The 72089-nt window shown below is 36.2% G+C and overlaps 1 protein-coding gene and 12 non-coding genes across 13 annotated transcripts; 10 read left to right on the top strand and 3 right to left on the bottom strand.

The window, feature by feature from the left end:
- Window positions 1-18871: 18871 nt before the first annotated feature.
- LOC140754603 (mid1-interacting protein 1-B) lies at window positions 18872-21231 on the bottom strand. The gene is made up of 2 exons (XM_073089643.1): window positions 21002-21231; window positions 18872-19492 (listed from the first exon to the last, which is right to left on the bottom strand). The coding sequence occupies exons 1-2, from the start codon at window positions 21043-21045 to the stop codon at window positions 19033-19035; spliced, it is 504 nt and encodes a 167-aa protein (XP_072945744.1). The 5' UTR covers window positions 21046-21231; the 3' UTR covers window positions 18872-19032.
- A 23447-nt stretch (window positions 21232-44678) lies between these two features.
- Window positions 44679-44750, top strand: TRNAP-CGG (transfer RNA proline (anticodon CGG)). Its single transcript has one exon. It is a non-coding gene; the product is annotated as a tRNA-Pro (tRNA).
- Window positions 44751-46340: 1590 nt separating this feature from the next.
- TRNAP-UGG (transfer RNA proline (anticodon UGG)) lies at window positions 46341-46412 on the top strand. Its single transcript has one exon. It is a non-coding gene; the product is annotated as a tRNA-Pro (tRNA).
- Window positions 46413-46957: 545 nt separating this feature from the next.
- TRNAP-UGG (transfer RNA proline (anticodon UGG)) lies at window positions 46958-47029 on the top strand. Its single transcript has one exon. It is a non-coding gene; the product is annotated as a tRNA-Pro (tRNA).
- Window positions 47030-47545: 516 nt separating this feature from the next.
- On the top strand, window positions 47546-47617 carry TRNAP-UGG (transfer RNA proline (anticodon UGG)). The gene has a single exon. It is a non-coding gene; the product is annotated as a tRNA-Pro (tRNA).
- A 958-nt stretch (window positions 47618-48575) lies between these two features.
- On the bottom strand, window positions 48576-48647 carry TRNAP-UGG (transfer RNA proline (anticodon UGG)). Its single transcript has one exon. It is a non-coding gene; the product is annotated as a tRNA-Pro (tRNA).
- Window positions 48648-49342: 695 nt separating this feature from the next.
- On the top strand, window positions 49343-49414 carry TRNAP-UGG (transfer RNA proline (anticodon UGG)). Its single transcript has one exon. It is a non-coding gene; the product is annotated as a tRNA-Pro (tRNA).
- A 3216-nt stretch (window positions 49415-52630) lies between these two features.
- Window positions 52631-52702, top strand: TRNAP-UGG (transfer RNA proline (anticodon UGG)). Its single transcript has one exon. It is a non-coding gene; the product is annotated as a tRNA-Pro (tRNA).
- A 1129-nt stretch (window positions 52703-53831) lies between these two features.
- Window positions 53832-53903, bottom strand: TRNAP-UGG (transfer RNA proline (anticodon UGG)). Its single transcript has one exon. It is a non-coding gene; the product is annotated as a tRNA-Pro (tRNA).
- Window positions 53904-55566: 1663 nt separating this feature from the next.
- TRNAP-UGG (transfer RNA proline (anticodon UGG)) lies at window positions 55567-55638 on the top strand. The gene has a single exon. It is a non-coding gene; the product is annotated as a tRNA-Pro (tRNA).
- A 562-nt stretch (window positions 55639-56200) lies between these two features.
- On the top strand, window positions 56201-56272 carry TRNAP-UGG (transfer RNA proline (anticodon UGG)). Its single transcript has one exon. It is a non-coding gene; the product is annotated as a tRNA-Pro (tRNA).
- An 808-nt stretch (window positions 56273-57080) lies between these two features.
- Window positions 57081-57152, top strand: TRNAP-CGG (transfer RNA proline (anticodon CGG)). Its single transcript has one exon. It is a non-coding gene; the product is annotated as a tRNA-Pro (tRNA).
- Window positions 57153-57783: 631 nt separating this feature from the next.
- Window positions 57784-57855, top strand: TRNAP-CGG (transfer RNA proline (anticodon CGG)). Its single transcript has one exon. It is a non-coding gene; the product is annotated as a tRNA-Pro (tRNA).
- Window positions 57856-72089: the final 14234 nt, after the last annotated feature.

The raw sequence follows: 72089 nt of genomic DNA, 5'->3' as shown, positions 1-72089 counted from the left end.
TTACGAATGTACAATGTCGTTATTATATTACATATTGTAGTATCTACATATCGGACAGATATTCAGGTGGTGCCGGGTTCGATTCCAGGCGAACCAAAAATTAACTTACATTTCCGTTCTGTGTCTGGTTTTTTCTGTGTATTTACTAGCTGATCCAGCAAACGTTGTGTTGCCATATTTAAAAAAATCACTTATCACTTAGAGGTATGATAAATAGATAGTAGTAAAATTTGGTGAAAATCGGTAAAGCCGTTTCGGAGGAGTACGGTAACTAACATTGTGACACGAGAATTTTATATATAAGATTCATTTTGAGTGTATCTATCGACAAGGACTACTAATTCTAAGAGAGTAAAAATGTTATGTTATGCTTATTCAGCATTCCAACTTATTCCACAGTAAGTATTCCAGAGAACCACTACAAAATAAATTGAAAAGTAAAAGTATGAGAACGTATGGATTAAGTAAAACGAGTGTACGCAGTCTGTCCAAAAGAATGTAAGACGGGATTGCGCAAAGCCAGTAGGTAGCAGCGAAGGCCGGCGTACGGAAACTTATAGTACGCGAATCGCCGCTAAGTTCTATACAGACCCTCTTTTATTTCAATTTTATTGAACTTTATTAAGACAGAGTATAAAACTACACATTTTAATCGTTTAATTTTTAAGCCCTTACATTAATGTTATCATTTCTCTTCCTTTGGTTATGAAGCCTTCACTATCATAAGTCATATTTTGTCATAGATACTAGTATTAATTATGTACATTGTAATTTTTGGACGTAATTGTTTTTTAGTTCCCCAGCCATTCACTAGTTACAAGTTCTGTAACTACGCACCGTCTAATCCTACATTTTCAACTTCGTTATAAGAGGACGAGATTTCCTCGTACACTTGACATTGGGTGTGCTCCTCGTAACCTATTTCGTAAAGACGCATCGTTAGAATAGACAATAGAGATTTAGTAGGACAAGTGGCAGGGCTGCCGACGTGAGGAAAATAGCTTGGGTTGAGAATTGTCGAGACGATGGACAGTCATCTGAATTTAAGGGGTGTTTCGTAACATTTTCCATGGGATATGACAAACTTACAAGTGAGGCCGTTTTAAAAAAATCCTCATTGCAGCGGCCAGTGATACGAGAAACTTTATTTTTCAAATAGCGGAACTGAAGAAAATCTCAATTTGATTTAATTTTCATTCAATATTCGTGTAGATTTAGTTACATTATTTGGCATGTTTGGATACAGAGATTTGTTTATTTCTTATACTGAACGCTACATAAATGTTACAGAAGGTTGTGAACCTACGTTACATAAGCAAGCGGCATTCTTGACTGCTCCACTAATTATAGTGATAAAGTTATCAATATTTAAGAACAAAATTTGTCTATTTCTGCTATAAGAATATTTTAAATTTCAATCTTTAGCAGGCAAAAATTTGATGTGTGATGATTGAATGAAAACTGACTTCTGATTTTTCACTTCTAGTGACACGTCTGACAGCCCTAGTGAGTATCATTGAAATATCCTTGCGCCGTGTATTACCTACACAAATGAAAATTGTTGATATGTTTTCTAGATATTTAGTCGTCGTATAACAGGTAAGTATTAAATACAATTTTGTATGAGCATAGAGTATACCGAAACGCAAAATACTGGAAATCAGATTATTTTTAGCATTTGTTATCATATCAGCCATAGAAATAAATGCATTGTAATTTTTTTAACTGTCTACCTATTAATATTATTATAATTTTATTTATGTACATATATAAAAAAGGGGGGAATAAAAACAAAAATCACTATAAATAAGACAAACAAAATAAAAAGAATATTAAAATTGAGCAACTACGAAAGAATAAGAATATCTGTTGGAAGTTAAGGGCACATATAACTGAAACAGAACGAACTAACTACACACACCAATATCAACCACAAAGGTACTAAGTTCAACTCCTTATAAGAATACAGTTATATAGGTAACACGATCAATTAAAACTAAAACGGATAGCTGGTTAGAAAGTTAGCACATATCGTGTTTCTAGGCTAAGGACGTGCACACGTGTTATATTCGAATGAATATGTGCTTGTATTCTGCTTTGTGTATATTAATGTTAATTTTATATATAACGATCGTGAAATCGGCTTAATGTGGTCACGGTAGACGAAGAATCTGTCAGAAAAGTCAAAGAGGACTTTTTTTTTTTTTTTTTTTGGCGCCCGGATATTAGGTGGAAAAAGGGCTGACCCTCTACGGAGAGGGAGGAGGAAAAAATGCATCCAAGCACTTACAGGCCGCGACGGCCGGTGCCTGCGTCGTGTGGGACTGGCTGAAAGGTTCTCCTGAAGGGAGTACCATCCCACTAAAAACTCCTTTAAGGCATTCGTCCTAGGGGACCGTACAGCCGACATCGGATAGCGACCTCTCGTTTGCGGAGCGAGAGGCGCTAGCGGCGCTCCCTAGAGAGCTACCGCTGGATAGATGACACTGAAGGTGTCAACGTATCATGAATAAGATTAGAATCGTCGGGAAGACGATTCTCTATGGAGAGTTGTACGCCCCTGTGGGCGGCCAGAAGATTCTCCACATCGGTGGAGAGTTTGTTAGGAGCGTCGGTCAAGATATTTCTTGGCCGACGGCAATTGTAACGGGTAGGAAGGGGGGCAGCATAGTCCGCTGCACCCTTGATTAAGGGGTTGGAATGGTTTTCTGAGCGGTCGAAGAACGCTTCAGAGAATTGTCTGAGGACTTGTTGTATTGGAGCGAGCTCCAGGTCGCGGTGGAGGTCAGCGTTTCTGACATACCAGGGGGCATTAAGTGCCCGACGACAAAAGAGATTTTGTATGACCTGGAGTTTGTCTAGGATGGTGGGATTCGCGTGAGCGAAGACTGGAGAGGCGTATGTTAACACCGGTCGAATGCAAACCTTATACAGCGTTCGCTTATTCCTGGCTGACAACTTGCTGTGTCTGCCAATCATGGCGTTGAGGCGGCTCATGTAAGAGCGGGCGGTATGGGTGACCTTAGAGACGTGGGGTCTAAAGGTGAGGCCCGGGTCAAGGGTAACTCCTAGGTATTTTACTGTGGGCCTCCATGGAATGGGGGCCCCAAGTAATTTGACGGAGGGCAGGTTGTTTAAGCGCCTGCGTTTGTGGTCGAAGCGCATTGCGGAGCTTTTCTCCGCATTGACTTCGATGCGCCATTTCCTAAACCAATCTCCTAACTCGTTGACCGAGCGTTGGAGTTTGGCGAGGACAGATGACTCCTTTTGACCTTGGATGTAAAGGGCGGTGTCATCGGCGAAGAGTGAGAGCTGCACCCCATTTTTGGGGATAGGAATATCGTTGGAGTACGATATGAATAATGTAGGAGCGAGCACTGAGCCTTGAGGGACTCCGGCTATTACGGGGCGTGGGGGAGAGAGGATACCTTCGTGCCTGTAGCGGAAGGTTCTGTCCTGAAGGTAGGAAGCCACGATGCGGACTAGGCGATCAGGAAGACCAGAATGGTATAGCTTGTATACCAGTCCTCCATGCCAGACTTTGTCAAAAGCCTTGGCGACGTCGAAGAAGACTAGCAGTCTTGTTACGTCTTGGATAAAACCCGCTTGTGATGTACTCGACAATGCGGTGGACTTGTTGGGGGCACGAGTGCTGGAGGCGAAAGCCAAATTGGTGAGGAATGATCAGTGGGGGAGCATCTATTGGGAAGAGGTGCCCTCTTATGTGAAAGAGGATCACCCGTTCGAAAACCTTGCCCATTGCATTGAGGAGGCTAATGGGGCGGTGGTTGGAGGGAATATGTTTCGGTTTCCCAGGCTTGGGAATACCGATAACTGTTGCTGTCTTCCAGGCTGTTGGAAAGAAGCTGAGATCGAGGCAGGCATTGAAGATAATGACCAGAAGGGTCAGTGCCTGCTCGGGGAAGTGTTTGAGCGCCAGGTTGGAGATACCATCCGGACCTGGGGCTTTACGAGGTTTCAAACCGCGGATGACGGTCCGGACCTCGTCTGTAGTGATTTTAATGGGAGCAGAGGTGACAGGGAGAGAGATCTTTTTAAGGACCTCCTCCTCCACCTTGTGAATGTGGATAGGGTCGCACGGTTGAGTGCTGGGGGAGCACTGCGCAGCGATGCTATCTGCGAAGCATTCGGCCTTCTCAGCGTCTTCGAAGGCTATGCTGCCGTCGGGACGCGTGAGAGGGGGAGTGCTTGAGAAGGCTTCGGTACGAAATCGTCTAGCGATTTTGTAGAATGCCTTATGAGAAGGTTGGATATCCTCCATGAGAGAGTTCCAGTTGGAGTCCCTCATTTCGGCTAGCCGGGATCTGACTTTCCTTTGGAGGGCGTTAGCGCGCCTCCTAAGGACAGGGGTGGGATACTTGGCGGCCCATCTGAGGGCTGCGTTTTTAGTTTGGATTAGCTTCCTGACCTCGCGAGGTAGTTTGCGGTTCGGGACCTCTACCACCTTCGCGTTGTCATGAAGCGAAGTCTGAACTAGCTGGGTGAGTGAGTTCACCGTACTGTCTATTTTCTCCGAGCTAACAAGGTAGTCTGGGGGAATAGTATACGGTGAATCGGGGGCCTCTATGGCCGAGGTGAGAGATTTCTCGTACCCTTCCCAATTAGTGAAGGTTTTCGAGGAGGTATGGGGAGTTGGATCATAGGGACCTAACTGTAGAGAGACTGGACGATGGTCTGAGCCCAGATCGTCCAGTGTTTCGATCGCTCTTGTATTGAGCGCGACGCCTTTAAGGAGGGCGAAATCCAGCACGTCGGGTTCTTGGTCTTCCCGATCGGGGTAGTGGGTTGGCGCTGTTGGAGAGAAGATATCAAAGTCCAGTGCGCGGGAAATGGTTAAGAGTTTCTTACCGTTGGTGTTAGTCAGACGACTGTTCCAAACGGTATGTTTGCAATTGAAATCTCCAAATAGTACGACAGAGTCTCCGAGCGAGAGTCAAAGAGGACATGTCTTCAAGGTATTTAAAGCATATTGTTTGCCATTGGCGCTATCAACATCTACTTGGTTATGTATCATAGTAGTATTATGCATTGCTGTGTTTTTTGTTTAAAATATACGGTAAGATTGATACATTTTTAGACGGTCAGGTAAGACTTTGCCCTATATTAAATTGAATAGACATCGCTATGTATATGAAGAACTCTCAAAGTGTTGGATTTCCATGTGGTTCAGAGCTCTAAAAGACCAAAAAAGAATAAAAGTATTTCTCGTCTAGGCAATACTTTAAAGTTTTGCTTAGGAAATAGAGATATGTTTACCCCAACGGTATAATAAGTTTAGAAACGTATTTGTAATCTGAAAATTATGTATCTATACAATATATTTTGTGCTGGGTTTATATTTTTTCATCTTTCCTTTCATACATATTTTAACACCAAGGTCTTTTATTTTCACTAAAATATATGAATTATATGCTAAGATCGTCAGGGGAACGGTTCGTTAATATTATTTGTACGAGTACGTTAGCCTTGAGCAATGAGCATAAACATACTTAAAATTCTTTTTAATTAAATTTAACATATACTTTACCGTGTAAAGGTGAAACAAATAGGAAGATATGTGTTTTAAGTAGACGAAAATAGGAATTCATACCAATATCAAGGTTTATACCAAACTTGGAAAACTGGTTTTCTGTCTTACAGCGCATAATGCCAGATGCACGAATAAATATAAACATAATTAAAGTGTTTTCCTGTTTTTGATCTCACTATTTATTAAAACTGTTAAAAGATTTGATCTAAATATTAGAGAGGAGTTAAACAATGCATCGACTGCGGGCATTTAAAGCTGGTGTACATATGTAAGTTTTACTTCAGTTACTTCAAAATAGTATAGGCGACGAATAAATAACCTTTCCTTTGGGAAGCCGGTTCAAAACAAGAAACCAAAACAAACCAGGGTTGCTTTCTGCTTATGTATTTAAATAAGTGTGGTAGGTATGGGTTAGCGTACTTGTGTTGAGTATTATGTATAAAATTTGCTTTCAGTTCAGCTGACCTTAAGCGGTCATTGCTATTCACGCACAAACTCTGAGTAGAACAGATCTACATGCCCAAAGGTGATTACAGATGAATTAAGTTGCGTCGGAGCACACTGATGGGATATACCTACTTAGAGTCCTGGCTTAAATATATTTAATCAAATGAATTTCTCAGAAAACAATCTTATATATAAAATTCTCGTGTCACAATGTTAGTTACCGTACTCCTCCGAAACGGCCTTACCGATTTTCACCAAAATTTATATGCAATTCAGTAGGTCTGAGAATCGGCTATAATCTATTTTTCGTACCCCTTAGTGATAAGGGTTGTTCACCCTTAACATTTTTGACAGCTAGCAATAGGTACAATTTTTAAATTACTTAAAAACATAGAAGAAAAGTGTAGTTCCACCGTATTCGTTTATTGGAAAGGTGTTGTAGATTTTTTTACCTCTTTAAATACGAGTGGGTATGTGTTTATAAACATACATACACGTTCGCTATAAAATAAATAATAAATAAAAGCTGGTAAAAAAAACGATATAAAAATAACTATCAAAACTAGTTTTTACCTTGTAAGTGTAAATAAGCGTAGGAGTTAGTTATAATTACATAGTTTTAAAAATAAATTTAATAGTAAAATTTTGTATTCATAATTTGTGCCGCAGCATAAAAATACGTATTATACATTTTTAAAATATTTACATGATGATATCAAATTAACAAAACGTATTTTTTATTTTTTTCCTATACAGGGGACGTGCTCGTTGGTAATAATCAATTATAACCATCCTTTGTGTACTAAAAATAAAAATTTGGCTATTTTTGCTTTCCTACATTGCGAAACGTGGTAAACAACAAATTATTGAGATTGCCTAATAGTTAGCCTAAATACTAACGCCTAGACGGTTCGTAGGAACCAATGCTATTCGGGGTAATTTACATACGTCTAAGTATGCACCTTGTGATCACTTAGAAGGGTTGAGTTCGTTCGTTCGTTTACTAGTTCAATACTATACTAACCATAAGAATGTACTTACATACACAGTTGTTTGTCCTAACTAGGTCACAATAAATAATACATGTTTTATTATTGACCTCACTTGATTCTGTTGGGTATGTGATATATAGGTACACATATTTCTAGCGAGAAGCAAGTCTGTGGAGCGATGGGAAGGTGTGCAATGTGCATGCCGGCTTCCTTACTTAAATTCTCAGGAGTGTCAACGTGTTTCAAATCTCCGTCAGATGGAATCCTTGATCAGTACGTAACTGGCTATATATCCACGTGCAAAGTGACAATTTACCATCACGTGGACTGCGTGGTCATACGCTACTTAGGTTTTGTAACAAAATATTCATAGGATATCGTGACCGCTAAACATTGGGACTCTACTCACATTTATCGCATGACATAAAATACATAAAATCGACCTGATTCCACAAAGAAAGAAGACAAGTCAGAATAATCAATATCCGCAGTACTCCAAGACAACCTTGACGTAAGCTACTCGTATTTCTCCCCAGCCTGTTTTATTGCGAGACTGCGCCTGTGTTGGCCAAGTTAGCTCGTTTTAAGCCTGTCCACGTATTACCTAATCACAAGGCCAAAGGCAGTCTATATAAGTACTAACTTTTACCCGTGGCTTCACTCGCAATCAGAGTTTTTTATCTATCCTTCAAAAACGGTACTTTTTTCAGAATAAAAGGTATCCTATTTCATGACAATCGGTTATGTAGTTGAGGCGTGAAATTGTAACAAACAAACAAACAAACAAACGAACTCACATTCGCATTTATACCTAGTTAGGTATCCTCCTAATATATGTAGAGTAAATTAGAATTGAACAGTACGAAATAAATGTATTTTAGATAACATTTGTATATAATGTTTAAATAATTTCTTATCAGGTTTTACTGTCCATTGAGAGTTTTACCACGCTTTTATTAGCTTGACCTGTATGTATGTATGTAACGGAATCTTTGAACTCGATTTTTACCCACTTTGAATGGTCCGATTAATTTTAAATTTTGAAAAATGATTAAGAACCGATGACAATACACGATTTTAATAATTTTATGCCATTCTTCTCATCAGGATCGTCAGGAATCAGGATTAACGATTATCCTTGTGCGATTTTAGCGTGGTTTTTAGTTTTTAAACTATAATTATTTCCCTTTTTACATTGTTGTCTGGCAAAACAATAAACGTTTGTTTTATAAGTGTTATTTTTTTAGGTATCTGAGATGACCCACCTGGCACAGCACGGAGCGCTAGTATAAACGTCAATCAACAACAAAGGCATAGTACTAAGTTTAAGGCACTTAGGTATTAAATAAGTGGTCAATAGAAGGGACGTAGTTTTGTTATGACCCATTTATATAGGCCACAGAAAATAGCTAAAACGTGATATTAAACATTAATGAATAAGGGAGGGAAAATTGGCGCAGGTTAGCAGACCATTGACCGCGATTACGTAACCCTCTCTCCGGTACGGAGGATTTTAGAGGTCACGGCCTGACCATGATTTGGACTCACTATGAACTGAGTACAATACACAAAGTATCGGCTCAAAACAATGATTTAGGAGAACTGTCGCGGATGTTATTACGTAAGTTTGCATGAGAAAAGAAGCGGCGTACTTTGTACGTGTTATTTAAACAAACTGGTTATCAGGCTGTTCAAGGCACATCTTTGAAAACGTTATTCTCAAGATTCTATAAGCTAATTCTCAAACATAAAGATTTCTTAAAAAAAATTTCGTTACCATCGTAATTCGTCTGATTGTCTTAAATGCGGTTTTGGCTTAAATATCACCTCTCCGTAATTAGGAGACTGAGTAATAAGACCGAAAGGTCCTGACCTGTGTTTGAATGAGAATTCAGGCACAGGTCGCAGAATCACCTCAAAAGTTATTCATTTAATAGGGTCACCATGACGCAAGATTCAGCCCGGTTATCATGACCATAACCCAATTTCTAGGCGGCTAACCCAGCAATTGGCTTTTAAGGGTTGAAAGGTGAGTGTAAAACCAAAGATCAAATCATTATGTTATTTTTAGTCACATATTTTCATCTTATATGTTCATGAATATGTTTAAGAAAAACATCCTATAATATTTGTGTAACTTGATTATCAACATTTATTTATACACAGTCAACAATAGGCGAAAATAGAGTTGTAACATTTCCGTATTCTATATGCCATCAAGTTATTTAAATTGGCTTTAAATGTTACAAAATATATCTATATTAATCAGGCTTAAATTACATCAGATGCTTAATCACAAGTTATTTGAAAATCTTTATTAAATGTAGGTTATCTTATCTTGAGCAGCTTGCATCGTTTAATATTGATCTGAGACATATATTTGTGCGCTTTAGCAGTAAATGCCTGTATGCCGTTACGGTAAACGGCATGATATTTTCTTATGCCGTCATTCTAGTCCATGCAAACAAGTATGCGATTCACCTCATGGTAAGTCGTTACTGCCTCTCATGGAAATCTTTAATCAATGCCCGATAAGATAAGATTCCTACCTGAGGTTGGCAACAGATGCGTCCCTGCCCCTGATGTTACCCCTGAGGACTAAGTTAGATAGCCTCGAATAAGTATATTTCTCTCACCACACCCTTCAAACAAGAATACAGCATGGCTTTACACTGTTGTCATTAAGGGAAAATATAGTGGTGGCGGTGGTGCAGCTGGAGTCGATACCACAGAGGCTTCTATATATCTCACTGGCAATCTGTGTTATTGTATGTATTGCGTGTTTCTTTGAACACAACTATATTTTTTATTCACTTTAATCTATATTTATTTATCGGTTTTCTTTAATTATACATTCTATAAATTTTAAAATAGTAGTGAGAGAACAATACCTGTGATAATTCGCAATTACTACGGTAAGTCAGTCAATGCCGTTTTAATTTTAAGCGTGAATGGGGCATTTAATTGGTTTTGGCTTTGTGTTAAAGTTTAGTTTTTATCATATATCATAACTACTTGATTGCGCTGATTGCACACTTAATGCATAAGAAGACTTAAATTATAATTTTAAAGTGGATAAGATAGTAGCTTCCAACGCTCTGTTAGGTGCCTTTTGAAGTTTTAGAAGTAATGTAGATAATTTCGATAAGTAAAAGATGATGTATGAAGAAAATACTTTGTCTATATCCATTTACTTCACCATCATGTTAATATCGAGGCAATCCAGATCCTCGATACGACAAACCTAGTGAGAAGGCTCAAACGGACTAAACCTTTTGAGTTAGTGACATGACACAGTGTAGTGTTAGTGAAATAGTGATAAGTGAACATTATAGAACATAAGAACAATACACATTGCTCCTTTATTTGATAAGACAAAGAAGAGCAGTGTCGGAAGACGCTACCTTCATTATATGATTATTTAGCAGTTTAAGTTAGCGTAGAATTACTCATTAGTCTTCAATTAAGTTAGATTATAATTAATATAAAGTACCTTATTACTCACGTGGTACTTTATATACACAAAAATAAAAATAACTAACCATTGACTTCTCTGTATATCACGTTACAAATTTTAGCATTTCCAAGATTGCCTAAACGGACCTTTTTTTTAAACTTACTGTTAAATAATAAGTACCTACCTATATAAAACATAGGGACGAAGAGGGAATTTTAAGGGTATACAAATCCTCCACAAGACTGAACTAAGCGCATTGATATATACCTTTGTGTTACCTACGTGTTTATAACCCCGGCAATGGCAACGTGCAAATAATTAATGTGAAGTAATGCTAATTTTGCAAGAATTCAGTTAACAATTACATGGCTAATGAAACTATGATCTTGTTTACGATTTGAACAAGTTGAAAACAATGTATCCCGAACTTTGACCTTAAATAATGATGAAACTTAAAAACTGGTCTATCGGCGTCATTACGGCTACTTCTATTTGTCTTTATTCCAGACACGAACTTAAGATTTATCAAGTTAAGTGGTGTTATAAATTATTTTTACGATTCACTTAGAGTAGCGGTCATCATATTGATTGAATAAAACTGAATAAAAGATAAGGTCACGTGCTCGATCTTAGGTCAGGTAGTGTTACCTACTTCTGTCTTTATGTGGGCATGGCAATCATCAAACAGGAAAATCTAGCGAAAATCAAAGAATGTGGAATGAATAAAATTGAAGATAGTAAACGCCTTTGTGGTTTGGTTCCCGCGGCATTCCCGAATGTACAAAATAAAATAATTTCTTTAACGGAGAAGAAATATGTCGCGAGAAAAGTTATGTAGATAAATTCAGCTGAAACTCGATGGCGTGGTAGTCTATTAAATATTGTGACAGAAAACCGTACCCAGCAGTGGGAAGTCAATTGGATAATGATGTCGTGCAGATTTATAACAGAACACAAGCGTGGGCGAATCTTTTTAAAAATGTTTTGCTTCACAGTTTTAGCGTTAGTTTTGTAAGCGTTAAAAATAGATGCAAACATTTGGATTGAACCACGGTTTGTTTGTCGGCAAACAAAAATCATGTTTCTCTTCTGTGTGATCTAATTAGCCGCTTCATTGATTTTCCGCTGGAATTTCATAACATTGTCTAACTTGACTGTTGTTTTCCAAGTCTGTATTAATCATTTTTCTTCAATCACGCTGGGATGAATCAGCTTGTGCAATGTCACATGACCTGACGTCACATGAAATTATGTCACTGGGGGTTCCTTGTCGTAGTAAGAATATTGATGCAATTTTGTACTACGGAGATGTTGCTGAAGTTGCACAGGTATTAGAAGTGGTGAAATCCTTCTTAATTTGATCTTGTATACAATCGCGCGATGTATGAGTAGGTATGTGTTTTCAAACAACAGCGATGTTATGTTCCGTCTAGTATGAAGGGCGTGTTAAGGATGAGAAACATTCACTAGTCCATTGTGAATTGCGGTAGCAATGTATCAGTCAGTATGAGTTCAATCCTATTTTGAGTTTGTTACACATGTCCATGGCAGTAGGTAACCCTTGAAATCTGCTTAACCGCATTTTCATTGACTGCTTCAATTTCATAATAATTATAGTTTGTTAACATACATACATACAACCCAAGCTAATAAAAGCGTGGTAAAAAAGAATAAAACATTTTCTATATTTAAAAATAATTAAGTACCATCAGAAAATCAGATCTGATTAAAGTTTTGTCATTAAAGTAAAGTCTGCTGATAATCGTAGACGGTCGTATTCCTTATAAGGACGAGATGATCTACGTTGATGTTTAAGGATTAAAAGATTGATATCACTGTAAATTGTTTACCTTTTACTTTAACAAAAAAAATAACCCTGTGTTAAGTAGGTAACTAAAATGTTTTTGACACGGTATTATTGTAAAGTCAAATGAGAACACAATTGAAATAAATAAAATAACAAGTTCTAATTAAGTCGTTAAGGACCTATTTTTACCCGATTAATTATCATTCCTTCACATATTATAATTAATATACGGTTCACGTATTTAAACCTATTTGTTTTTTAATGTAGGTATTGTCTTTGCAGCTCACCTGATACTATGAAGTCACTGCCGCTACAAAAAACCTATGTTTGCGTGACGGTCCCATACAAATTGACTTACCTATTTAAATAATATAAACTTACGTTTGTAGTTCCTTTATGCAATACGTTATTATAACTTAAAAATGACAAGTTGATTAGAAACCGATACGTTTAATTTTACATTTTTATAGATAAGCCGGGCTGAATTTGTAGGTCCGGAGGCCTTTGGGCAAGGAAAAAGGTGAGGCCTCTAATTATTTTCCAAAAGAAGGACCATATTTCCCTTAAGTCTTCGAAAAATATATTGCCAACAAATAAAATTATTTTAAGAAAGAATGTAGTAATTAGTTAAGTGAAAGTATTGCCAGTAAAAATGTGAAAAAATAATGTTTGGGAAATACCTAAAAAATTGCTGCTTTATATCTCTTTTGTAGGGGGGCTCACTTGTAGAGGCCCAGGTACAGTAGCTCCGCCTGACCTCACACAAATCCGGGCCTGTAGATAGTTAGGTATATAGATTAATTAAAGTCAATACTATGTTGTGTATTGTGTACGTGAAAAATATCAGGTTTACATCAAGTTATTAAAATAAGTCAAATCGTTTTATTTTTCGTATATCTACTTTCGTTATCAAGGCTGGGCGGTTTGTAATTTCAAGTAATAAAATGTTAATTGTTTTTGAATGGTCGCTAGCTTCATACATAATGTGATTCAGATAAGTAGGTAATATTCCTTATCTTCGCAACATTTGGAATTATGTGAATTTTCTGGTAAGTTATTTACTTGTGCAATTAGCATAGAAATACTAAATAAGCATTATAGAATATCCTTAAAGTAAGTAATGCGTTTGATTATTTAAAAATCAAAAACTAGTCAACGCCGCCTATGGACATTTGCAACACCCGAAGAGTCGCCAATACATTTTTGCTTTGGATGAGAGCTCCTTCTTTGAAGAACGCCATAGTCACAGCGCTTCGGGAATATCTCAGGAGGAAGTTCATTCCACATCTTGCACGTTCATGGCAAGAACGTCCGTGCAAACCGGAGGACCGCCATGAGCCCAGTTAGTGTGGATGGCACTTCATCCTTCGGCGAGTAGTGCGATGGAGGAATGGTGACGTAGGCACCAGGTCAAATAGATCCTTGGAACAGTCACATTTGAAGATGATTAGATGTTGTAGGTAGTCTAAAATCATCTCATCAAAATCATCAAGTCTAAAATCAATCTACCTGAAATAAGATAATTGTTCAGCCTTGCCTTGCAAAAGAAGCCATCCTCCTTTTAATAAATAACACTAACCTCATAATCGTTATTATAAATTGGCTACAATAAAATCAATACCAATTGCTTTAATTTCTTTTCAACATAGTTAATAGTACGCATTTGTAGCTAGTACCTGCTTAACTTACCTATATTGTTATTGTAAATAGGTAAGTACATTCCTGAATAACAATCGGTTTTTAATTTACTACAATAAATAATATGATGAATATTAAATAGTAAGAGTTAAAGTTTCGTAGGTACTATTCAATAATACATCATTTACGTTTTGAACTGGACGCAATAAAAAATAATTTGCATAATATATACAGATTTATTGGCGATTAAATTTATTTACCAGTAAAAGTATGTACCTACTGGCATACTTACAAACCTACACATATTAGTTATTTATTGTACCTAGTAGTTCAGCGATGTTACACTTACGACTGAAGAGAAACGCTTGCCTAATACATATAAGAAAAGCCTATTCGTCCTACAGGGCTGGACTTGGGGGACGGCAAGCGGGCTGCTGACCCAGAGCCTCCACAATGGAGAAAAAAAATATCCAAATTTCGATGAATCAGCAATTGTTTCCCAAACTGCATTTTTCACGTTTTTACCGAATATTTTTATTTGGTGACAATATTTTTTAATTGGCGGAAACAATTGTTCCTTTTATTCGGAAAATAATAAGGCCTCCGCTCCTTCAGTGCCCTAGGGCTCCCAGAGCTCTAAATCTGGACCTGCACCCTAGCCTCTAGTGCTGCGTTCAGGCGCTTACAAATCTTCCACAAACCGTAAAAATTCAAACGTATGGATAGAGCATTTGACTTGGTTTATATTTTTTTATATTTCTAAAAATAAGACAAACTAATATGGCAAGACTTGTAAAATAGGTAAGGTGTTTTTGCACTATGCTGACTATTTGACAGGATCATATACTGTTCTATTTGTCATGATACATTTTCATGAAAAAATATTTTACCATGTCAACGTCAATCTTATTTTCATTATTATTTTATAAGCGCTGCATGTTTATAGTGTTTGCAAGCTATTGTAGTACCTAAAGTTTGTAGAGCTTGGGGTTTGCGGCAAGTTCAAAGCGTGTAGACGCGGCATAAGGTCTACAGCCACAAGGTATAGCACCTACATATAACTTATCTATAGTTTCTATAGATAAAAAAATCACGACCAGATTAAGCACGACTCATCGCCTTATCTTTTATTATCATCACAAGATATCAATCCTGTATCTAATGAAACAAAATCTTTACATCCGTAGTAATTGGTTAGATAAATATTTACAAAGTTATACTAGGTGCATAGTACCTACATATTTACACCACTTATGTACATAATATATTATAATTATTGTAACTATTTAAATAAAATTGAAGTGTCTGTGTTTTCAATTCAAGCCTAATTGGAAATGGAATTTTGAACTTTTTAAGTACCCTTTAAAGGATTTAGGAGTATCTTTTATGAAAGTATCATTATTGACGAATCATAAAATGAAGAAGAGTTGTTTTACATAAAACATATGGCTGATATATAAATTGGATAGACATTATTTAAGTATTTTAAAATTGAAAAACGAAGACCAACCTACCGGCGGTTATTAACACGTCTAAGTGCTAAACTGATACCAATGTAGGTAGGTATCAGTAATGTTATATTATGTAACACTATACGCGATGACATATTGGAAAAGAGTCTTAGTGGCACACCTTCGGTAATATTCTTTGAATGGAGAAAAGCATAAGTATTGATCTCGGTTTAAAAAGGTAAATGTTAAACCTTGACCTTGCGGTAACAGAGGGCGTGACCATTAACCCGTTTTTATAATAAAACTCATTTTATATACAATAGTATGCCCGGGGACGGGAACATATTAACATACCTACGTAACGATTATTTTGCTATTATGATAAAATCTGGATAATGTTAAAATTGTAGCTGCATCTTTGAAGCCGATCACAGATGCGTTGCCACTTCCGTGGACTACCATAGTCGCCTCATATTATGTAAGTCAGTCAGCATACACTTCCACCGTAACACAACCGATTCATATTAGAAACGGGGTACCTGGTACCACAGTATAAGGATCTATACTTATACTGTGCCGGTACAGTACAGTAGTGCGTCTCTTGGTTGACCTTTACTGGCTTGCAAAATTATTGTGAAAACTAAATAAGTAAGTTATATCTATGTTCTAGGGTCTTGAGTTTGTGTATGCATGCTGATTCATCACTACCTATGATTACAAAATGAAATTATGTAGATAGCTTTATTCTACTTCTACCGTCCAAGTACTTACTTTGAAGTAGTAGGTATTCTCATTAATATTATTTCACTGAAGAATTTTGTAATTAGTAAATACCTTACGTTTCAAGTACCACTATCATATATTAAAAATATTTTAGTTATCATATCATATCGGTTCGTTACGGTCCCTATAATTACTGATATTTAATACTGTAACAAAAACGCCATATTAAGTTATTAGCCCTAAGTGGATGTCCCATAAACAAATAAAATACGACGTAATATACAATTTAAGACGACTAACCTACCTACCCTCTCAGGTTATTGGGATCCAAACGGTGGTAATGGATACTTTAGTGACGATTGGTGCAATCGGATAAAAATAAACTATACTGGGTAGTCACAGATTCAGAGTATGTACCTAATATTAAAGATGAACATCGCTCATCGTTTATTTCTAACAGGAGCCTAATAACCATCATGTGATCTCAATAAAAATACGAGGTCGTTTCAATAAAATCTCCACAATAACTGAACATTATCTGATAACAATATAAAGCAATGGAAATAATTGCTTTTTTTTAATTGGAAAAAAATTAGCTTGATAATAATTTTTGAAGAAAATACAAACCAATTTTTAGACTCATTGTGCTTTAAGACAGAATTGTCTCGTATCTTTCAGTAAAATATAAGTACCGGACTGTGCAAGTGTGCATGAGATGCACTAAGTGCTTTGATGAGTTTTTACTTATCAAAGGGTAAATGTAAGAAAGTAGATAATTACTATTAGGTACTAATATTTACCATTAAAGAACAAAATAAAAACAGACAAAGTCATTGCATGTAAGATTTTAAAATAACTTCTCAGACCCAAAGATGTGGCGTGGCGCAGCAGTCACCATACCGGTCTGACAAGCAACGGGCTACGGGTCGATCGTTGACCAACTGAACATCCATATTATGATGAATATATGGTTCTTGTCTAGTTGTTCGTATACTTGTTTTTGTGTCAATGGAACCCACGGTATAAGAATCGCAATATAGGACTAGCAGTAAGCTAAGAAAGTGTTTTTATTAATATAAGTAAAGATTAAGCAAACAGGATATCGATTTATAGCTAAGGGTGTTATCACTGTTATCACATTATTATAGATACTTGTCAGCAAAACTGTTTATGAGATAAAGATAACAATGCTAATGTGAAAGCGATACGGTTGTTGTGAATTAAACAAACAATAAAGATATAAAAGTTACTATGAGCACACCTATTTGCTTCTCATTATTTTGTTATTTAAACAAGCGTATTACAAATACATAAATAACTGTGAACATGAAAATAGCATTGAAGTTGTAAATGTGTTGTCGCTCTGTAGGAGTATATTGTATTGTAGTGTATAGTAGAATAGGTAGTAGGTAATACTTAGCTACAATAAACCATCATAAAATATTTTAAATGGATTAATGTAGTTAATTGTATCAGGCGTTAGAATAAATGTTAAGTGGAGTTTTTCACTTTTAAAAATAATAAAATTTAGTCTGCTGGATGTAACTATTTATATATCCTACTGTTGGGCAGAGATCTCTTCCTGCCACTGGGGAACACAGCAAATTTTACCAAGCTTTTCCAATTCGGATAAGTAACGGAATATAAAATATATTGGTTAGCTTGTTACTAAGCTAAGGTTTAATGACTGATACCCGAAGATAACAGAACAAAAAATTATCAGTTGCTCGTTGCTACACATTTATTTCCTATGGCGATTTTTATTAGGTGTGTCAACATTGTAATAAGTGTACAATTTATAGATCTACAATTTCAACTATACCTACTATTACAATATATAGTTAATGATTTCCAGTAGATCAATTAAGACGTTAATCATAAGCATTGCAGTTAATGTAAAAAAAACTAAAATGTATCTTAGGTTTTATGAATTCTGTTTCATAGTTATAAACAAAAATAAAATGCAATTAAAATTATAATGTTGTTGTTACCTATAGTCGGAATTCGAAAAATATTAAATTTTAACAACTATTAAACCTTTTTGCTATATTTGTAGTTAATTATTTTTATTTACCCAAGTATACATTTCACCATTCCTCATCTCAACTTCAAACAGTAGGTTTATCAATTAGTACTTTAACTACACCTCATTGTGTATTCAACAGACTAATGAGTAGAATCCAAACTAGAAATATTTAACAATAGTTCACAACTAAAAAATGTCAATATGTAGGTATGTAATAAAAATCATATTATAGTAAAATTGATTGGTACCTACATGTGAAAGAGTCAACATTCAAAATTATTCAAATAACTTTTGAAAGCAAAAATAATTATCAGTAATCTAAATTAAGTGATTGGTAAAAGTGTTGTGTAATTGTTTCTTATTTGTGATATGCCTATAAATTCATAAGCATATTTAAAATGTTTACATAATGAGCTAGTAGTAAAATATGACCAATTTAATGCTCGTTCAACTGAATAGAATCTAAAGTAACAAAAAGTATATTATACTATGTAGTTGAAATTATTTAAAAGGCATGCCAATCTTGATTAAGCTATTTATCTCTGTCAATATAATATTTGATCTTGGTCCAGATTACATTATTACACAAGTCTAACATACATCAAGCAATTCAGCATTGTCCTATGATAACTAAATAACTAAATTAAAAATTTGTAAAATTAAACCTAACTGTGTTGTACGTTTGTGTGTGTGTTTGTTTGTGTGTGCCTATGTCTTTAAATATGTTGATTTAAGATTATATTTTAAGGTTTAAAGTAATTTAAAAGAAAACTAAGAAATTCAATGAAAATTAAATTTATTAAATAGTAACCTCATAACTTACTGAAATTCCCATACACGTCCAGCCCTTTAACCTATATTTACAGTTTGGGCACTTAAAGCTATATGTACACCACGTGCAGAGCAGGCTTCAATCACAGGGTAATAATTTATAAGCGAACTAGACCGGCGCTCCCACCTCTTCTTGGTAGGACCTCGTGAGGGTAGCAGCAGCAGCAGTTAGATGGCGTAGAGAGCGGCGGAGACCACGGAGATGTCGTCGGCACGCTGCAGCAGCACGGGCAGCAGACTCCCTCTCATCCTCACCCTCTATACCAGAATCACCGGCTGCACTTGATGTATCACTGTCAGTATCACTTAAATCAGACACCCTTCTTCCCCTTTCCACCTGCTCCTCAGCATCTCCGGCCCACAACAATTCAGTCTTCAGATCATTGAGCATGGCAAATAGGCTGAACGGGTCATCATCGCCTTCCTGCGGCAGGTTCATCAGACGGCTTGGTACCAGCACAGTCTCGTCCATGGTGTTCACCATCTTCACAAACTTCTCCATGTCATTGAGAATGCTCTGTTTGGAAAACTCAGTGTCATCATGGCGAGCTATTTTCCTTAGAGTGTTCCTGCAACAATGACAAAAAGAAGGTTAAAAATGGAAAAAGATAGAAAGTTTATGTGGGAGATTAACTTAATTGAATAGGAATAGGAATAAGTTAATAAACATAGTTGAATAATTATTAACTTTATATTTCTTTTGATCTTGTTTCAAATATGAGGGATAGCAGTAAAGTTGGGGAACCTACAGGACCAGTCATAATTATAAATTTTAGTATTTATAGACTTTACAATCACAATGTAGTTTTTAAACCGAAATATAATATGGTTTACTATGTGTAGTATCTTATGGTGCCAAGCACCAATTAGTCTTCTATATACCTATATAAATATAAATAAACAACAGGGTCATGCACCTGTAATGTCATTTGTAGTAACTATACTATGTATTTGTAGTACGTTGTTTTAATTACAATGAATCAAGGTCTGTTTAAATGGAATCTTATCTTTTTTGATGGTGCTTGATCTTATTTGAAAAAAATGAAAAAGTTATTCAATGAATTCATTTTAGTATCATTGAATAATATTTGAATGAATCATATATTTTAAGTATTTACATTTTTTAAAATTCTAACTTCTCTTCATGATTGCAAAACAAAAAAATATGTAGGTTACACATTTTTACTTAATCGGAATTTCATTGAGATATTTAGGTTACCAAAATGCATATATGTCTTATTCATCTCAATATTACAAGAATTGTACATCCTTGAGGATAAGAACATCATGTATCTTATAGAACACATTTTACAACCATTTTTGTCATGTGATAGTGAATGAAACAGCTGTTATGCAACGTTTTAGCCAGTTATGTTAACTGCACTCTGTAGTGAAGGTTAACTTGGCTTATTAACGAAATTGAGTAACTTTCGTGTTTTAACTATAACACTCATTTGATACTAGTATTATAATAATTAATAATAAGAATAACTATAAATCTGATAGGCGAAAAACACTTAAACAGTTAGCATTATTGATTTTTGCCTTGCTAGTTTCCCGAATTGTACACGTCACTATAATCCGATAGTGACATTATTATTATAAATGGATGTATAAACTATTGATTTGTAATTTTAACTGTTCTTTGCGTTTAATACAGGAAATCCATTCAATTGTATGATTCATTGCATTTAAAAATCAATCATAGCGCATGGCGAAGACCCAGAAGGTTCCAGGATAACCTCATTGATCATTGGTGCCGATTCATTTTCAAACTCACGATAGACGGGTACCGCCCGTCGCCTAGCGTTGCATCATTTGGAAAAAGATGCTATCATGTCAATGTGAAAGGAAAGGAATCACTAATTTCGTCAGAATCTTTTCGACACATTTAATTTGCATCCAATCTTACAATTTATCCAATCTTACTATTTCCATGTCGATTATAGGCTTATCAAGATCACTCATCGTACAAAAATGCCACAACGCTAAATCCATTCAATGCATCACACGTACAGGGCCGCAAGGGACAGGGGCTTCGAGGCATCGGCCATTGGTAAATTTAACACTTTCCGTACCTGCTGTTCTCCAGTTTGGTCGATAAGTCGGTGTTGAAAGACATCTTCTTGTGTTATTTAATTATTTTTTTAAATATCACTGAACACACACGCCCAATTTTTTCTCACAAAATTGACTTTAGTAAGCCCGGCTTACGAAATGACGCGAACTGAATATTCACAGTACCGTACGCAACGACCGCACACAAGAGCGAGATTTGACGTTTTGACAGAAGTGGGGAGCGACCGCGTATTTATATTACGACACGATCATACGATGCGGGGGAAGCGAACTTTGAATTTATTTTATCACATTGTTATAGCATGTATAAGTAATTATACACTCTCATTGATTGGTAATAAGCAACAATACCTACGACACATGTGCGTACAAGCTTTTCGCGTAAATATTTTGAGATTTTATGTTAGGAAAACGGAAAGATAAAATATCGGGGCGCTGGCCAGGCGCGTCCCACCGAAGTCACACCACATACAAGCTCAACGATTGGTTGTTGCAAACCATAACCTTCTTATCATTGGACAACAGAAATTTCAGATGGCGCGCTGTATTTGAATGTCTTGGAGCGCAAAAAATGTTTATTATCTATGGCTTTATGCCGCCTTATGCCGTAAATTTTGAGAAACAAAACAACTTGCTATGGATTTTATGAATATTCTTGGTACGACCATATTTTTTACACACATGATTCTTATTTTCGTGGCTATTATAGTCGATATAAAATAGTAAATATATAAAAACTGATAGGCATAAATAAGGTAAGTAAGTAAAAGATAGGTAGGTATATCATGAAAACTTTCTTTCAGTAACGTAAAGGGGGCAAAGGTCTCTGAATAATATTAACTTACCCATTGTATGTAAATTTTAAGTCGATTATAGTTAGGTACCTGTTTATCAGGGGATACAAATAAATTAATATTTGAATTAGTAATGAAAGAGTAAAGTATCAATCATTTAAATTTACGTCAGTTATGTAAAATTGCATACCTATACTTATAGGTATTTACTGGGGAGGTACTTTCAATGTATTTAATGTCCCAAATATATTTAGTATGTTATTTAAAGCGTCCTAAAATCAAGGGATTGTTAAAAATTGTAATTAAATGATTTTGTTACAATTTATTTCTCTAAAGTACCAATCATTATTTCTAAGCAACGTACTCCTAAAGGCAGTTAGGTACGTAATCATTTAATTAACTTTGCATGCCAATTTGCTTAATAAATCATATAATTTTATAGAATACTTATATCAATTTTTCATGGTACATTTTGCATAAGTAAAACAAGGAACTTGTATTGTTTCTTCTTTTATAGATAAAATACTAATAAAAAGTAGATTTAAAAATCATTGATGAAAAGTAGTTTGTGGATCAAAAATGACTAAATATTGTATGAAAAGTGGAATATTATTTTTATTTACCACCAACAGTAAATAAATATCTCTATACTGTTTTAAAACGATATTTGGATTGATAAACGGTTGTAAAATTCTTAAACTTTCGCATTGTAAATTAGGTAATTTCCCTGAGAATGTCTTTTATTACTTTAAGCAGATGAAAAAATATAAAGTACGTTTTTATGAATACTTTATTTCTTCTCATTACTAGCAACTTTACTCGCTGAAAAATCGAATTAGTAAAATAATTATAAATTATGCAGTCACAAGGACATACCTTGCTTATCAGTCTAATAAACATATTTATGTAAGAACATCATTCTAATTAAGATATTTGTCAAAATGATACTTTCATTAATTTTATTCGTACTTTGTATGGCTTATGGATGCTATTTTATTATTAACGTTATTTTCCTATAATTACCCCACACGAACAAGATAATGCTTTGTTATTATAATTATAATAGCGATAGTGTAAGAGGCGAGGATAATTACTTGTCGTCAAGTAACAAGTAAATAATATATGTAATTATGTCAGTTATTGCCTTATTGCTGGTCAAGTTATCTCGTTACTCCGATGTCATCAGCCACTGCATTCACAATAATATGAAAGCGACACACCCACTGACGTCATAGTCTTGAGATGAAAATAGATTGCAGCTTTACTTTTATTCTTCATACTACTACTACTACTACTTTTACTACTTGTGCTTCTGAAGGAAAAGTAATGATTTAAGTTTAGTACTCTCAATCGCAACTTACTTTTTATTCATGAATAATACATTATTTAAGCTAAATTATTAATTTAGTCCATCAAGCTTGTAATGTGTTGAAGTTACTATATTATTCTATATCATAATCTATTTACTCAAAGAGGGCATCACTTTTGCTCTAACACTTAGGCCAAGTAGAGAATCTGACTTTATGTTTCCAACTCTCCGCCATACGCATCATGGTGCAACTTGATGGTGTTCGTAACGTGGTGTTCGTTCAGGTCCTTTTTTAGTCGTTGGGAGACACTCTTGTTCAGCAATAGGAAATAAAAAGGAGTATTGCCACTTGCCAAGAAATATTACTATGACGTCATAGTTCATATTAGCATGCTCTCATGCCCTCCTAAATGTATACATCGAGATATATGATGTAGATAATGATATTTCTTAATACGTCAATTATGGCATCACACTATTAAGTAGTATGTATAGTAATAGTTGTCGAATGCAAAACAAAAACATGTTTATGGGCATAGTTTTGAACTCTCGTGAACTTTGCGATGTATTGATCACACCACCCCTTTCTGACGCGTGGACCACTCTAAAAATCATGAAAATAAATCAATAATCACTGAGTGTAATGATTTCAAAAGACTAAGTATGTATGTATAGGTAATATCAGCTGAAGTCCTATGTCATGTCATTAGCGACTAACTTGCAAATATTTTATTTCTAGATTGTCAATAAGAACGATAATCATACGAATTGAATGTATTATCATGATTGAAGTTCGGTAAAACATTATCTGTACTGGTATGGATACGATACAAGGATTAACTTGATTGAAGTGGAATAAACATGACATGCAAATTGTATGTTTTCTTGTCAATTTATCATTTTATACATGCAATGTATGACATGATGTTGAGTTTGTAATTTTTACAAGTCATAAAAATATCTTTGTTAATAATTTGATAAGAACAAAAGTATGCATGTCATGTCGTAAGTAGGTACGAGTATGTACCGGCTTCATCACTACTTCATAATTTTTCTCAATGTTTAAGCACTTGAGCTTTTGGACTGCTAAGCGTTTTTACAAAGCTCACTAACGCAATGACATCACAACTCACAAGTAAAACAGATTGGGGGCTAGTGTTAACACACGAAAATTCGAAATGATAAATGTATAGTCCTTTTAGGGCACTTTCAGTTTTATACAATTGAAGTAAAAATTTAAGTGGGTACTTTGTTTATTCGTTAAAATTAGCTACTTTTAATTAATTTACTTTTCAAACTATAAAAAGCAGGTTTATCAGTACTGTTACGAGGAAGTTATTTATGGATATGGTGGTGGTGCCGCTAAAGACGAACTACGAAGGGTACTACCATATTTATACTCATAATAATTATTTCATTGTTAAGTAAGTATTTAAACTATTCACAATAACTCTATGACTACGACTTAAGACTGCCTAAGTAATAGATTAAGGTAATCATTTCTCCAAGGCAGACACGCGTCATATTGTTAATTATAACGGTAGTATGGATTATCTTAACTACATAATAAAATTACCAATGACTTTTGCTTTCACAAACACACCCACTGTCAACGTCATACATAGAAATAATAACGCCAATTCACGTCATGTTATCATTGTTGATAATAATGTTGCTATGTGCAATAACAAAAACATGTTTGTGGGGATGAAATGATATTATTATTAAGATAATAATAGCAGAGTTGGTCACAATATTATTAAATAGACATCGATTAGAACGATAAGCATAAGATATTTTTGTTATAGAATGTAACAACATATTTATAGATATCATGTTTTATGCGATAGGTGTAGCTAACGACGGTGGCGTGATGTAGCGGTAAACCATACAGTTTAACATTTACATAGATAGAGATAGTTAAGACAAGTTTTGACATAAACACAGAAATACTGAGATCTAAATTCAGATGGGTGCACTAAGGGCATCCTTTTGCGTGCTAGACTTAGGTATATCGAGATCATTTCACCAGGAGATTGTCAGAAAGGCAACTTCAAGTTATATACCTATCAGTCGTAAAAGAAACTGTTCATAGTTTAACGAAACCTTCATGGTAACAGGAACACTAACTAAAAATTAATATGCAACCTTTTCAATTTCTAGATCTGCGTCGTAGTTGTTAGATGTAGAGGTAAGAAAGTTCCCAAAGCTCCTATTGTCTTCCTACTTCACTTTCCTAGAGGACTTTAAGTAGACAAAGACATTGCATCATTTCCGGCATTTGACGATCTAAATGGAACCATTCTTCCACTCCATAGACATCATAGTTTAGATAAAAGTTGGAGATGCACTTGGTTAAATAGACATTTCAAGAGTGGTATTGGAAAATTTTGAGGTTTTTAACTTCTTGATTGGATAAAAGTTGGAATTCTCTTTGTAACCAGTGTAGACAAGTAGTCAGGTAAAACCGGTTAAACTTTCGTGTTTTATTGCAATATTAATTTTACGCACGCTCTCAAATGACTATTTGCGAGTAAACATAAGAAAAAAGAATTTAGGTACAAATTATTATTTAGTGTAATTTACACTTTTACATAAACGATACCAAAAGAACCAATAATTATTTTACCTGTGTTTCCGTCAAATTTTGTAAATGTAATAAATTAGCCTAAAATTATAACAATGATAATGTATAAAAATAGTACCCGAAATATGTGGACCAAAAAAAAGAACGTTCTTTATGTTCGTAGGATTTTTCCATCCCCTATATACGCCATAAGAGTGATTATTATGTAACATATTTTTAAAATCTCGAAAGTTGAAGTCACAGTGCAATATCAAATTCCAAGTATACAGTGTCGGTGACGCCGCACTTTCGATTGTGGAGATGAGATGAACTATTGTGAGAGGATTTCTAAGCTTCATTTTATTGTAAGAAGGTATATAATTAGTCTTGAATATTAAGTTTCACTATCTTTGCTTCAACGAATTTTTGGTGTATATCTTTTTGAATGTAAATGTTAGTATTGTCTAATATTAAACATTTAGTAAATAAATTAAAAAAATCATATTCGTATAACAATTTTATGACAAATAAATCGTTTTACACAATCTTAAGGTACCTACTAGTTTACAGGAAAAAATAAGAAACCACGAAATTGCATCATGAAAAGTGTTTTTCAAAGTGTCGTATGCGAAAATAAGGAAAACCAAAACACGGTGTACCCACGTCATTCGTCTCTCCTCAGGAATACTATGAGTCTATAGATTTTCCCATGCGTATGTAACTAATGCATGCGTTTGACCTCATTCGATATTGAGAAAAATATTCTTTATTATCCTTATAATGACCTTAGGGAAACACAAAAAATATAATAAGGAAATAGCTGCATCAATAAATTATTATAATCATGAACATGGTAATGTTCTACTGCATCGGCTGCTGCGCTTGTAAAATAATGAAGATTAGGCCCTACCTACTTCATATATCGTTGAGAACTTCCCTTCATCAGAAAATTGTACCCTGATTATAAAACCGACATACAACATTATTTCGTAAACAATACAAAATCAATTAGTAGTCATTACATAAATGCAATAACCTTCAGTTAGGTAGGTACATAAAAACACGCCAATCGATTGCTTTGTAATTTGTATTCGTAAGGCTTCAAGATCTTTCTAATGGTATCTCTTGATAACACAATCACAAATCACAATCATTGACAATTGAACGGTTTTCGACTTCGAACACTAACGTATTATTTTTATCTAACTGCGGAGAGTAATGTATTTCGATGATATACCTACGTTCCTGTACCTATCTATGTCTCATTCTTTGGCACACCTGGCCCTACGGCATACGGCCCAAAAGGGTTGACGGATTTTAACATATGATAGGCTCTATATTTTGTAAATGCTACTATTAGGTACATTAGGACTAGCAACGTATCTGTGTAGAAAATACTTTTCGGCGTATCATAATATTATTGTCAATTATACAAACGCACCTAATGACTTTTTTGATGATGATGAGGCAGACGGGTTACCTCATGGAAAGCAGTCACCGTCGCCGGACATACGCAACACCAGAGGAGTCGCGAATGCATCGCCGGCTTTGGAGGCGAGCTCTCTTTACACCTTTTTGAAGAGCCCCATGTCATAGCGCTCCGGGAATACTTCAGGATAAAGTTCATTGGAATGACTAATGACATTTAAGATATTTTTTTTTGTATTTTAAAATATATTAGTGATATAATAGGTAATATATATTTATATAAATACGGAGTAGTTAGGAACTTCATGCTTTCATATGATAAACACTTTGAGAACATATTACTTAGAAGCGGTTTTTAAAATATTTGCAAGTAATAAAATAAAATGCCTTGAATTTATCATATTAGTATTTGCTTTATTTATTGCACAGTCCTAAATAAACAAAATAAATGAACAAGGGTTAGGTACTGACAAAAAAAATATATAAACTCTTATAATTACTTAATTACTTAGGTACTCAGGTATAATTACTTTTATGCACTAAGGGTCACTTGAGCAGGTAACTTTAAGTATGCAAATCATCTTAGGTCGCTAATAACGTAATTAAAATTAATTGATTTATTTTACTGCATTATTTACCGTAAATACAAGACAGTAGGTACAAAGGCTACGGTATCAGAATAGGGCTACGGTATCCCCTGCCTGTCGTAGGAGGCGACTAAAAGGGGGCTTCCGGGGTTGCGGGCGCCAAGAGTGGGAGCTCGTACCGTCCTCCACTCGTCCAGAAAGCGACCCCGAGAAGGACGGCGTTATGTGTGGTCGCATACCGTCGTAAACACCAGAGAGGTGGAGAGCGCCTGGGCTCACCAGCGGAGCCTGATGGATATAGTATAAAAGCAGTATCACTTTCTATCGTAGAATATAATAAAGTTGTAAGTAAATAGTAGGTAAGTAAAGGTACTCATTTTAACAAAGCATTGCGTACTTAGTCCATAGTGAATTTAAATCGCAATAGATAATGTTTATTAATTAAGAATATTAAGTATACTTGACAAAGTAATAGGTACGATAGATTTCAACAATGCTTCTTCATTTAACATTTGATATTTAATTTGTACACAAAAGAAAGTGTCTTACAAGCAGCGACATCTATCGTAATATTGTTTCAAATTGGAAGTCATTTTTTAATATCATGAAAAAAATCATGCAATTATACAATACAATGAAAAACAAGGGAACATTTTAAGGGAATATGATTAATTATTTAGGAACTGTGTATCAAAATTATACGATGATAGTGTAGCAAGAATAGTATTACAAATGCAGTTTTAATTTAGAAATGAATAGGAGTAAATAAAAAAACTCTAATCAGTTAATTTTTAATACAATTTTAATGCAAATAAATAAAAAATCTTTTAAATTAATCGCAGTTTTAATTTCGTTGTTTATTAGCAATTTTAGGATGTGGTGCCATCTATCTTTAAATGTAAAATGTGTAGGCAAACAGCGCCATCTTTCCTTGGCAATACAATATTACTTAGTGTACTAAGGTTTGTGATAGTGTTGCTTCAAAGTGTTTTACTAAATTGTCACAAGATGGAGCCACTCTGCAACTTTTCAGTTTAAATCTAGATTGAAGATACCGGAGTTCTTACTTATAGATATGATATTTATAGCTGCAGGGGTGTTATTTCAATATTTTAATTATGTTTTGCTATGATAGGATATGATAAAAAATCTATTCTTTAGGTACACTGTGGTATCTATATGGCGTTAATAATATTAGAGTTAGTAATCGGTAATTATTATTACCACCTTCCATCCATCCATCAGCCTTTACTGGTCCACTGCTGGACATAGGCCTCCCCTAGTCTGCGCCACTCCGACCGGTCTTGGGCCGTCTGCATCCAGCGGTTACCCGCCGTCCGCTTCAGGTCGTCAGTCCACCTGGTCGGGGGGCGTCCTGTACTCCTTTTGCCGAGACGTGGTCTCCATTCGAGGACCTTCCGACCCCACCGGTTATCGGTCCTGCGAACTATGTGGCCAGCCCATTGCCACTTCAGCTTGCTTATTTTGAGAGCTATGTCGGTAACTTTCGTTCGCCTACGGATTTCCTCGTTACGAATTCTGTCGCGTAGGGAAATACCGAGCATAGCTCTCTCCATAGCTCGCTGAGCGACTTTGAGTCTTCGTATTAGGCCCACAGTGAAAGACCACGTCTCGGCACCGTACGTCATCACTGGCAACACACACTGCTCGAACATCTTCGACTTCAGGCTCTGAGGTATCTTGGATGAGAAGATGTCACGCAATTTCCCGAACGCTGCCCAACCGAGTCGGATTCTACGAGTGACCTCTTTCTCAAAGTTGGACTTACCCATCTGGATTATCTGTCCCAGGTAAACGTATTCGTCAACAACTTCGAGTGTGACGCCATCTACAACGACCGGCATGGGTGTGACATGGACGTTAGACATGATCTTCGTCTTGTCCATGTTCATCTTAAGACCTACCCGTTGAGAGGCGTCACAGAGGTCATTGAGCATGGTATTGAGGTCCTCCAGCGACTCCGCCATGATGACGATATCGTCTGCGAATCGAAGGTGAGTGATGTATTCGCCATCGATGTTGATGCCGAATCCTTTCCACTCCATCAGTTTGAACACGTCCTCCAGTGCAGCGGTAAACAGTTTTGGAGACAATACGTCACCCTGTCTCACACCTCGCTGCCCTTGGATGGGGTCCGTACTTCTGTCGTGTAATCGGATCGTCATTGAGGCTGCCTTATACATACACTTCAACACTTCGATGTATCGATAGTCGATCTGGCACCTCTGGAGTGACTCCAATACCGCCCACGTCTCGATAGAATCGAAGGCTTTCTCATAGTCCACATAAGCCACGCACAACGGCAGGTTGTACTCCTCGGACTTCTGTACTACCTGCCGCAGCGTGTGTATGTGGTCCATGGTGCTAAAGCCTTTTCGAAAGCCGGCTTGTTCGGGAGGCTGGAAGTCGTCGAGCCTGCGAGCTATTCGATTGTAGATGACCCTCGAGAACACTTTGTAGACATGGCTCAAAAGCGCAATGGGCCTGTAGTTCTTCAACAAAGACGTATCGCCTTTTTTGAAGAACAGTACCACCACGCTTTTGCTCCACGCCTCCGGTGCTATACCCTGGCTAATGACGGAATCGAATAGCTGTTGGAGTGCTATTAAAATCGGTTTGCCACCTGCTTTTAGCAGTTCCGTTGTTATTCCGTCTTCGCCAGGGGCTCGGTTGTTTTTGAGCTGTTTGAGGGCCATTCTTATCTCGTAAAGGCTGACGTCCGGGATATCTTCGGTATAGTGCCGGGTTAGCGTGGCTCGCTTGTCAAAGACAGGTCGTAGAGGCGCACGCGAAGTGGTATATAACTGTCCGTAGAACTTCTCAATTTCTCTCAGAACTTCAGGCCTCGTGGCAACTGTGGTGCCGGCATCCGTCCTCAGCTGCGTCAGCAAGCTTTGCCCAACCCGCAGATCCCTTGCGAAGACTTTGGAGCCTTTATTCCGCTCAATGCACTCTTTAATGCGAATAGCATTAGAGAGGCGCAAGTCGTGTCGCATTCTATTAAAGATCTGTGCGTTGAGCCGCCTGTACTTAGACAGTGAAGCCGGAGACTGCACACACATTGCCCGCCGCTCTGCCATAAGTCCGAGTGTATGGGCTGAGAGCCTTTGAGTTGTTCTTTTGGAGGCGGTCTGGTAATACTTCGACCCCACCTCACGGACAGTTTCTACCAACTTGGCGTTAATATCGTCAACATCTACGCAACGTTCTAGGCATCGCAGACGATTATCGAGCTCGAGTCGAAAGTCTTCAGAGCCCTGGACCTGGCAAGGTGTTGGACGAAGTATCGACTTCATAAGGCGGGACCGTTCCAGCTTGACTTGGATATTTAACGTGCCTCTAACCATCCGGTGATCGCTTCCGGTTTTAAGCCTATTGATCACAGAGACATCGTTAAATATATGCCGTTTGTCCGCCAATATGAAGTCAATCTCGTTTTTGGTAGTACCATCGGGACTCATCCAGGTCCACTTCCTCTGGGGCTTCTTCTTGAAAAAGGAGTTCATCATATAGAATCCTTCCTTTTCCAAAAAGTTAGCCAGCAAGTGGCCTCGATGGTTCCGATGACCAAATCCGAAAGGCCCCACCTGCGACTCATCGCCATATTGGACACCTAGTTTTGCATTGAAGTCCCCCATCACAACCGTGAAGTACGATTTTGAGGTATGTATGGCTTTTGATATGTCCTCATACATAACCTCAACCTCGTCGTCGGAGTGTGTCGATGTCGGCGCATATACCTGTATGACCTTCAACGAGTATCTTTTAGATACTCTGAGTATAAGGTATGCTACCCTTGGCGACACACTCTTGATCTCCACTATGTTGTTGACGAGGGATTTGTTGACGATAAACCCGACACCACCTTGGGACAGATGTTCGCCCTCCCGGTGATAGAGCAAGTTACCGGATTTTAGGATCGTCGAGTCCTCCCCCTGTCTTCGGACTTCAGACAACCCTATAATACTCCAGTTTAACTTGCCCATCTCTTCTTCCAGCTCATATATCTTCTCATCGTTCCTCAGAGTCCTGGTGTTATATGTTGCCAGGTGCAGCAGTCGTCGTTTATGGTAGCCCGATCTCTGCCGGAGATTCTTAGCACCCCCTGCCCCGCCGTAACCGTGACCGCTACCGTAGCCAGGAATAGCGGGGCTGCCGGGGACTGGGGGCCGGGGTTTTGTTGCAGCTGCCATTAGGGGGTTGTTGCCATAGTCACCGCGCTTGGCTGTGCGTGTTGGTGACCGCAGTATGGTGGTAAATTCACAGAGAGACGCTGCTGCCCATCTCCTGGTTTTTGTCCCTTAGTCGACTCTTACGACATCCACGGGAAGAGAGGGAGTGGTGCTATTCGCAGCCGGCACCACACGGCGGGTTACCACCTTAGGCTAGCTGTATTCTATTAGGTTTTCTTTTGTATTATACATGTAGTTATTTGATTAATAATAGCTTTTTTATTTTAAAAGTTACTTATAATTTGTATACCTATTAAAGTGTTTGGGTTCAGCTAGGGTCGGAAAGTATTACGTTTATTTAAATAATACTAGGATTAATTAATACATTTGATCCGACGTTCGTCTTAAATTTGTAAAAAATCTTATTTTACATCGTTTTGCCATAAATAATAACTGGATAACTGGAAGAAACTATTTTTCTACTCTACTCTACTTATAGTACTTATTAAAGCTTTCAAAACCAACCTCACTGAGTAAACTCCGTCAAAATTATTTCAAATAGCAATAACAGTAATTAAAACGATTGAGATTAAAGTAATGGCTAGTCTAGCTCGAAGTTTGTCGTCCGTCGAGTACGCACTCCGGCTTGCGACCGCTAATCAAATTAAGCCTGGGATAGGAACAACAGATACTATAATGTGGAGATGGAGTTCAGAAATATATTTATTTTATGAGGGTGTTCACCATTTGCTCATATTTTTAATGCATTCAAAATGACTTTTACAGTAACAAAGGCTTCTTTAAATTGTATGTCTTTCAGAGATGGACAATAAAAAATGCATGCCGCATGATTCATGCAGTACAATACACGTTTAAAAAATAGTTTGCATAGAAAAATCTCTAAATAGGTAGGTAGGAATGACGATACCGAAATTGGTGATCCAGAATTATTAACGACTGTCTGTAAATCAGTAATTAGGTTTTTATAAGCTTGGAAATAAATGAAATGATTCAAATAATTTTAGAGCTTTCTGTCAAGGGTGTTATCAAGTTCATGTTTTATGGAGCAAAGATATTAAGTATTTTTATTTAGTGTGTACAAATAGGTATATTGATATGTACATAATATTAATAAATCAAATTTCACGTATCTTAAATATAAAAAATGTGCTTTTATAAAATTTTGTCCGTCAGTCTATCTTGAAAATAATTAAGCAAATTAAACGGAATCTAGTTCGCCGGGTGCATATTTCGTTTCAATCTTACATGATTGTGCTCAAAATATCTTGAAAATGTGTAAGGTTTTATAAATTTCCAAGATCACACTATTTTATTACGTGCCTACCTACAAGATTTAAGACTGACACTGATACATTATAATTTTAATTTCGAATACGTGTTAAAAAGTGGTTTCCACAATATGTCGCCTAACGGATATTGGTCGGGATATGAACGAGTGCGCAAACAGACGCGTTTGCGCGCTTTGACGCGAGTGCCCGCAAAAATGTGTACCACTTTAATTATTCCGAGCAAATAAATATGCGCACCGATGTTTGCTTTACGTAAAATAGAAGCTATTAGATGTAAGTTATATCTACAATTTGTTTGTTTTTACTGCTGTTTGGGAACGTACACAATCATAGTAGATGTAAAAGCGTAGTAGGAATTGTTAAGTCGTGGTTAATGGGTACCTACCAGTTTTTACGTTACGGTATGTTGTTTTAAATTGTTGGCAAAGCTTACATTTTCTATCTAGTACAAAACTTGTTTTATTTTATAATTCATGATGGTGCTAATTTTTCATTCAAATTGTTTTATTATATCAATATTTTAATTAAATATTAATTATTTTTTTTATAATAATAAGTTACATTTATGTAATTACGGGCTGGTAAGATCTTATAAGCTATTCGTAGCATAAGTAAAGTAAAAAATGTGTCTTGACGTTTGAGTTGTATTTTTGCATGGAATTTAAACAATGACATTTTATACTTAACGTCTTTATTAATAGTAAATCGATGGATTTAAATGACAAAAAAATACAGTTACAAAAAAAATACCAAAATAACATTTCTTATCACGTACTTTGTAACTTGTAAGCAGTATAAAACATCATTGCTTGGAAATATTTATTTCTGTTTTAATAAATTAAATTCATAGTAAGTAATTGTTTTCTCTTTTCTGGTAAATTAATTTTAAGTAGTCTAGGAATATTTTTATGTAACATTAGCTGACCCGGCAAACGTTGTGTTGTCATATAGGTAAATAGAAAAGATCTTAAGGGTGAACAACCCCTATCCCTTAGGGGTATGGAAAATAGATAGTAGCCGATTCTCATACCTACAGAATATGCATATAAAATTTGGTGAAAATCGGTAAAGCCGTTTCGGAGGAGTACGGTAACTAACATTGTGACACGAGAATTTTATATATAAGATTATTTCAATTAACTCAACAATTTTCACGTCTTGTATTGTAAACTTCTATCACGACTCGCTCAGACTGCGGTTCCATCAAGATGGTTATGATACTGTATGTCTTTGTGTACAACACATCCGGCCGGGAACGTTCCTGGGAAATATGATTTTCAGATAAAATTCCCGTTTTACTTACAACCGTCGAGAGAATAAAAGCGATGAAAGATTGATTTAGAAAAAATATTTTTAATATACGTAGTTTGACTTCAATAGATTCTTAACTTAGATTTAACTTTTTTTAAAGCTCTGCAATTAGGTGTGTATTTTTTTGGCTTCTGTAGTCAAATGGAGAAAAAATGAATTTGATACACACTAACAGTCTGTTTCGACATCTGACGCAATTGCTTTAAAGAGTATTATACTATGTGGCTATGTAATTGAAATTTGACATGTGTTCTCATTAAATCGTCATAGAACGGTATATTGAAATTAAGAAAATAGTAATAAGAAAGGTATGAGGGTAAAAAATCGAAGAATCAAAGTGTGTTAGTATGGGGCTTAATTTACGGTCTAGAACCAAAAAAAAAACTTTCGTTATTTTACCTTCAAAACGGTTTTAAATTCCCCATAACCTTTTACCAAAAGCGGGCACGAGAGCTCTATAAACGTTCTTAAACAATAAACCAAACACTCGAAGCATTTATCTCGTTATTCTCAATATTATCTGAATGAGAGAACAGAATAATAACGGAGTAAATTAATTATTCTACCCGCCATTTGAGTAGCGCCGCGCAATATCGGTCCAGAGCTCTTTAAGACGGGCCTTAAATTTCTTAAACCCAGCTAAAATGAAATCGCCTCAGAAAAAGGGGTTTGTTTTAATGCCCATCAGAAAATAAATGCCCGGAGACAATAATGTAGGATTCACTGGTAGATATAAATTCCGAATAAAAATACACTTCGCTGAGTTGAACGCTTTCTAGTGCTGTGTTGTTTGTGTTATCGACGATTTATGGATTTCATTTGTTTTTATGGGTGAGTATTGTTTGGGGTTAATATCTATGATGTACATAGTATACTGTTGTATGTTTGTTTGTAGATAATTTTGATAGTAGATACATTTTTTCGGTATGATTTCAGTAAGGTTACTTACATTGATTTAGGTATAATAAGAAATATATTGTTTGGTTTCAACCTTTTATATGCTCCATTTTTTTTAATATTAGTCCTCCAAAATTGCGGCTTTGGCATCTAGTTACTGCGTATGTATAGAACACAGGTACCTACTACATGTATTTGGTCGTATTTGATTAATAGCAATTGTTTATCGATATGTTTGCAACTTGCAATTAATCGAATAATAAATCTTATTGCCAGGTACTTGAATGACACGAGCACATCACTATTGGAATCAAGTCGACTACGAAAGAGTTGCGAGCATAAACGTTAAGGTTCGTTGAACAAATAAATGAAACGACCGATCGATAGCGTTTGTTATGATTGCTAACCCCGTATACAAAGCTATGGCTAGCAACGTTTGAATCATAGATATATTATTCTACTGACGTAGGGTTTGGATGTAGGTACTATCCTTTGTGGGTCGACTCTAATGCATCATTGCTATACCTATTCCTAGTTAATTGTATCAGGCGTTACTTTGCGGAAATCCATGCTATTAAGTTAAGATTAAAACAACAATCCGCTACAAATATGTATGATCAACAACAACAAATATGTCTAACTTAAACTTAACGATTAACCGTCGTAGAGTCAACTTACCCTGATGATGCTCCGGTTTGGAGCGAAACACGTGTTGGTGGTGGTATGTATGGTGGTGTATATTTTTATTTTTTTTGCAACTGCACCCGTCCTTTGTGGGAGGGAGGGTGGTGCATACTGCATGGTTTAAAATACATATATACCATAATACATATTTGTAGCGGTTTGTTGCGAAGTAGTTTTAATTTTAACTTAATATACCTATTCTTGCCAAATAACTGCAGTGTTAAGCAGTGTATCTGTAGACTTTTTTTTAGTTATTATTTTACTTTGAAATAGATACTTATTTTGAAATAGACAGACGCCTCTTGTGGTTAAAATCAGAGAGCCGTTTGTGTGTAGCATAATTTCCATCAAAGTACAAGTTTTTATTTATCTTAATTTTTTGTTTTACAAGGATATGAGATTTTTAATCTATTCGTTTACTGTGTTTAATTCCAGGTCTCCATCGACTGGAACCTGCGCTTAAAATAGCACAATGACATATGGATTGCGGGCAATCTATTTTTCTTACAAAGCTTCCAAGGCTCCTTGAGCCGTAATTTTAAATTAGAAAGAATACCAATTTCTTCCGGAGCGAAGCACTGTTGACACAGCTAAGTAGACGCGAACGCCTCGCTTCATTTGCATTTCTCTTAATCCCCGTTATGAATAAAGAAAAATTCGTGGCGATGTTTTAAGCGTCGAGGCTTTAGGTGCCGCCCGCCTAATGAAGACCGGCGGTGGGATTACCGCCGCCCCGCGCACTTTCGCGACATTACACTTTTAATTTGAACGAATCTTATTATTTTCTTTTGTTGATTTAAGCCCTACCGGGGACGGGTCGAGACGTGACCTGCAGTGGAAAAATGCGATTGCCATCTAAAGCCAACCGTTTAAATGAACGAGATTGGAGCTTAAAAAGTATAATGGACGAGGGGGGAGAGCGCGGGCGGCGATCCCGGGGGCGCAAGATGGCCGATTTGCGATTGAGATGAGACGCCCCCCGACCCCCCGCCCGCGAAGATCAAGCAATATAATTAAGTCGTCCGTCTGAAGCTGTACTATCCATCCTCGAATAGGTATTGACAGTAATCAAAATTTACAATTTACGATCATTTGTATGGTAAGTACACTTGTACCTATATCTGTACACCATACCTACTTAGAAGAACGATCTTGCGATAGCATTCTGATAGGTGAATTCTTAATGGTTACCTACAAGTACGAAGTCACTTGAAGTATATTAAGGTTAAGGGGTTCGCTGAAAGGATTGCGTCCATCTTCCTTTCAAACCCTATCATTTCTTTCATTCACAGAAGGGAAGAGAGAGTTTTGAAATGTCCGATCATCTATTGACATATTTTTAATGTGCTAGACACGTTACAAAAATGTTGAACTCTTAATAATATTGCTAGCTTAAGTTTATTTCGGTTTTCTTACAGTTCAGTTTGCAAAATAAATAAATAAATTAGATCTGTATAAGAGCGCTACGATTTTTCGTAGCATATGCACGCAAGATAATTGTACTTATGTTTAGAAAACTAAATGTAATGTAGGCGCCAATACCAGAACTTCCAGCAGGGGATACCGTAGCCGTATTCTAGTCCCAAAACTATAGGGACAGGCATAATAGGACCTACCGCAAAGTTTTTCTGAAATTTCTGGATTTCCAATTTTATCTGGAAATTATTTTGGATTTTTATGGGCGGTATTCGCCATCTTCGTATGCGATCTTCTTATCTTTCTTGTCAAAACATCTTAAAGCCTTCCAGTATCGAATCACTCAGTCAATATTTAATCATCAAATTGTCAATATTTAAACATCAAAATAGTTCTTTATAAAGCTATTGTTTCAGCTAAACCTATTTATAGTAAAATCACGAATAGCATAGGTACCTTCATCTAGGAAGCTTTATTCAAGCATTGTCTTAGTTCCAGAACGTTATAAGAACTTGTTTTAAATCGTGCACCTCCCTATTCTAAAGTACACAGGTGAAGAATCGTGTAGCAAGTGCCAGAACAAAGTGGTCAGGTTAGAGGCTAGCAGAGAGATCGCCGACGCCCCCGATGACAAACTTGATCTGGTCACGTAATGAAAAATGACTAAACTCCGTCTCGTTGGGACTACGAGTAGAACTATGTATTTCTGCGGTAGAGCTTATGTTATATACTTTACATACATACTTTAGTTGTAGGTAAGTGCACTTAAAATGAAATCACAGAAGCCATGATAGCCTAGTGGTTAAGAAACTCGTCTTCTCGATCGAGGGGTCCGAGGTTCAAATCCCAGTTTATGCGCGTATTAGAAACCTGTTATATTGCTTAAATGGTGAGGAAAACATCGTAAAGAAACCTGCATACCTGAGATATTTATAAAAAAAAATGTCAATGTTATGTGAAGTCTACCAATACGCACTTGGCCAGCGCGGTGGACTGTGGCCTTATCCTTCTCATTATGAGACGACACACGTGCCCAACTGTGGGACGATAATGGGTTGTTGATGATGATGATGATGTTGATGATGATGAAATACACTTGAACTCTATTGCGATGTTGATCTTAATCAATAGTTAACTAAATCTGTCGATCTGTAGCGCAACAATAGTGACACAGAACTGACACGATGGTGGTGGTGGGTCAATCTCTCGGTCAAGTAGACATTTAAATGATGATTTAGATTTTTATGTGTGTTGTATGTGTTTTCGTCTTTGTGTGTACTCACCATATGGAGAATCCTAGTGTGAGGATTTCATTTAAGGAAGTTGTTCGTTTGCTCCTTTCACCTGGGGCCGTGGTAGTGGTCAAGTCATATGATTACGAGAACTATTCATTTATCTAACCATTCGACAAATATCTGCAACCAGATGCAATCTTAGGTATTAAGTACTTATTTAATATTTTTTCTCATAGAAGTGCATTTGCTTATACTTGGTGAGAGAATATCACAGTAGCCTATTTCTATAAATATGAATTTGTTATTTAAAAGTTACTACGAAGTTCCAAAGTCTATTCAAATACGAATTTAGAATTCCCGAAAAAAAGGAAACATTCGCAAGAGATTTACCAATCACGCGCCTTCGTGGAAACTGAAGCCATTTGACGGAAAGATGGACCACAGCTCATCCGTCAAAGAGTTTGATAAGCAAAGACAAAACTAAACGAATAAGCCTTCCTTTGAACAGTCGCAGAATAAGGAAAAGTTGAGGAGTGCGAAGGGGGCACAACCGCAACCCCACTTGGGGTCCAAAAAATATCGCATAAATGAGTCGAAGGGCCGCCTCTTCAGCCGCGAAATTTCTGCCATACTTCCAAACCTATAATCCCTCATAATCACCTTTACAAAGCAAAGATTAAAAACGATTCTTGCCTCCCGACGCCCTCGTCTCCTCTCCGCTTTTATATGCGAGACAGCGAAAAGTAAGATTAAATCATTATTTTTCTTAAGCTCCTCTCGTTTTTTCTCCGCTCTAGTGGAAGTTTTTTTACTTGGACTTTTGATGCGGACGATCAAAGACTTGTGTTCAAATTTACATAACATTCTTAAATAAATTGCGGGGAGATTGGGGTGGCGCAATTTAACACGAATCACCAAGTGTTCTGTATAAACTTATTAATGCGACTCTCAGATTGATGCTTGATGTAGAATTAATTTATTCATGGGATTATTGGAATGTCCTCTCCTCTCGCCAAATCTATTTCGGTCCTTTCACACGAGATATTTATATCGAAGTTAATTTCAAAGGATCTGAATTTGGAGCTTTCATTATCGGAGCTTTTGTGTTATTTTCAGATAAAGAACAGTCCTATTATAACTGAATAACAAAGTCCTGTCAATACCGTAATTAAATGTTTTAAGTTGCTTGAGATACTTTAAAGACTTCGCTCTCATAAATACCTAGATAATGATGTAGCGCGTTAATTAACGATTTCTGCATTTTGCCAACACACTTTGACGTTATATTTCGCTCTTTTACGCTGTTTTGTACATTAGTTAATGAACTGGGAATGGGTAAGAACTGTACAAGCTATGGTTTGTAGGGTAATATAGTTTAGTCTTGCTACAGACTTTGGGTCTTAAGAAGCAGAAGTGTAATCACGGAAATAACTTTTTAGTTATTCTACGCGTACATTTGTACGTAATCTATCTTTACTAATTCCTCGCAATGTCAACTACGACGACACCGTTGTCTCGTTTATGTGGTGTAGCACCAGTAATTGTGGTATGGTTCTATGGATGGTTTTCGTACTCTTATAGGTTAGTTTGATTTAGTCCTAAAGGAATTATCTAAAATGTCTGGAAATAAAGGCCGGTCTTCTATACAATGTAGGTTGTTATTGTATATGACACACGAATACATATGCTTTTTGTGTAAGGTAACTCAAAGACTTTTTGTATAATGTTTTATTACAACAAAAGTTGCCTTAACCCATAATATTCCATCACCAATGTACGAGTACCTACAATAAGATAAAACAGCGAAAATTTCTCGTCAACACATTTGGCATAGTCATCAATATACCGATCGGTCGCGTAGTCTTCGGGATTCGAATGCTACCCGTAGAGATCACCTTCAACCCATTGCTGTCCCACTGCTGGACACGGGTCTCCTCTCAGAGTTTTTTTTATAGTTTAACCTAACGATTAAGCAGACGTGCTAACTGATGGAAAGTAGCCAACGCCGCCTATGGACATTTGCAACACCAGAAGAGTTGCCAATGCATCGCCGGCTTTGTATGAGGGCTCTTTTTGCACCTTTTTTGAAGAGTGAGAAGAATTAGGTCATAGTCCACCGCGCTGACCAAGTGCGTATTGGTAGACTTTACATACCTTTGAAAACATTTTTCTTTCTATTTCTCAGGTATGCAGGTTTTCTCACGATGTTTTCCTTCATCGTTTAAGCAAGTGATTAATAATTTCTAATACGCACATCAACAAGCAGAGATACACATCATAAATTAAGATTTCTGTTCTGAGTCTAGGTGAACATTTGCTCTTTTCTGACATAAAATACTAATATGAGGTCATGAGATTAGAAAACATTATTTTTATTCAGTTACTTCCAACCAAACTCACGTTGCCACCGTTAGTTATCTCAAGATGGGTTAGTAAACTAACCCCTGTATTTAGTTAAGCTGACGTACTGTTTACGCTCAGTGCGTGTTTATATATCTGTTTGATTGTTTTAGGCGCAGGTACAAAGCCCGCGTGAAATACGCCGCAACTTGCTTAAGCCAAGTTTAAGTTACGTAGACGTATGGGGAGGTTACTAAGTGAACTGCTAATTCGAAACATAAACTTAAAAGTTTATTTAAAGTAGATTTGGAACGATTTCTTATTCAATTGAAGAATACTAAGAGAGAAGCAGTTGTTTGGATTTTCTGGATATGTATACGACTCTCTCTATACGCATTTATTTGAAGGTGGTAGAACCCTTTGCGGTTTGACTCGGAAGCACCAGCATCACACCTATTTCGCCAAATAGTTAAGGGATGCTGTTCTGCTGAAAGTCTGCTGTGCAAGGGAGGTGTACTTATCTGAGGGGTTCCAACTTAGACCTCAGGGATCGCAACGCATCTGTGACCGACTTCAGGTAGTACTGTGAGCTGTGCTGTTCTGTTGTTCTGAACACATTATATCGGTGGAACATCAATTGGGAGATGGTATTGACACATACGAAGACAAGTAAAAAATATATCCAAACCCACTATGGATATCTTGCTTGACCTTTAATCGAACCCGGAACTTAGTATATCCACATGGCTGTGTAATGTGATACATGAAATATGTCTCTAGTTGTTGGTAAGTAGTAACTTACCTCGTAAGGTTCAGCTTAAGTTTTACAACTTAGACGTATGTTGCTGCCACAATGTATTAGCTAGTTTGCTTGAGTTTGGAATTATATCTCTTTGATAACACTTTGGCTAATGCTTATGATTGTAAGGAGGCCTATAACATATGTATATCAGACAATCTGATGTAAAGTTTTTACTTTGGTTGTCTGTACTCAATCTTAGGTTTGAGGTCTGTCATAAATGCGTTACTATTCCTGAGGACTAAGTTACATCATGAGGCGACCCAGTAGCGGACGAAGGTCGTACTATGCCCGGGGCGGAACGTTGAATGGAGGCCCCCATGACCTTTTTTACACATAGAGATATATGGATAGATATATAGATATACACATTGATAAATAGATATATAGATTGTGTAGAGGATAACACATCTGTGATTAGCTTTTGGTAGAATCTCCGTTCTATATGGAGCTGGTTATAGATGTCTTTGTATGGCAGTGGCTACTTATCTTTGGCTAGATGCTCATTTGCTGCTGGGTCTGCTTGGTGAATCCTGGGAAATGAAGGTCGTTTGCCACTTGAATGTTATAAGAAATAACAGTGCATGATATTACTCCCAGGATTAGGTAAAAAAAATATACTATGGAACACAACAGCAATCAGTGCAATGAAACGGACTGTTCTACTACCTCTGTGTACAAAGAGTTCTAGTACATCTAAGTAAAGTTTGTCGTACAACCAATACCCAATATCGATTCCGCGGGCGGCGAGCAAAATAAAACGAAACCGTCTCGCCGGTAAAACTTGCCTACATTAGTCGCCGAGTTTTAATTTACGAAGTTATACCGAACCGTCGATTGCCAATAAGTAAACACGGAGCAAAGTCGGAGTATTTAACTTAATTTTTGAGCTAGCAGCCGGGGTTAATTGAGAGAGGAGTAGCGGAATGTCGTCACAAAAGAAGCACTTAAATAACGAACAACGGTACTCGGCCGGCTCAAAATAAACTTATCTCCGGCGGGCAAGGGTTAAAATGATTTTAAAGGAACGCTAGCAGGTAATTGTCAGGTGGGCGCCACGAGGGTTGATATGGTGATTGAATCAAGTGCCACTGTTCCACTAATAAGGTTACTTATTGAGTTTCAGCGCCGGATGTCGGTGCGCCGCACTGTTACGAAAATTGTGTAAGGCTCCCGGTATAAATAAAAATCTTGAGATAGTAACTGTTTGAGTTTTACTTTATATTTTGTATTGAACAATTAATTCTATTTTAATTTGATCTGAGTATTTTTTTTATTAATTACTAGAACTACAATTTTTATGGTGCTTTTACGTAGCTTACGTAAATTGCAATTATACTAGTGTTTTTTTTAAAATAGGGGATAGAATTTACTTCTTATTATAATTCTGATTATAATTCTCTAGTCTAATTTAGACAGCCTTTTAAAAAGATCATGACAATAAGAAAATTAGGGAACTAGAAAAACGTTTTTGATTACTTAACATGGAAAAATGTTCCAGTTCTAGACTTTGGTCTGATTAGGCTATAACTTACGTTATCATTTACAGTAGAAAGAATTGGGTAAATGAACTTAAAAAAACCTTTTGTATTTGTATTTATATGGAAAGAAAATACAGCGTAAACATTAATAGGAAATCCTTTAATTTGCCCATCCAATTTGACATATTGTGCAGAATGGGTCTCAAAATAGGCTATAGTGATACGTTGACCAAATGCACACTAGACCAAGTGGCATAAACTATGTCGTCGTGATCTATACGGACTGGCTTCATAAGCCAGTCCGTATAGATATAGATACGTAGGATAGTACGAAGTGGCAGCTTGTGACAATAGGGCTCGCCCGAGCCTTATCAATGGAAGTGTCGATAGTATGTCGCAGTTAGACCACAGTTAGAGCTGCTGATGTTATGGACGAGGAATTAAATAGACTTCTATTTTTATAGTGAAATTAATCAAAATATTTGTAAGAAATTTTGAAGGTGGTAGAAAGAACCCTTTGTGGTTCGACTCCGGCGGAACCACCGCCACACCTATTTCTACCTAATAACAGGAGTGTAAGGCGGTGCTGTGTTCCGGTTTGAAGGGTGTGGTAAGGGAGACAGACTTTTCCGAGGCATTTCAGCTCAGTCCTTAGGGGTAGCGGCGCATTTGTGGCCAACCTTATGTAGGAGTATCTAATCCTATCTGGGGTTGATTACAGATGTCCATGGGCGGCAGTAGCCACTTACCATCAGGTGGACTGCATGCTCGTCTGCTACTCCTATATTATAAAAAAAAAGGAAAAAAAAATTAGAGAATGTACTTGCTGAACCTCGGTTTTGACGCAGATAGAGTGGTACCTTTTATTTGGTTCAATAACTACGGCGCACACTGATTTTTAACTTATAACGCATTGCTAAGTCCTGTGTTCTGATTTAAGGGGGTGTGGTAAGGTGGAGAAACATAAAGCGTTATTTATTTGTTGCAATGGCTAGGGAACCTAAAACCTCTAATCATATTTGAGAGATTGCAGATGTTCGTAATAGGCAATGACCACTTACCATCACACGGACTGCATACTCATTTTCAGTTCAATTTCAAAAAAAGCACTATAGTTCCACCATATATTGACCATTATTTTCTATACATTATATTGGGAAGGGTTATATATTTCTATTATATTAGGTACATGGCATATACGAGTATTAAGTGTACCAACATCATGAATTCTGTATTATCAGTAAAAATGGCTATAAAATGAAATCTAAATGGTCGTAAAGTGTTGACTTTTGGCTTGTAATCACCTTATTCTAACACTAGAGAATCGGCTCGTTGGTCTAGTGGTATGATTCTCGCTTCGGGTGTGAGAGGTCCCGGGTTCAAATCCCGGACGAGCCCTTTTTTTGGTTCCATACCAAAAGATTTTATTTAAAAAAAATGTTTACAATAATAAAACTGATAAAACTATTTGCAATTCATGCATCATACGCGACAACTTGATATTCTTATCCCGGTAAGTGAAATAGTCCTGCGGGAGTTCAGAGTTTTTTATAATACAGGAGTAGAAGACGAGCATGCAGTTCACCTGATGGTATGTGGCTTCTGCCACCCATGGACATCTGTAATCAACCTCAGATAGGATTAGATATTTCTACCTGAGGTCGGCCACAGATGCGCCGCTACCCTTAAGTACTAAGCTGGAACGCCTCGGTTTAGTATGTCTTCCTTACCACACCCTTCAAACTAGAACACAGCAGCGTTTAAAACTGCTATTATGAGGCAGAAATAGGTGTGGCGGTGGTGCCGCCGGAGTTAAACTACAAAGGGTTCTACCTTCTTCCAAGCTTCCAAAATATTCTTTATACTAGAAGTTGTAAGCAAACGAGTATGGCGTTATCTGATGGCAAGTGGTCACTGCCGCCCATGGCTATTAGTAATAAGATTAGACTAAACTAAATTAAGATTGGTCTAAGTTTAGTTTTTCAATTGGTGCTTTGCTAGTAGCAACTTGCTACCCCTACGAACTCAGTTGGAATGCCCCATGTAAGTAGGTCTTCAGGGAAAGAGGTACACCCTTCAAACAAAACCTTAGCAGCGCAACATCGTTCTCAACACGAAAGGCTCCACATTTGAAACTTTGAAACTAGGTAATAATTTATTTAAAACAGTCAAAAATACGCCTAAAAGAAGAGGCGACGTTTCAGAATTAACATTATAAATCTGCTGAAAACCATCAATCAAGTGGGGGGAGTTCTTTGAAAGGTTTCTTAAGCTTTCGCTTTCATCTGGACTCTCAAAGTCAGGACAGTGGTAATTATGACTAAAGCGTTCATTTTTTTGGGGTATTTATGTTGTGTATAGTGCAACGCTTGTTAAACATGCGAACGTACTTGAATAGTTTTATTTTGTACTTAAGGGGTTGTTTGATGCGATCTATATAGTTACTAGCTGACCCGGCAATGTTGTGTTGCCATGAAACTAAAAAAAAAAATAAGGGTGAACAACCCTTATCACTTAGGGGTATGAAAAATAGATAGTAGCCGATTCTTAGAACTACTGAATATGCATATTTAATTTGATAAAAATCGGTAAAACCGTTTCGGAGGAGTACGGTAACTAACATTGTGACACGAAAATTTTATATATAAGATGAAGGATGGAATAGGCGGAGTTGTGTATACGACGCTGTTGAAGCTTTTTATACTTCCTCAGGGCCTGTCTGGCCAGGAACCGAACCTTAAACCTACGTGTCAGATCGGCTTGTTGACTCTATAGTCAGCAGTCGCCAACGTCGCGAGTCTGGTATACACTTAAGTTGGCAAATCACGCAGGATGAAAAGTATTTATGTAACGAAAGAAAAAATGCCCTTACCACACTTAGTAAGAATATAATAATGTTTCATTCGTTAGCAATTTCCACCGCTATTACTTTAACGACATTTTAATTACTTTGCATCGTGATTATTGTATTTTAAAGTATGGATAACCGGCTCGTTGGTCTAGTGGTATGATTCTCGCTTTGGGTGTGAGAGGTCCTGGGTTCAAATCCCGGACGAGCCCTCTTTTGATCCGGAGGGCACTAGTCCTATTTATTTTTTGAGTGCATTTACTTTTAAGACTGCTTCAGTAGGTGCGTTATTTTGGGCTCACGGTCATCATATGGCGTCATTTCTATTCATATAAATTTTAAGCCTATTGACTGTCTGATAAAAACTCTCAGCTGAAATACTTTTGCTATATCTTAGTTAGGTTAACAACTTAGCATCGCTAATCCTGAGGACTAGGTTCAAGTGCCCAGTGGTCTGTGTCGCTAAACCTTTCAGTAGAAATTCTATTACAAGCGCGTCACATTGCAGTATTAAGGCTTAATTAGGTGTAGTGAGCTCTCAAAAGTTTACGGTGGATTCTACCATCTTTGTCTTCGATTACAATTGTACCTTCAGTTGGGATAAATGGTATCCAGTGACCATTTACCATCGCAAGATATGCTCGTTGCTACTTTAACTTGAAAACAGAATACAGTCAGTCTTTCGTCAGCTGTTCAAATATAATTTGATGTAACTTTAATAACTACGTGATTATTACATTGGTTACTATCAATAATCGGCTCGTTGGTCTAGTGGTATGATTCTCGCTTTGGGTGTGAGAGGTCCCGGGTTCAAATCCCGGACGAGCCCTCTTTTGTATCGCTGCACATTATGTTTTTTGCACTGATGTTGCATAAGGTTGAAATGGAAATAGCACTTTGATTCCGTAGCCAACTACAACTTCTAATACCTTTGTCTTTCATTTTAGCCCTTTTTGGATTAGTGACATATAGTTTGTGACTCATGGATAGTTGTAATCTACCTCAGGATAGGAGTACTACCTGAGGTCGGCTGCGTTGCAACTTCGCAGTAAGTTGGAAAGCCACATATAGGTACGTGTCTCCTCCTTACCCACAACCTTCAAAAACACAACATTACTCAACACTGTTGTTATAAGGCAGAAAGAGATGCGGCTGAGATGCCTCTAGAAACAAATCACGAAGGGCTCTACTACTTTCAAACCATCTAAAAGACAAACGACCGTCTATATCACGTCAGCTGTTATAACAAATCACAATTAATTACTGTAATGACTTTTTAATTACTGCATTATGTAATATTTTAACAACTACAAAGTGTTTATTATATTTTAAACTATAAATATGTGGCTCGTTGGTCTAGTGGTATGATTCTCGCTTTGGGTGTGAGAGGTCCCGGGTTCAAATCCCGGACGAGCCCTGTTTTATTTCGTAGCGCTATAATTCTTTTTACTTTTTCACTACTGTTTTACAGAAACTTTGAAATCCTACACTTTAACACAACACTACACTATGAATCCCGTCTTTAAAGTTTTACACAGCTTGAATAGTTTCCAAAAAATGTGTACATATTTTCTAAGCATTTCTCAAAGTTTAATTAAAATTGGCATTTAAAAATCACATCTTGACAGGACTGAATTTGATCCCAAATTATAACCTCAGAAACAAACCGAATACCCTTTAAGCCTTAAAATTTTCCATTTGGAGCGGAGCGGACCTCATTTATGTAGTTTTAATTCCGCCATTCCTTAGCTCAGTGCTGGGATCTTATTTCATTAGCCGGCCGCGACTGAGTGCGCCAGCCATTTAGCTGGGAAGCTACGAAGACGTAGAGGGCTGTGTGTACTGTGCGTTTGAATAGCGATTTGGTAAGTAGTTGCGATGAGATGAGATGGGATGGGATGATAAGGAATGGGATGAGATGGGATGTGACGGGAAGGGATAGAATGGGATGGGATGGGATGGGATGAGTTGGGTTGTAACGGGATGGGATGAGATGAAATGAAATCAGTTGAGATTAAAATTATTTATGGAAATTATGAAATAAATATTTTATAGATTATGAAAATTAATAAACAATTTGGTTGGCTGGAGATTTTTTCTATAATAACTTCATTTAACTGAAACTTTTTGTTTCATTGCAGGTCTCTGCGCACAACTAGAGGAAGCTTAGTGCGTTCCGCACTACGCATCTATTTGCGGATAGATGAAACATAATAATATAATAAAATGATATGGGGATCTTCAAGTAAGGTGCAAAAAGAGCTCTTCTTCAAAGCCAGCGACACAGTGGCGACTCCTTAGGTCTTGCATTTTCTTTTTAATTTTTGTTATTTGGATTTACTTTCCTAAAATATTTTTATTAATAATCAAAAGAAGGGCTCGTCCGGGATTTGAACCCGGGACCTCTCACACCCAAAGCGAGAATCATACCACTAGACCAACGAGCCACTTATATTGTAGTAAGTAATGTGCAGATATTATTTATCACTTTAAGTTTTTACAGCCATAAGAATATAATTTTACAGCAAAATTTATATACAATGAATAAAGGTGTAGGTATACAGCAAAATGTGTATATGGTAGTGACTACCTTACAAGAAAAAAAATGTCTTCTGTTTTCGAGTACAAAAACGAAGATTGCACGTCGACTCAATTAAATAACTTTGCATCTTTTTACTAAATTTTATATCATAGGTTACGGTAACCACTTTTCACGGTGACGGTGACTATTTGCTATGAAAGCTTTGTTAATCAATTTATTAGCATTCAAGTGTGCTGCTCAAAACCTTCCCTAGAAACGAGGAGTGCTTTAACGATGTAACTTTCCAGGAACTAGTTGCTCCCCACTTTCTGTATTTAATCCCTTTGCCTCCTACAATATCCACGGGAAGTATAGGAGTGATTTTAGGTCAAGCTTCTCGGCTTTATTGATACAGCCTGTTTAATATCACATAGTGGAAATATTGTATTGTTCAAAATCAAAATCCGTTGTTACTAAATCGATTATCGTACTAACCAACTGTGCAAATATAAAATATGTTTTACGACATGTTCACGTTTTGAAGATACAATAATTAATGGGTGTAGTAATTATATTTAATTGTTTAACTACAATGTATGTCTTTGTGTGTGGTATACCACCGGCTCGTTGGTCTAGTGGTATGATTTTCGCTTTGGGTGTGAGAGGTCCCGGGTTCAAATCCCGGACGAGCCCATTTTTTTGTGTATTCTAAATACATGGATAGAGATTGGTCAGGATGCAATTAGGTATTTCAAAAAAGGTACTTTTATTTTTTAAATTGGTAAAAAGTAAAGACGATTGCCATTGCTTAAAAACTTTTTACATAGCTTTTTGTGTGTGTGTTTTTTTTATAACATAAGAGTAGCAGACGAGCATGCAGTCCACCTGATGGTAAGTGGCTACTGCCGCCCATGGACATCTGTAATCAACCCCAGATAGGATTAGATATTCCTACCTGAGGTCGGCCACAGATGCTGAGGTCTAAGCTGGAACGCCTCGGAAAAGTCTGTCTCCCTTACCACACCCTTCAAACCGGAACACAGCAGCGCCTAACATTGCTGTTATTAGGTACAAATAGGAGTGGCGGTGGTGCCGCCGGAGCCGAACCACGAAGGGTTCTACCACCTTCAAATCCTTCTTTTTGTGAAATTGAGAATAAGTGCAAAATCAATACGAGTTTTATCCTCAAATTTCGTCTCCGCGAATTCTCCTTACTATGGTAGCGACCTTACTTCTCTCCTATTGTTGTAAATACGGCGGAATTGTACGGCTTATGGTAGATACTTGATCTGTATGTCTTCTTATAATTAAAACGAGCATTCGCGCGCAAAACCGCCTGCATGCACCTCCGTGCACGTATACCAGCTTTTGAGGTTTTAACGTTTTTTGAGCTGCTTCTTATGCTGTAAAATAACTTTTGCAGTGGTAGGTGGAGGTTGACGTTCCATAGGTACAATAGAAATCAATAAATGCTATACATGCAACAAAGTACCTTCTATGTGCAACCTACTCTATCGAAATGTCACAATAACGGAAAATACTGTAATCAGCAGTAAATCCGAAATCCAAATAATCAAGGGGGTGCGAGTTCCAAATCCCAATTACACACTTTTGACTTTTCAAAGTTTATTAGAAATTAATTATCACTTGTTATAATGATGAATCACAACATCGTGAGGAAATCTTCTCAATAAAAGGAAACCGTTACCGAGTCCAAAAAAAAGCTTCTCAACGATGTGTGATGTTTATTAATTTTTACTTGGCCAATCCATCGCGGATATGGCAAAGTCCTCCTTCTCTACTCTGAGAAGAGATCTGTGCCCAGTAGTGGGATAATAATGGGTTGACAACGACTACTTATTATCAAGATTTAGTTGTAACATTATATTGCTAATAAATTTGGTTCGAGTACTTTCACTTTAAGTATTCAACCAAAAATCATAAGCGAAAATCAACATAAAAAATTACCGAAAAGTAAAAGAAAACGCAAATCCCCGAAGATTTTCCATTCAAACGAGAAGAAGTGATCGGCTCAAGAAACCATTGTGGGCAGAGCCGGCCGTCATCTCTGATTGATGTCGCATTAATTACAATTTTTAATGTCAACAATCCATAAATCTTTCTATAGCTAATTCAGTTCATAAAGACCTTTCAAATTTCCCTTTTTAAAAGGGCACAAGGTAGAATGTCTCTGGAATTACGTGCCACTGTGAGATGTATATTACTCTTGAAACGTAATGAAATGATCACGTAGCATTTTCTTTTAAGGATCTATTGTTATTGTGTACTTCCTTTGTCCGCTTTTTCATTTATGGAGATAATTAAATTGGGTGCTAAGTGATATATGATGACAATACTCACATTCAAGGCTCAAGTGAAATGTGATTAATTCACTTATAAATTTTAATACGTATTGGTTACTTAGGTACATAATAAAATTATTAATGAATTAGTTATATATTATAATGTTTATTCCGGGAAATATAATTAGTCAATAAATGATAAAAATATCTTTAGTAACCTAAACAATATTAGTCCTAATAATAACATAGTCGTAGGATATGTACTTTATGTAAACTTTAAAGCTTATTTTTTATTTGTAATAATATGTTATGATTTTATCTTATATTATTTTTAATATGAAATAGGAATGAATACATAAAATACAGTAAAAAGAAGTATTTAGCTTGACTATTACCTACCCACATTTTCTAAAGTTTATGTTCAACAAAAAGTAAATACAATAAGTTTTATTTGCACCAAAGAAATATACCGTAAAAGTGTCCCACAAACAATTGTTAACAAGTCCTGAGCTATTAACTCATCCTGTAGGAAGAGCGGGGAATAAAAACATTCGGGAGCTACACGCCGAGGTTCGCAGTCTCCAAAATTTACGATTGTAAATAAGGCATTTCATTTGTTTACTTATGGTCGAGTAATTCGCTGAATCCGTATAATTACCGGCATTAAGATGATTCCAGTTCCCTCCGAGAACGCCAACTTAGGTATTTTAAGTAGGTAATGTTGAAACATTCAAATGTCCGCGAGTGGAGCCGACTTTAAAAGTGGTTATAAATTTTCCGACTGTTTCGAGGTTTTACTGTAAATGGATTGCTTTCGAAGCCACGACATGGCTCGGTCGGGATTTAAACTAGGGCTTACGAAATAACAAGTAAAGACAATAAAATGAAAACGTTGAAATTTATAGGTATAACTTTAATTTTTTATAAGTTTTTAGTATCAAATGAGCATGCAGTGTTTATGTGACGGTAAATGGTCATTACCACACATGCAATCTGTAACCAACAGTGGACTTTATTAATCGGTTCGTTGTAACTCCTGAGGATAAAGATGGTTTTCTCATATATAAATTAGACAACATTTACGAAACATTTCGTAACATAAACACCTATTATTGTAAATATCTCTCCAATTTGAAACACCGTACAAGATTCTATAACTCGAAGTTACTTAATATTGATTTGTTTGATTTAGAAGTGTGATTTTTATACGTTTTTAGTTGATTATAATACTTTTCTAGAAATATTAGTCAGTAATATCTTGTTTCAAAGCTGTAGATTTGCCGCACATGGAAATATTTTACCGACTCTATATAGGCTCTTATATGGCTTATTGGACTCTATTTAGGGCTATTGAGCAGGAATCGTATTTAAAGTCGGTCACCAATAACATGCTCCTTGTAAGTAATAAGTTGGAATTCTTCAAATTAATATTGTTTGCTTTACAAAATTAATAGCTTTGTCTAGCTGATATAAAACAGGGATGGGCGTAAGGACGCCATTTAGTCTAATTTATATGAAGAACTCATATTGATGACAATTTATATTACCTATTACTTTAAGTTGCTATATTATTTCCGATTTATGTTTTATAAGTAAATCGCCAAGCGGCTCGTTCGTCTAGTGGTATGATTCTCGCTTTGGGTGTGAGAGGTCCCGGGTTCAAATCCCGGACGAGCCCTCATTTTGTGTCAGATAAATCTATATAACTAAACAAAAATGAAATTACATGAATAATACCCATTTTTTAAAATGCTACATTTTCCAAAATGGTATCTGAATTTCTTATTAAAATTACTTTTCTTTATATTTTTATAGATCCAAAAGTCATAATCCCTATTTAAAGTTTTCCAACTAAGAAGTATCGTCCTGTTAGAAACTAAATAGGAGATCGAATGTCAAAAGCATTGGTTGCCTTGAAAACCACATTGGGACCCTCAAGATTAGGTAATACCTACCCCAAATGTTAAGTTTGAGTGGTACTAATATGAAACATATTAGTACATCTTAGCAGCTCTCGAAACTTTTGGATTCCCCTCTAGATAATCACATGCAATCTTGCGTTCCAAAATAATATTTAAAGTAGGAATTTTCACTAAAATCAAATAATATCAAATCAACAATTAATCTTACGTTGCTTTAGAAAAGTTCCATACTGTAAGTACTTAATTAAACACTAATTATATCATCATCATAAGGTAAATTAAAAGCCCACAAAGTACCAAAGCGTTTCAATTCGAACGCCTCGATTGATAGCAAACGGAGCGGTGCTTCACGAAAAATGTACCGGCTAATGATTTGCTAACGATCATATTTATATTTTAATGCACCCCGGGAACAGATTATTTCCTTTGAGGGCCCTCAGATCTCTCGATATTAGATTCGTTCGGTTCGTCGCTCGCTCATTGATGTCGTAATAGCTGTTCTTAGTACGAAAAAATGTTTATTTACTGTTCTATTGCATGTGATGGTAAATTAATGGGAGTATAATGTTTTATGTTAGCAGTCAAGCACTGCAGTGTGTGTTTGAGGCGTGTGGCTTTTTTATTGCAAGTGATACTGAAACATTTGTCATTCGACGAATGAGGACCCTTCGGAGATACTGTTTTAGATTATAGCAGCAATAGCAAATTACATGATAACAAAAAAATAATAACATAATATGAACGAGAAAATAGGAATAAAATATCAGGAACTCGAATGATATTCTTAAAGTCAGAATCAATATTTTTTTATTTTTTTTTGTTGTCTACATGTACTTGCAATATGTATTTTTTTCATTTCAATATTTGTTATAATAATCAAAAGAAGGGCTCGTCCGGGATTTGAACCCGGGACCTCTCACACCCAAAGCGAGAATCATACCACTAGACCAACGAGCCGCTTACATACACTATAATAAGTAGTGTGCAGATATTATTCACCACATATTTTTTTAAACAGCCGTAACAATATATTTACTTTTATAGCCTAATTAATATGGTGAAAACACGTGTAAATGTATGCAAAATGTGTATTATATAGATGTCGTGCTGTGTCAAATTATGGGCGGCATTACAAGCCACATATACAAGCCCATTTTCTATGAGAACATGAATAAAGGCAGATTTTTTAAATTATGATAATAGTCATTGATTTCGAGTAAAAGTGACAAACGTATACATAAGATTAGCATTGACTATTACAGAAATTTTAATTAACAAGATAATTTAATATGATAAGTACCATTTTGGATATGACATTTGTGTGTAATTTAGTATATATTACGCTTGTAGATTGAAAAATCTATCTTATATTAAAATTTGTGTCGTAAAATGCAAACGAAATGCAACTCTACCCTCAAATACGTATCTTTCCAACAGAACCACATCGTTTATTTTAGAACGAAACGAAATTTAAATCGAAGTAAATAAACAAATTCGTGTGTATCGAGACGTCTTAAGCGTATTCACCGTACGGTACGTAAGTAAGCAATCAGAGAATAAGAGAAAAATTCTTATTGCGAACGTCTACATCCACGTTATGTCGTATTTGCAAATTATTCCCGCATCTGCGCCCGTTCCGCTTTGGAAAATAATAAAGTTCCGTTTAAAAGCTATTCGTATGTGATACGAGATACGAATGAGGCGTAATAAAGAGTATTACGGAACGTATTGCAAATAATGTACGGGACCCGCTTGTTTATTCATATTACGTCTAGATAAAACCGTTTCGTCGTAAAAATAATGAATTGATTTTCTTGTGCTGTGATTTAGTTGTTATAATTTTATGGTCACGTACCCATTTGCCTGTTTTGTAGCGGTAATATAATTTATTATGAAGGAACTAGGTTCGCTTCGAGGAAAATATGTAACACATTTATTATTTACATAATGGGATTTTTAGAAAAACTTAAGTATGTTGTAAAAAATATTAAGATACTTAATATATTTTCGAGTTTAAATATTAATTCAGTTGCATAATAAAATGGATAGTATTTTTCGATTACTGAGATATTTGCCTATTATTCACTGTTCATGCAAGTGCACGGACAATTTATAAGTGCCTTCGTAAATAAAAATATTAGATTTCATATTCATTTAATTTGGTAGAGTTTCGTGTCATTCCAGTCCGTTCCGGTCAGGTCCGTTCCGTTTCGTTTTGTTTCGTATCGTTACATATCGGTTCGGGTCGTTTCATTTCATTTCAATAATTTTCATATTCATTTGTAACAGTAGAACCAGTGTGGTTAACTAATAACTAACAGGGCTGCAGACCTGTTCTGGTTTGAAGGACGTGATGAAATATAGTTACATTTTAAGGCATTCCATTTCAGTCGTTAGAAGTAAAAGTTCATCATCAGGATCTGATCTCAGGTTTGAGTTTAATCCTGTTTAAATACAATTGTTAGAATACTTACTGATTATGATATTATTCTTGTTTAAGTCCTTGTATTGTCCAATTGTACAAATATGTGTTGAAGTCACAACAGTGTATTAAAAGTATTTAATATCTTCATAAAATAATAATTACTACTGATTGTTGTGTTAGTATCAAACAATAATTGGCTCGTTGGTCTAGTGGTATGATTCTCGCTTTGGGTGTGAGAGGTCCCGGGTTCAAATCCCGGACGAGCCCGGTATTTTGAATTTTATTGGCATGGATAAAAAATGTATTAACTTTTTTGTACAATACGGTAGAGTGTAGTAATGTATAATACGTATAATATTATAGACAGTAACATTCGACCTGTTTTTAACAAAAGCAGTATAAGATATCAATAATTTAAGGATCGCTACGCTAATTTCGAAATATAGAGGATAACATTAAAAAAAAATAAAAAATCGTATACGTTACATTTATCAAAATACATCAAATGACATTTTGTTTCACAATACCGTAACTACCTATTTGTTTTATTCTAGTCTTTTGCAGGTTACGTAGAGGTTATTTGATAAAAAAAAGCTGTTTCAACCGCTTTTACCTTCTCGAAAACTTCGAATATAACTAAAATTAGTGGTATAATCTACAAAGTAATGCCTAAGTAAAATATCTTAAAAATGCTCATTAATATAAAATCAGTGAAAATATGAATAATCGTACATCGCTTCAGTAACTTGTTTCATTAAATACACATTTTACGATATTTGTATAAAATAATTTTATTTGCTCATTACTAAGTTAGTTTGAAATAACAAGTGGCTCGTTGGTCTAGTGGTATGATTCTCGCTTTGGGTGTGAGAGGTCCCGGGTTCAAATCCCGGACGAGCCCTGTATTTTGAATTTTATTGGCATGGTTATACAATCTGTTAACTTTTTTATACCCCAATATGGTACAATGTTGTAATGTATAGTATAAAATTGTTAAATATTGCAAATAGTAACACTCGACCTGTACCCTTACCATGAGTTTTTACGTTTTGACAAATATGACTGTTTTGGTATTTGTTTACGTATTTGCCCATACAAATTCCAATCAACGCCCCTAGCGGATTGGGTCAGAACTAGGAAATCGTATGGGCCAATACGTATTGGCCCATACGATTCGATTGTCGCAAATGGCAAATATGACTGTTTTGGTATTTGTTTACGTAAACAAATACCAAAACAGTCATATTTGTCAAAACGTAAAAACTCATGGTAAGGGTACTACTGGTTTTAACAAAAGCTTTAGAAGATATCAATCATTTTAAAATCACTAAGCTAAGATCAAAATATAGAGGATGGCATTAACAGTAAATCATATACGTTATATTTATCAAAAACCATCTCGTGATGTTTTGTGTCACAATACAGTTACTATTTGTTTGAGTATTTTTAAGGTTAGGTAGGGTTACTCTGGTAATAACGCAGTTTCAGTTGTTTCTCCTGTCTCTAAAACCGAAAAGAACTAAAATTAGGTGCATACTCTTTAAAGAAATGCCTAAGTAAAATATGTTAAAAATGCTCATTAAAAAATCTGTGAAAATATGAATAATCGTATGTCGTTATAATAACTTGCTTCATTAAATGCACTTTTTACTGTATTTGTATAAAATAATTTTATTTGCTCATTACTAAGTTAGTTTGAAACAATAAGTGGCTCGTTGGTCTAGTGGTATGATTCTCGCTTCGGGTGTGAAAGGCCCCGGGTTCAAATCCCGGACGAGCCCTCTTTTGCATTTTAGTGGAATGAATATACCTGTACAATTTTTAAAATCCTGGTTGAATTAAAGATGGCATTTTTAGTGACATCGCTACCCTTATTTCTGCTGTAAGTATTACACCAATAGAACTATTTTTACTCTAATTTAAAAGGGTTGTTAAGGTTTACAAGTTTATAAGGCGTCCTAACTTAGCCCTTAATAGTAACAATGCATCTGTGATAATCTGAAGGACTGTAATTAAATGTATTGCTCTACCCTAACTTAAGTTTGTACATATTTGTTTTGTTCTAGAATTCTTTATTTATACGAAATCTGTTTCAGACCTCTCAATTTACAGGGAGACAATAGAGTCACATAGCATCCTGTTGGAATCCATGGGTTTTACAATAGAGTCACATAGCATCCTGTTGGAATCCATGGGTTTTCTCGTCTCTAGTTTCAAAATAGTTGAGTATGTCTAAGAATCACTAGTGAAGACATTTGTAAGTAAAACACATAGATCATATAATAATTCGATAAATAATTAAATCAACTGCTATTCACGATGTCTTAATAAAATTTAATTACTACCAATTGTTATGTTTCTGCATGGTATTAATATTTTTTCTGTATCTTATGTTAGTACGAAACTATTACTGGCTCGTTGGTCTAGTGGTATGATTCTCGCTTCGGGTGTGAGAGGTCCCGGGTTCAAATCCCGGACGAGCCCTTCGTTTTACATTTTAATATTATGCCTGGTTATGGTTGTGTGTGTATCCTCCGTGTAAGTGTAAAAACTGGCATAACCCTTTGTGGATCGATTTCGGTTATACTTAACTGAAACACCTATTTTTGTATTAGAAAGCAGATAAGAGTTCTGATTTTCTAAGAGTTCAAGTGAGCAACTGATCCGTGAATTCAGGTAGAATTAGGAATACATTTTTGATAATTACAGGTGACCATGTGTGTCAGCGACCTTACCAATACGTGAATAGCTCAATTGCTATTTTAATATTCTAAGAAAGAAACATATTTCAATCAATTAATATGCAAGAAATTCAACAAATCTCGGTCATTTGCCGCGCAGAGAATCCTACGTATGATTTCCAGGCAATTATTTCAGTTTCTTCTGAATCTTCGTGCTGGTGTGAGTCTATTTTCCCGATGGTACAGGAAATCGTAGTGTTGCAATACAATATTTGGGTTTCCAAACTAAAAACTCCATCAGGGTCACAAATTCTAAGAACACTTAATCCTTCGAGGGTAAACATGAGGGTATTAATTTGATATATTCGCGTGGTCACCACCGTGTTTGTTTAAGGGTAGGTAAGAATAGCAGACCAATGGCGGTGGAGCGGTCTTGACGGTCAAATAGCAAGTCATATTGGTGTAGAGTTATGGGGATATAGAACTGACTGACAAATCTAATAATCTGTCACTCTAAATTGTGGAATAGGATTTATTATGTATTTGTAATGTATGTTATTCTAGTGGTAACATATATTTTTGTGTATTTTATAATGTTTTGGTAGTTATTGTTATTTCAGACAAGTGAATAAAAAATTTAACACTTCTGGTTGATTCACGATGCGTCACAAAAAATTTAGAAACGGGATTTTTTGCAAAAAATCCTTAAAATTATTACATAGAAGAGCACTATGGTCAGTAAGGCAGGTTTTTTAAATACATGCTGTAAACAGGTTATATTGAATTATATACTGGAATGATCATTATAGGTAATATTTCTTTATTTAAGACTTTTTGAAGGATTAAAAATTTAAATGACAAATTTTAAAATAATATAAAAACCTTTTAGGTAAGGTTTGAAAATGTAATTACTCATTCATCAAAAAATACTAAGTTTCAAACTTAGTATTTTTTAAGTTTAAGCTTTTTCTAACCCGGCCAATTGCCATGTCTAAATATTTGTAGTCAAAACGAAAGCACACGCTTACGTGTAAAGGCAGGTATTCACGCGGGGCCAATTTCCCGGAATCCGGCGATGATCCGGCGCATTCATCCAGCTTCGTAGCATCTCCATTACCATCCATTTAGCCAAACGAAGATTTTTCTACACGAAACAGAGTTCAAAATACGTTGTCTATTTCTTTAAACGTTACGCCATTTTTGTGATAAACATACTCATAGTTGCCTCGATAAGATTGATCGAGTGAGGTAAGAAGAGCAGATAATCTGGCTTCAGAAAAAATCAGTGACTTGTCAAATTCGTCGCATTCTAACCCGACGTCGATCGGCCGACGATCCTCGGATTGGTTTCGGATGAGTAAAGACAGTTTGGATTTTTTCGGATAAAATCTATTTGTGATTCGTTAGAATGTTTGCAGATATGACTATAAGATCCTTTGGTTTGGTCTTGATTTTGTACTTTTATGTATAAAAGTTAATAACTTTAATTAAGTAATAGGTAAATTAATTAATAATTTGAAGGTTCTCTTTGCGGTTCTTTGCGGTACACCGGAGATACCACATAATAACAATAGTATTAAGATATACATCTACTTGTCCGACGTGTTCCAACTTATTCCTCAGAGGTTGCAACGCATCCATGGCTGACCTCAAATAGTCTAATCTTATCTGGGTTTAATTATAGATGTCCATGGGCGGCAGTAACCACTCACTTATTCAAAGTTATAAAAAAAACTTCACTAAGGTAGTTGATAAAGCGCCATTTAGGACTAAGGATTATACAGATATGTGAGTTAAGATATATAATACTTTGCTGTTGTAAATAAAAGGAATATATTAAAAAAGCAACGGAATACATTAAACAAACCATATTTTGAAAAACAATTGAATATCAAGATAAGCGCAGGTAGAGCAGTAAAGTTAGTTTTTTATTCTTTTGTACAGTGTCAATACAATTATAATAGATGTACGTTTGTCATAAATATTTGAAAACATTTTTAACAATAAAATGCGAAAGTTTAGTAAGTTGTGTATTGAAGGACGATTAGGGTTACTTTTTATTCAATGTTTTTTAATGTTTATGATGTTGCTATTTAAATTATTGTATACCCTTGATGTAGTTTAGTTTAGTTAGTTTAGTCAGGAGTAAACTAAAATCCGAATCCTGTGTATGTCTATCGAGTCATTTATGCAAGGAGCAATGTTCTAATTAGCGGCCTTACATCAAAACTGTTGATGACATTTTATTTTATTAAGTTTGGATGTTACGCACAGATACAAATTTATTTAAGGGTATAATTAAATCTTATGTACAAAATTTTCGTGTCACAATGTTAGTTACCGTACTCCTCCGAAACGGCTTAACCGATTCTCACCAAATTTTATATGCATATTCAGTAGGTCTGAGAATCGGCTACTATCTATTTTTCATACCCCTAAGTAATAAGGGTTGCTCACCTATAACATTTTTTTATTTATAGGGCAACACAACGTTGGTCGGGTCAGCTAGTTATCAATAGAAAGACGAGTACACCGTGCTAGAGTTGCAAATGTTTAAGATGAGCAGAGAATATTGTGGTGTCACTAGCAATTAAGCCGTTCATAGATATGAATAAGAATTAAACTATTATCACTTGCGTAGTAGCCATATATACATATAAGATGTACCTTATCAGACCAAAAAAGGAGTAACCCATCACTTATTTTTGAAGGTGGTAGAACCCTTTGTGGTTCGACTCCGGCGGCACCACCGCCACACCTATTTCTACCTAATAACTGCAGTGTAAGGTGCTGCTGTGTTCCGGTTTGAAGGGTGTGGTAAGGGAGAAAGACTTTTCCGAGGCATTCCAGCTTAGTCCTCAGGTAGGAATATCTAATCTTATCTGGGGTTTATTACAGATGTCGGCATGGGCGGCAGTAGCCACTTACCATCAGGTGGACTGCATGCTCGTCTGCTACTCTTATATTATAAAAAAAAAAGAAACATATTTCTATATCCACGGGACTCGTACTTAAGTCATTTTAAAAACCGAATAACAATAAGCAAAATAGTTACGTGAATAACTTTCAAAGCCTTATTTTGCATTAAACCATCCCGATAAGAAAAACGTAACAATATCTTACTTCCGAGTGACTTCCATCATTCAGTTAATTTCCAATTTATAACCGTCTGAAGCAAGATGGCCCGATGTGAAGTTTTGTTCGTTTTTAACACTTTTCGATAGTTCAAATAGTTTTATTTCGCTAAATAAATGACGTAACTACATAGATACGTTTCGATTGGCTGTGTCTAAACTGTTCGCCGATTATTTTTTATTCGTTCCAAGTAATTTAGTTTAGTATTGGCCCTATTGTTAACGCCTAGCTCGAAACTAAGTTTTTATGCGACTATCTAACAAAGCAATTTATTTTGACGATGTTATTTTTAAGCCAATCAATTTTGAAAATGACAAATTTAACAATTATGTTTGGTGTTACGAAATGTATTTTGTTATTTGGCAATCCATATGTTCTGCTACAGGGTATGGGTTTCTTCTCGATTGTAGGAAGGCAATGGGTTTTCATGAAATCTGTATACAGTTTAAAAGTTTAATTTAACATCCTATTAACTTTCTACAAGATTTCGGTAGGTAGCTAGACTTCTATGCTACAGAATCTTTTTATACTATTTGTAAGTTGCTATTTATTTAAATTTTTGTAGTACCTACAAAGAAAATTGTAATGAACTTTAATCTCAAAAATTTAATCAAAATTTCTTAGCTCCAGGAAGATTTCAAATACTGGGAGATTAGGCATATCCACATGTTCTACTATGAGTTATCAGTCCCCAACTGTAGTGAAGAACTAAGGCCAGGTGGTATGTGCCTCTTTGCCATCTTATCCATAATAAATAAAATCATTTGACATTTGATTTATTTTTCTAGTTTCTATCTCTACATAGAGCCTTGTTTCGCAGCAGGTCGCAATATTTGAAGTACTCTACTTTTGAAATATATTTTGAACCTTACTAGCTTATTTTTTAGTTCAAAATACAACCACCGTAAAGTTTTTATAAATATGGAGGTGATAGTGATCCGTTTTAAGTTTTTGTGTAACTTAAGGATTATTGATGATTATACGATTACTTGGCGTAAATTTTGGGAGAGTTGAGTTAATAACTTTGTGTTTTGCAGAAGTTTAAATTTTTGTTTGAGATATGGGATAGGTACATTTTGTACCAAAATATATATTAAAAAACGAAGGGTTCTAGCTTTGTTCTGAGACATCAAATCAAATCAAATCATTTTTTTTTTTCACAATAGGTTCTTTACAGAGCACTTTTTGAATGTTAATACAACTACCACCACTTCACAAGGTGTTTCGTTATGGAGAAGAAGCGGCGAAAGAAACTCCATAACACACATCTTTCAAAAAAAAGTATTTTACAATGACAAACTTAACGTAATGGTATATGTGGAGCTGGAGCTACTTCAGACCACACGGTTTTGTCATTCAAATAATCGCTTAGTTTATAGTACGCTTTTTTACACAGCGTCTGTTTAATGACATGTTTGAATTTTTTTTCTGTGAGATTCAGAATGTGGTCGGGTATTTTATTGTAGTAGCGAATACAGTTACCCATGAAAGATCTAGCCACATGTAATGTTTCGATGTTTCGTGGTATATGTTTCGAAATTGCTAATTTATTTGTATTAAACATATACATATTTTCGAAAAAGAAAGCCTATAGCGTACTTGTGCGCATTGTAGAACTTGAATGCGATTAATTAATCCCAAATGTATGTAAGACTAACTGTGGGTATGTTGAAGCATTATCGTAACATCGATATCTGCTTTATTAATAGTGTAATGTGGTTTGTCATACATTGTGTAGTACGACAGTTGTACGCGACGTTCCAATTTAGTCTTTAACGGTAGCGATACACTCAAGCTTGGATTTTTTTTCTATTTGGGTTACAATATAAATATCTATGGACGGTAGTGGTCACTTAACGAAGTGTAGTCTGCAAACATGTTCGCTAATCTGATGTCTGATGCGCAAAGGGTTTCGGGTTCGATCCCCGGCCAGACAGATATTTGAATGATGAATTTAGATACCTGTTCTGGGTCTGGGTGTTTGTGTATTGTCTTTGTGTGTGTCCATGGCAACCACGATATAGGGAATCCTAGTGTGGGGCTGTGAGTGTAGAAAGCGTTTATTATTTATTTATTTATTTAATTCTATTAGGTACAAAAAATGGATATGTAGTACGCTCCAAAGACAGTCTTGAAACCATTTTTTTAATAAGCCACCTTGTATAATTATTTCAAATTGAAGATCTGAAGGTGGTAGGACCCTTTGTGGTTCGACTCCGGCGGTACCACCGCCACACCTATTTCTGAGCGCCAACCCTTGAAGGGTGTGGTAAGGGAGACATGTTTTTCCGAGGCGTTCGAGCTTAGTCTCAGGGGCAACGGCGCATCTGTGGCCGACCTCAGGTAAGAATATCTAATCCTATCTGGGGTTGATTACAGATGTCCATGGGCGGCAGTAGCCACTTACCATCAGGTTGACTGCATGCTCGTCTGCTAATCCTATATTACAAAAAAAAAGTTCCATACGCCCTATTTATTTTCCACTTAATCTATGGCTCATATATTACACATGATTTGTCTGCAAAACACGAAGCATTACATATCTATGAATTACATAAACTTGAACCACGTTGCCGACCTACACGAGCTTTTATTATTTTCTCAAAACAATTCTAGAAATTCTAGAAACTCATTTCGTTATAATAAATACCTACTTAAATAACATTTCAGAAGATATTTCGGATCAATTGAAACCGTCTATCATGTTGCGAGAATTAATCTTCCATCGTATTACTTTGTCAGATAACAAATTCCTATCAGGGAGGATGGGGGTGGGAGTGGAACACCCAACCCCCTTGCTCACGGCTGAAAACTTGCTTCTCGTGGAAATATGCATAACTAATAGCATTTATGTCTTTATACAAGATGAATATTTAAAAGTTTTGTCTATCTAAATCTCCTATGTTAGGAGTAGGCACCTATAGTGGAACATGTGTGACCTTGAAAATGTTCGAATGTCAGTACCCTTACCAGGAATTTTTACGTTTCGACAAATATGACTGTTTTGGTATTTGTTTACGTATTTGCCCATACAAATTCCAATCAGCGCCCCTAGCGGATTGTGTCAAAACTAGGAAATCGTATGGGCCAATACGTAAACAAATACAAAAACAGTCATATTTGTCGAAACGTTAAAACTCTTGGTAAGGGTACTGATGTAAGTCTGATTGCCTTAACACACATTTGGACCCTTACGGCAATGCTAACATTGTTGTAGTAACACAAAATATATAGGGGTCATTTTGTACCGTCGGAATTTAATTTACAAATTAACATTCCTTGTCAGTCCTGAGGAATAAGATGTTCCTCTTATATTTTCGTCAGCCGGCATTCAATCTCTCACGCCCAACGCAAACGCAGAATTGCTTAACGACAGAAATAGGTGTAGCGTTGACGGTCGCACATATCAACTCTACCACCTTTCATACTCTAGATATTTTGCATTCAAAGTTTTCTGCTTAAATGGCAGGGTAACTATTGGCGCTTCGAACATTACGAGTCAAGATCTTTTACGTATTGGACAGTTTTAAATCAATACATGAAAGGAGTTAAATAAATATATTTTTTTTGCAGTTCAACTTTAAATAGCTATTATGAAATAACCGTCAGTCAACATCTTTTAAATGCAGTGGTTCAGAAAATTAATGACATTACATATTAAAACTTAAATTATATAAAGTCTGAATAGAGAGTAAAGATGATATTTTTTGGATTTATTTTTTGGGTCACTCAATAAAACTTTATTATGTAAAATGTTTACACAAGACGATAATATAACTTTTTGTTGCCATTACTATTTTGATAGGCGTTTGTTATTTTTTTTAATTTAATATGAATTGACTTCTATATGGTAGAAGATCCCGATATAGGACGATCTTCACCGAGCTGCTTAATTGATGAAACGTTTTTTTATATCAACAGCAGCCACTTACTATCAGATGGACTGCGTCCGTAGCGACTTCTATGTTTTAAAAAGGTAATCCTTACGTAAAACCACGGGAAAAGCTAGTTATACAAAAGTGCATGATTCGAACGAATATATACCGTTACATACCGTTGATTACAGATCCTTACCAACAGATGGACTACATTACTTGCTACTTCTATACTTTAATGAGGTAACCCTTGCATTAAGGTAAAGCCGCGGGTAAAGCTAGTTGTGTAAAGGTGCATGTTTCGATTTAATGCATGTTAGCATGTCGCTTGAATGCAAGTCGAAATACGTCGCTTTGGTTCCACGTGACCTTACATTCCACTGATTACAGATCCTTACCAACAAATGGACTACATTACTTGCTAATTCTATACTTTTATAAGGTAACCCTTGCATTAAGGTAAAGCTGCGGGTAAAGCCAGTCGTGTGAAGGTGCATGTTTCGATCGAATGCATGTTGGCATGTCGCTCGAATGCAACTCGAAATACGTTGCTTCGGTTAACGTGACCTTACATTCCTTCGCGCTCGTAATGTAGGATAAATTAGATCTGGTATGTTATGAGATAAATAATTGTTATATTTTTTATTACTCGATTGATTTCTAATACGTATTTTTTGTAGGAGCTTATTAGGATTTGGCAAATTAGTAGTAACAAAAAACTGTGTTAAGTAGGTCAAACTGAAACGGTAAATAACATTACAACTAAATGTCGATTATATTATTAGGCGATTGGTATTAATTAATTATTTTTTGGAAACATATAGTTTACTAGGTCACTTAAAGGTGTCATAATTAGATACATTTATTTGTGACGAATTATTAGCATTATTATTACGTATGAGATAAAAATATCTGGTAAATTTATTTTGACGTTTTTTATAAAGTTATTAATATACTATAATTTTAATGTGGTATTTAACAAATTGTTAAATACCACATTAAAATAATAATACATTCTAAACGCAGCGTAATATACTGAAAAATGCAGATTTAGGCAACAACTTTCTATCGGTGGCATGGCGAGTCATCACGTGGCGTAGCGTGACGTCACAGAACCTGAGTTACCGGTGCTTATCTGTGACGAGGCCGGATGAGTGCTACGTCTCGGATAGATAACGGCTCGAGGCAGAATGAGCGTGGCGGTGGGCGCTCGCATCGACCGGTGGGCGTGGCGCGACCCCGCCCCGCCAGACAGAGAGCGCCTAATCTACCGGATAACGGATAAACCTAACCCTGCCCGGGTTTTACCGCATTGGACGAGGCTTTAGCGAATGTCGACGTACGCGAACGCTATTGGTATCTCGGATACAGGCGGATTAGGATATGTACCGCGAAAACTCTATGTAGAGACGATTTTCAGCTGTGCTTCAGCCGGATTTGCGGTAGTCGCTGTGGGACGTTAGCGGCGTCGTCTCCCGGCCTTGCGTAACTTCGTTGTCAACTTGTTAATACGATACGCTCGCATTTACATTAGTTAACGAGAGATCTCGTTTGAAACGTTTGGTATTAACAATCAACAAAGGATATCATATAAATATTAGATAAGTATGTCATGAATATATCATGTATCATATCAATCTATTAAGTACTTGTGTTACGCTTAGACGTCAAAATAAATATTTAAACACGACTACTAATTTTAACAACAACTAAAATACAATATATACATATATAATATTATATTTTTAATATGAAATTCGTTTTTAAAAACGATTATGTATTACAGCAGTATTATAGTGTAATTTTCAGTCCTCTGACGTTCTCGAGAGCGCTGCCCTCTAGTGCTAAGTGTTACGCAACACCTTGTTTCAATCTTAAATTGATAGTACACACGTTAGTAAGTAAGAGAATTCGGCTACTGCTTTAAATGCTTAAGGTTAAACAGACAAAGTCACATATTCACTTTGAAAATTACTTCGAGGCCCTATTTGAAGGTTGTAGAGCCCTTAATCGAACGCCTTTTGAAGGGCCGTTGGTAATATCTTTGGTAAATAAATATCTCGACTAAACTAGAACCGATGGCCGCTAAAAAGATAAAAGACCTCATTCGGATGCTAATAGATAACAGTTGTCGTATGTGCTTATACAATTTGGTGCTTTGTTTTTCGATCGTGACTCAATAGCGTTTTGGGAATTCACTCTTGAGTACTCTAATCATAAGTAGAGACACACATATATGGGTTAGTTACACACACATAGGTATCTACGTTTATCAGAATTGGTTTCAGTGTTATGTAAGATTTTGATTCTGATTGCTGATTTAGGAAAAATTTAGTGGCGTTGTGCACTTTTTGTGATGGGTAAAAAATGTTAAACTTGCATCAGGAATCGTGACCTGATCAAAAATTCGTAAGATTGTCTTATTTATGTACGATGACGTAATACTTTTATACTGATAATTAAACCATATCAAAAATGCACAACGTTAATATTCAAGTTTTTCCTTCTGCCCGCACTCCCGGATTGCAACCTGTTTATATAGAAGTAGTAAATGAACATGCAGTCCACCTGATCGTAAGTGGTTAATGCCCATGGATAGCTAGAACGCCTCAGATAAGTATATCTCTCTTACCAAACCCTTCAAACCAGAACAGCAGGGCCGAACATAGTACTGGCAACTTAACTTTCTGAGTGTGACACTACCACCTTTTTTTTTTTTGTTTACGAGGGGGAAACCTTCAAAAGGTACCCGACGATGTGGGAGCGACGCCGGGTTATGTGGGATTTTTACCGCACTAAAACCCCCCAGGTGGTAAAACACTACCACCTTAGATGTCTGTTAATTTACTTCTTGTGTCAATGTAGAGCTCAATGTCAATGTGTTCCGGTTTGAAGATCATGATGTAACATTTTATAATATTATTGGTACTTATGTAAGGTGCTGCAATTTTCCTTATGGACTTCTTATCAACTTTTTGTGGAACACTTGTCTTATTTTGATTTGAGACTAATAGTTAGAGATACACTGACCATATCATATTGACTTATTTAAAGATTTAACTTTTTAAAGATTTAAAGAACTAAAGAGATTTTTTGGAGGAGGAGGATTGACCAGTTCATCTTAAAGCGTGATAGAAGTAGAAACGAGGCGATCACGGTATTCCAATGTTAATTGGCCATGGCCAATAGAAGGGTGTATTATAATGACAGCAAAGTTTCCACCATTTTAGTTTAAACGTAAATTTAGTTGCTTAATATTTTTAATTATTAGAAAAAATACGCTTATTCTAGATTTAGTTCCTTTTTTGATTTATTTGAGATGAAATTTTAGATATAATGCTTAACTTATCTACTTATCTTATCTTTGTTGTTCCTACATATTATTATGTACCTTTATGTGTACGGTCATTTATGGATGTAAAAAAGGCTATAGGCATTAAGCTTGCGCCTTACACCAAAAGAGAGAACTATTTGAAAACTTGAAGGTTATTTTAAGGCAGTAGACCTTCGTGCCTTCTATTTTTGCTTTATAATAATAGTCTTAAGTGCTGCTGTGTTCTGTTTGATAAAGTGTTGTAAGGGAGATACCTACCTACACCTACACGAGGCTTTCCAACATAATCCTATGAGCAAAGTATTCGTGCTGATTTCAAGTACTTAGGCATTTAATTCATCTGGGGATCACAAATGTCCTCCAATAGCAGTAGCCATTTACCTTCAGGTCGCCTGCATAGTTACTCGTCTCTATAAGAATAAAAACACGTGCATTGTTTTATTTCTGAACCGCAAAGTCTGTTTGCTTTGTAATTTACACCAAAACTGGGATTTCTAAAGGCCATGACGTACAGTGCTAAGTGGATTTCATTTTACAGGTGACAGTGACGTGTAAAGTAAATAAATTAAGCCAAAATGCTCATAACAACAAAACAAAAGATATTCGTAAAGCTGATTGAAGTGTATGCCTACGTCTTTATAATTTAAATATAAGTATTTGTAACGTATTAATATTTTGCAAAATAAATACTACTAATTAAATATGAATTGAGGATCGAACAAGATGGAGAATAGAGAAGAGGAAGAATAAAATAATTGTTAAAGAAGAATTAAGAAGGTAATATAGAAGTCATGGAGAGACTAAGAACTTTGGAATAATTAGGGTCACATTTTGCAAAGTTATAACCGTGTGTCACGATGTTTTTGCGTGACAAGTGACAAGGCATCACGTCGTGGGTAAAATCCTCCGTCATGTCGACATTCAAATGACATTAATAGTTTATTTTGAGTATGGATGGGTTGTGTGTGTATTTCACAGGTGCCCTTAGCGCGGGTCCTTACATACAGAGATAATGTCACGAACTCAGCTAACTAAGTATTTATATCAATAACTATCACGTATAAATTGCAACAAATTAAATTCAAAGCTGTACAGAGCACATCACGATACCCGAGGTGAGCTATTGTTTAAACCGGAACAAAGAATCGGTCGATACGGCGCTACCTGCGCTGCCCTACTTACGGACGCTTCTTTGAACTGATTAGTCTCTAAATTATCTTAACGGCTTATGTTATAAGCTTCTCTTTTAAAAAACGCGGTAATGTTTTAATTTTCGTTTGACATTGTTAGATTTATCCATCAGTGATACGTCGCAAAGGTAGAAACGGTAGGCATAACTACTGGAGATATAAGACCGCTAAATTTATTTTGGCGTTTCAGTGAAAGGGTCCTGATTCCTGATGGGGTTGAAGAATTCCTGATTTACTTGAAACGATCCTGTTAGTCCTCAGGAGTTATATCGTATTTTTGATCGGCTTAAAGTACGACAGTTATTCTATATGAAGTTGGTTAGGTATATAAGTCCACGGCCGCTGCAGCCACTGACAATCAGATGAACTGAATGATCGATTTATAAATTAAGCTAATAAAAAGTGCTTGAGTCTAGTGCTGCTGATCGATAAATTAAAGTTTGCTATAGTTAAGCTGCTACCTATCTTCATGATTTAATCCCCTAGCCTGGCGAGAGATGGTACTATTTGGCGTTACTCTACATAACGTCTCATATTTCAGTATGAAAGTTCTGTCTAATCAACTGCCTTGATTTTGTCAGCTGTTCCCAAGAATATCTATTTGCCCACAGACGGATAATTTGAAAGCTTTATTCATATTTATTTCATTACCTTGCTTTACTTGTTTATTGTTATATGTTCACATAGAGTTTGATAGAGACCAATCTTTCATTGAATTAATTTTTAGGAACTCCCTTATTCCTTGGCCGTATGAAATTATAACCACTTTTATTCAAAGTAACATACAGATGCCTTGAAAACTCTTGTTAAAACGAGAAGCAGATTTGACAAATGATGTGTGTAAGATACTCAGATTTATAGGTAAGTAAAATTGACGACCCGCGTGGCAGAGCGGTTACCATGCCGGTCTGACGCGCGAAGGGTCCCGGGTTCGATCCTCGGCCAGACAGATATCTAAATGATGAATTTAGATTTCTGTTTCTGGGTCTGGGTGTTTGTGTATTTGTCTATGTGTGTGTTCATGGCACCCACGACACAGGGAATCCTAGTGTGGGGCTGTGAGTGTAGAAAGCGTTTATTTATAAAAAAAAATGAGATATCGGTAACTGTAACAGCCAATAGAAATGGATCTATGCCTTGCCTAGAAGCAGTGCCTGCAATCGCGATTGTCAATAGTTCTGCAGCCATTGTTTCAGCCAGAACAAAACGGTCGATACAAAGCTATCTGCCCTACTTATGTTCTTTGAACTGATTACTACCATCCCACTTAAGGTGCCGTTCTCACTGACAACCTGAATGTGATAGCTGTTAATATAAGACGGGAGGCAAGGCGAGACTTAGTTGCCAGGGGTGCAATGTAAGTGTTATATCAATCATACCAACTTTGTACTGCAAATATATTTGGCCAACCTAAGGAAAATCTGAGAAATTGAATCTTGAATCTGTAAAATTTGGGAAAGTATTGGGAAAGTAGAGGGAAAAAGACCTCGGGGAAGATCACCAACTAGGTGGTCTGATCAGATCAAAGGCCTCACCAAGATGTCTGTTACGGAGTGCTTTAGAAAAGCAGATGATCGAGCACACTGGCTGGATATGCAGAACACCCGCATAAAAGACTTCCAAAGCAGGCACGAACTTCAGCCATGAAGGAACGACTAAGAAGAAGAAGGAAAATCTCCATTTAGGGTTTGTAACAGATGTCTAAGGCTGTACTGGCTACTTACCATCGCTTGGATATTATTGCCATGAGTGGCTACTACCGCCCATGGTCACTTGCAATGAACTCCAGATAAAAGTCGAAGCCTAACTGATACCGGCCACAAATGCGTTGCTATCTCTTAGGACAAAATTGGAACGCTTCAGATAAATATTTCTATCTTCTTACAGATACCTATAAAGATAAATATTTCTACTTTACTCAGAAGGTGACCCTCAAAATTCTAGAGCGAGTTGGCCAGAAGCGCGCACTTATGCTCACAGTAAAACAAAGGAAAGTCTCCTATTTGGGCCACGTTCTTCGACATCCACGATACAATGTGGAGGACATTGTATCGTGGATGTCCAACTCATAATGATGGAAAAGGTCGCTGGAAGACGGAAAGTTGGCAGAGAAAGAAGTCGTGGTTACGTAACATCCGAGATTGGACCGGAATAGCCAGCGCCACTGAGCTATTTCGCAGAGCTAAAAGCAAGGAGGATAGCAAGAAGCTGATAGCCAACCTTCAATAGTATGGAGAGGAATTTTAAGAAGAAGATAGATACCTACGACCTACGTATTACTATAGTCGTAAAAGAGTTATTTCATTATCTTATTTTATGGACACTTCGGTAACTACATAGTTTGGTTTTGTATTTTACTCTGTCATATTTTTAATATTCATGGAGTTTGAGTAAATCTCATCGGCTCATTAATTTCACCACGTCCTCTTATTATTCCTTATTATTTTCTCAAACCAACTCCCTACCTCTATATCAGACAAGATAAGTACTTAACGGTATTGTT

The sequence above is a fragment of the Epargyreus clarus genome, unplaced genomic scaffold, assembly GCF_041222505.1.
Source record: "Epargyreus clarus isolate Ecla_fem2 unplaced genomic scaffold, WU_Ecla_fem_2.2 ptg000003l, whole genome shotgun sequence".
In the NCBI taxonomy this organism is placed as follows: Eukaryota; Metazoa; Arthropoda; class Insecta; order Lepidoptera; family Hesperiidae; genus Epargyreus; species Epargyreus clarus.
Note: the sequence above shows the minus strand (reverse complement) of the source record. Positions and strands in the feature narration are given on the sequence as shown.

Bases quoted from the DNA above. Each gene is read 5' to 3' on its own strand.
- LOC140754603 (XM_073089643.1), bottom strand. From the start codon at position 21,045: ATGTCTTTCAACACCGACTTATCGACCAAACTGGAGAACAGCAG. The intron at 19,493-21,001 runs GTACGGAAAGTG...TCATTGTTGCAG, and splicing joins ACCAAACTGGAGAACAGCAG to GAACACTCTAAGGAAAATAG.